This window comes from Tyto alba, unplaced genomic scaffold, assembly GCF_018691265.1.
Source record: "Tyto alba isolate M040663 unplaced genomic scaffold, T.alba_DEE_v4.0 Super-Scaffold_15, whole genome shotgun sequence".
Taxonomy (NCBI): domain Eukaryota; kingdom Metazoa; phylum Chordata; class Aves; order Strigiformes; family Tytonidae; genus Tyto; species Tyto alba.
In genome coordinates, this window is record NW_024881277.1 from 3,612,722 (window position 1) to 3,683,294 (window position 70,573).

General features: G+C 53.5%; 1 protein-coding gene and 1 pseudogene across 1 annotated transcript; both read left to right on the top strand.

Moving 5' to 3' along the window:
* Positions 1-16,084: 16,084 nt before the first annotated feature.
* Positions 16,085-31,780, top strand: LOC122152985 (scavenger receptor cysteine-rich type 1 protein M130-like). Its single transcript, XM_042789115.1, is given in 11 exon segments — positions 16,085-16,327; positions 16,329-16,512; positions 17,320-17,412; positions 17,498-17,812; positions 18,167-18,481; positions 20,150-20,287; positions 21,015-21,110; positions 21,542-21,625; positions 21,835-21,931; positions 30,823-30,898; positions 31,679-31,780. Coding segments are annotated over 11 exon segments (1,743 nt in total).
* Positions 31,781-49,688: 17,908 nt separating this feature from the next.
* On the top strand, positions 49,689-50,649 carry LOC122152986 (annotated as a pseudogene).
* The last annotated feature ends 19,924 nt before the right edge of the window (positions 50,650-70,573 follow it).

Sequence of the window (70,573 nt, forward strand, 5' to 3'; positions counted from 1 at the left end):
CGCAGCTGCTGATACATGAAGAATGTCAAGGACACTTCGGCCTTGTGTACCATGGTGTGTCAAAAACAAGTTAAGAGGAATTAGAAATAGTGGCCTCAGAAACTTCTTGTTATGGTAACGGTGGTCTGAGAAACTTTGTGTTATGGTACCGTTGTGTATTGAAAACAAGTTAAGAGGAATTAGAAATAGTGGCATGAGAAACTTAGTGTTATGAGAAGCTTGTGCTGTTAGCTAAGTAGGTGGACCGTGCGAATACGACCTTTAGATCTTAAGCCAATCAGCTAGTGACTAGTAGGCATAATAATTATCATTGTCTGTATAAATATATGTACCCTGGTCCAATAAAGATATATGATGCTCTATCACCCACATTGAGTCCGTCTCGGCGTGTCATTCCTTCCGTCGCTCCACACATGCATGTGACAATAAACCAGCCACAAACTGGAACCAAAAAGTGGATGAATTGACAAAAATTAGGAAAATAGACATGAAAAATTCTTTAGACCCCACATGGTATCTATTGGGAGAATGGTTACATCAAAAAAGAAAAGATCTCTGGCCTACTGCTTTTGCCTGTATATATCTGGGATTTTCACAGGTCTACTTTTCCATTGTGCTTTGATCTTTCCCACAGCAGGGCAGGAATCTCAAGGATGTTCAATAAGGTGCCTCTGTGTTTCTCACAGGCCTCTGTTATCTAAGCACAGACATTCTACCTGTCAAGCACACAGAGGTAAACCACAATTAGTGTGATATATGTGTTTTTTGGCACCTCAGCTGCAAGTCACTTGAGCATATTTACAATCCTCCTCGGCAATTTTCCATTCTATTCCCACAACAGGGCAACCTAATAAAAGCCAACAGCTACCTGCAGAGATGGTGGAGCCAAGCTCTCTTCTGCAGTGGCCAATGATATGACAGGGGCACCAGTCACAAACTACCTTTTGGGAGCTCTAGACTGAGCCTCAGGAGAAATAGAATGGACTAGGAGGAGCATTGCTGTGATCTCCACCTTTGGAGTGCTTCGGGTTTCAGCTCTACAAAGTCGCAGCCAGCCTGGAGGCTGGACTAGAGACCCCTAGAAATCTCTTCCCCACCAATCCTTCCATGAGCCTGTGCCTTGCAACATGCCCTACAAGAAGAAACTAAGATGGAGGTGAGGGCCTCTATGTCATAGGACAATTCAGGGTAAAAGGGAGCTCAGGAAGCCTCGAGTCCAATGCCCAGCTCAAAGCAGGGCCAGCTCTGAGGTCAGACCAGGTAGCTCAGTAAATGTCAACATTCACATAGAGAGTTTACACATGAGCCAGGCATCTAAGCCACCATTACAGAAACGAAGATGAGACATTTGACCAGCTCCCTGAACACAGCTATCAGTATGCCATTCCTCCTGAGATTCCTGGGAACATCCACCTTCTTGTGCAGAAGATTCTTCTGTAAGATTCCTGGCACATCTCCAGACCAGGGGGTGCTCTAGGCTGTAAAAAAAGAAAGGAAGTCTGACTTGGGTACTGTCAACTTAATTACTAAAAGAGAGGGAGATGGAGGGATCTCAGAGCTTCCATGTCGCTGCTGAAGATTTAAGCCTCTAAGAAAGAAGCTCAGAATGAAAGTTTTGATCTAACATATCTTTTTGATCATTTCACTTGTGAAGGCTCTGGTCCCCACATCCAGTCACTGGTACCCAGGAACCTGCCCTGCTTTTCCTTCTTCTCCTCCCCAAACCTGACCAAGTGATGAGAAGAAAGGAAGCAGAAAGGCCCTAGGCCTCTGTGAATCAGTGGGGGTCTGGCACTTGGAGGCCACAGTGTCATTTCATTGTACACCCCGTAAAGAACTAAGCTGGGAAGTGAGACTGAAAGCCCAAATCCACAGGGTTCATTGACAGGCAAGGCTGTGTCCGTGGCTGGTCTGGAAACCAGTACACCTCCTGCGTAGATCAAGCTGGTGTTGAAACTCTGGCTTGGGCTTCAATGGTCTCCTGGGCCCAGGGACAGAGGTGTGGGCCCAGACCCGAGGTTGGGCTGGCCAGGGCCGATGGAGGCCTATGGATGCTCTCAGTGCCCTGACACTGCGCCCACGGGATCCCCCCTGGCAGTGCCCTCGAGAGGCCAAGTTCTCCTTCCCTGAGGTCCAGGGCCTGTGCTCTGCTCCTCTCCTTCTCCACATCCCTGGGGATCTGGGAGACCAGGATTTCATGGTCATGCCCTGACAATGGTATTCACATCCCTGACCAGCTCTTTTGGGAATACCAGGTCCAGGTGAGCAGACTGAAAGGACTATTTGCCATCTGTGCTAAGAATATTTCCACAAACTCCACAAGAAACGTCCTGGGTGGTTTGCATGCTGCTGTCCCACATGAGCAGTGAATACCAAGGAAACTGTGTCCTCCAGAAGAGCCAGGTTGTGTGATCCACTGATTTCCTGCGATCATTCAATTAAGACATTGTTGACTCCTCACTCTGGCTGTATGACCTGTAAATGGCTGGGATGGAGTTGATTTTCTTCATAGCAGCCCATAGGGTGATGTGCTTTGGATTTGTTACTAAACCAGCACTGATAACACATCAGAGTTTTGGATGTTGCTGAACAGCCCTTGCAGAGCATGAAGGCTTTCTCTTTTTCCCACTCTGCCCCTGCAGCAAGAAGGCTGGGGGTACACAAGAAGTTGGCAGGGGCACAGCTGGGACAGCTGACCCCAAAGGATCAAAGAGATTTTCCATTCCATATGATGTCAGGCTCAGAAAAAAAAAAAAAAAAAAGAAAAAAAAATCAAAGAAAAAAAACAAACCTAAACAAAACAAACAAAAAACACCAACAAATAATAATAATAAAAAACAAAACCAAAAACAAACTAACCCTCCCCCCCCCCAAAAAAAAAAAAAAAACAAAAAAAAACCCAAACTCAATGAAAGAGGAAAAAGTGGAGATTTTTGTAGTCGTGGCATTTGTCTTCCCAAGCCGTACTTTCCTAGCAATGACTAAAGATCTGTTGCTGATGAGACGTTGTGCATGAACTCCCCATTTTGCTTTGCTTGCACACACAGATATTTGCTTCACCTATTAAACTCTCTTTGTCTTGACCCATGAGTTTTCCTGCTTTTGCACTTCCAATTCCCTCCCCTGTCCTGCTGGGGTCGTGGGGGGCAGAGGACAGTGAGCAAATGACTCTGTGGGTGCTTAGCTGCTGCCTGGGGTAAACCAAACTGAACACCTACCACAGTGTCATCGTTTCTGGTTTCTCCTTTGACCCACACACATCTCGATCCATGAGCTTTCCCTCTTGTCCTGTTGAGTGGGCTGAGTGAGTGAGCAGCTGGGTGGCTGTCTGGCTGCTGGTCAAAGTTAACACACCACAGGACCACATCAGGACTGCTGTGTCCAGTACAGGGGTTCCCCAGCACAAGAAAGATCCTGACAGACTGGAGCGAGTCCTGCGGAGGCCAGAAGGATGGTTGGGGCCTGGAGCACATTATGGACAAGGAGTGGCTGAGAGAGCTGGGGTTCTGAGAAATCCCTCAGAGCCAAACTCTGCAGCAAGGACCCAGGCCAGTTGGTGGGATCTCACTCAATGGATATTTTCAGTATTTGTCAAGACAAGCCCATGAGCACCTGATCTAGCTGGAGCTGTCTGAGACGGGGCTTGGCTGAGAGACCGGCTGTGGCAAGAGCTACGGGACTTGGTGCGTCATGAGTGTCAGTAGGAAACTGGTTTCCTTTTTATTAGTAATGGTGGTAGAGTTGGGTATCACTGGTGTTTCCTCTTCCAGGACTTTTCCAGCCCAGCCCAGCCCCAGCCCAGCTCTCCCCACCTGCCCTGGCCCCAGGGCAGTGCCCACCACAGGGTGCTGCAGCACTCTGGGCACTCAACCACAGCTCCAGCTCCTCGGAAGGGCACAGCAGCTCCTGGAGGTCAGACAGGGGGGATCAGCCTTCCCACAAGCACCAGGGCTGATGCTGGCCAAAAGGGCAGGAGGAAACAGAGGCCAGTCAGTCTCTAGCTCTGCTGCATTCATCTGGTAGGTTGTCCCTAACCTCGACTGCATTTACACCCTTCCCTTCCCCCACCAGCCCTGCTCCCCAGCACAGCACAAGAGTCCTGGCCCTGGGCCTCCTCAGGCAGCTCCTGCACCTCTCCAGTCTCCCTTTCCCATGCCCACTGCGTTCACACTGACCCCCAGGGCACTGCAGAGTCCTTGCTTGCATATACCTTGATTTAGTGCTTTGCTTTTGGGGGATGTCAACTTCGAGGGTGTTTCACTCTGTGTGTGTCCATTCATTCCCACCCCAGGGCATGTGGTGACCCCTACTCCTCTCCTGACCAAATTATTTTCCATAAAGACAGCTATATGCCATGAGTCCTGGCATATATGAAGCAGCCTGAGGAGGTAGTGGGGAGCTCATGCACCATCTTACACCAAGAAGAGAGCCTTTAAAAGCAGAACTTTTTGTCCAGTGGAACCCAATGGTACTGTGAGCTTAACTCCAAATACAGGGAGAACATAAGGAGAAAAGAATTTTAAAAGACCAATTCCTTAGACATTTTATTGGCAGCCACTTTGGAGGAAGAACCCAGCCTTCAGGCACTGCACCCAGGAGATCCCATTTTATTCAAGAGCTGCTATTGGACACGTCACACCTGACACAGTGTGGTGCAAGAGTAAGACACAACAGGAAAAATCCTCAAGAGAGGTAGTATAAGTCCAGAAAATTATCTATATGTAGGATTATTACAGGGAAAATAGCAGACTCCTGGCCTAAGATAAACTCTGGGAAATGTGAAGTGACTTGAGACAGGTTGTTGTCAGTGAAACTACATCCCTTGGGTCAGTTTCCATAGGGCATCCCTGAGCTGCTGGTTCCTCATGCTGTAGGTGAGGGGGTTCACTGCAGGAGGCACCACCGAGTACAGAACGGACAGCACCAGGTACCAGGGATGGGGAGGAGATGGAGGGGGGCTTGAGGGAGGCAAACATGGCAGTGCTGAGAACCAGGGAGATTATGGCCAGGTGAGGGAGGGATGTGGAGAAGGCTTTGTGCCGTCCCTGCTCAGAGGGGATCCTCAGCACGGCCCTCAAGCTTTGTGCCTAGCACAGTGCAAGTGAAAACAAGGCAGCCAAATGCAACAAAGACACTAACCACGATAAGCCCAACTTCCCTGAGGTAGGAGTCTGAGCAGGCAAGCTTGAGGATTTGGGGAATTTCCCAGAAGAACTGGTCAACAGCATTGCCTTAGTGGAGCCGTAGTGACAATGTATTGGCTGTGTACAGCACAGCATAGAGAAACCCACCGCCCCAGGCAGCTGCTGCCATGTGGACACAAGCTCTGCTGCCCAGGAGGGTCCCGTAGTGCAGGGGTTGGCAGATGGCAACGTAGCGGTGGTAGGCCATGATTAGTGAGAATACTCAGCTGACATAAAAAAGAAAAATAGCTGAGCCACACACCCTTGGCAGGAGATGGCCCTAGTGTCCTGCAGGGAATTGACTACGGATGTGGGAACAGTGGTGGAGATGGAGCCCAGTCAAGGACTGAAAGTTTGAGAAGGAAGTGAGAGAAGGCCAAAACTATTTCTCTTGTTTAGAGCAAAGAAGTTGTTTATGGTAGAATCCTAGTTGGTCAGCATGTTCTACTCATATTATTTTCTTCCTTTCACTCACATAGTTTAGTCAACTGCTAGGCAGAATTAATATCAAGATGTTTTGAAATATGCAACGTCTCCCTCAGGAAATTTAAGTAGGCCTTGAGATGGTTCCTTAAGTTTCCTGAGTACCCCTGATAACAAGGGCCTAAGACGCCACTGTCAAGATAATCACCTGGGAATTAGTTTAAACTGACCTTCTTGGAGCATCCCAGGGCCAAAGAATGGATGAGCTAACTGCATGACCATATGTGGGCAAAGGAATCCCAAAGTTCAATCACCGGACACTGTGAGGAAGACTATGAGTGACCACCAGAGGGGGAAAAGACCCTAACCCTAATTTTATCACACATGCTCGGACTATGTAGATAAATTCTAGGAAATCTTATGTAGATGTAGATTAGTTCTCAGAAATCCACAGAATATGTACAAGCTCACAGCACATATTCTCTGCGATTGTACCTGTCTGTGGGAGCACTCGTGGTGGAGCGATCCCCAGTGCTGCCCAGCGCTGCTAATAAAGAATACCTGCTCAGCAGTTCTACTGGATTCTAAGTGTTGAGTGAATTTCTGTGTCAGAAGGAGCAGCCCCTGCGGCCCTGGCTGGAGCAGTCGGGGTGGGGGTGGCTCGGGGGCACCGCGGGGATGTGCCCGGGCTCGGCTCCAGGAGGAAACCACAGACTTCCTGCCCGGGCGCTTGTGGGGGGAGCACGAGGAGCTCTGTGAGGCCACGTGGGCTGTGGTTTGTGCACCTGCAGGCTGCAGCTCCCGAGCCCCCCGCGGGGAATAACGGCCCCTCGGTGACATGCTGAGAGTCAGGGATCCATCTGAGCTGCTTGTCTGCTGCCAGGACAGGGACATGGCCCAGCCCCAGCTCGTTTGAAGGGACCTTCCATGGGGCTCTCCAGGGAGGGACGGGTGAGCCAGCGCTCCTGGGATGGGGCTCTGGCCTGGGCTGAGGCCCTTTCCCCGCTGCTGCTCCCAGCACAGAGGGGTCTGAAGCAGGGGCAGGGGCTCTTTCCTTCCCCTCCCTGACACAGCCCCGGTGCCGTCCCAGCCCCGTGGTTCCCGTGGCATGGGGATGGCTGGGCACTCGCACCTTGGGCTCTTGGATGTGCCGAGTATAGGAGATGCTCAGTGCTCCCGGCCCACACAGCAGGGTTCAAGGCATGAAAAACCCATTTCCCCCACTACAGCCAGCCCTGTCCTGTGACGCCACACTGCCACAGTGATGTGACACCTGCAGCAGAGCCATCCCTCATATATGGTCATGAATGGCACTGGAGACGTTCATTGGAGGGCTGGGCTGTGTCGGAGGGGAGATAACTCCCGATAATGTCTAAAAATGGTGCTGCTGCTTTGATTGGCTCCTCCCGTAGCTGGCCTGGCATCCGCAGAGCTATATTGCCCTCCCATCATCATTGTCCCCGTGAGTCCCCAGGAGCTGTGACAGGAGTGTGGCACGGCAGGGATGTGCTGGCAGGGCAGGAGGCTCCGGATGGGCACAGAGGGACTGCTGTCCCCTCAGGTGCTGGGGCTGCTCCTCTGGGTACAGCTGTGCAGGGGTAAGTGCCGGCTCCCTTGTCCCACAGCCCAGGAATAGCGGGTACCAGCGTGGTCATCGGGATCTGTCTGGGAACTGGGGATTCTTTGCAGGTGCTACAGAGATGATGGACACAACGTGCTCAAGTCCGTGGACCCTGTGCCCTTCCCTGGGCCCATCTGGGTGGGAGACAGTATCTCCTTTTGCAGGGTTTCAGTGTCTAGGGCAGCCTGTGCCTGGCTGGATTCACAGACACCCTGTCCTGGGGTACATTTTGGGACCCCCTCTCCCCTCGTAATGTGCCTCTGGAGCCGGTGGTGGCCTCACTGGTGATGGCAGCACCCAGAGATCCCCCCCTGGGACACTGCTAATGTCTCGGGTGTCCCGAAGGGATTTTGTGCTGTTCACTGTCCCCTTGTTCCAGGGGAGCCCTGACCCCATGAAGACAGTTTGTACCCCACGGAGAGATGGGGACCAGGGCATCTACAGCAGAGAGACACCCTTCCTGGGGGACCCGGCCCAGTGCAGGGACTGGGCTGACACCAGGGATGTGAAGGGGATGTGGGTGGGGGGATCCTCTGGATCAGTCTCAGTGGGAACACGGAAAGCCCTGGGCATGGGGGTGGGTTTGGCTGGTGCTGGGGCAGGCAGTTGTATGGGAAGCTGCAGGCCTGGGTACACGGGGCTGTTCAGGGGGTGCTGGGGAGGAGCAGGTGCCCAGTGCAGGGCTGGGCAGTGTGCGGGTGGGCATGGGCAGGAGGCAGGTGGCCATTGGGGTGGGAAAAGGTGCCTTGTGTGGTGGGATGGAGAATGACCCAGCAGGGCTGGAGCTGGGCACCCTCAGCCTTGCACAGCCCATGAGGATAGAAGGGACCCCTGAACTGCCCTGGGGACAGCCTGGAGGGAGTGGGCTCCCACCCTGGTGCCTCTGACTCTACCTTGGCAGGGGGCTCCCCCAGACCCACAGTCTGGGGCTCGGTGCTCCCCTGACCCATCCATCTTGGTGTTTGAAGGTGCTGTGGAGGTGAGGCTGGCGGACGGCAGCAGGCGCTGTGCTGGGAGAGTGGAGGTGAAACATCAGGGCAAGTGGGGGACCGTGTGTGGTGACTACTGGAGCATGAAGGATGCAGCAGTGGTTTGTAAACAGCTGGGACTGTGGGTCTGCTGTTGGAGCTCCTCAGTACGGACACTTTGGGCCAGGATCTGGCCCCATTTGGATGGATGATGTTGGCTGTAATGGCACCGAATCTGCCCTGTCTGACTGCACACATGGAGGATGGGGTGAACATGACTGTGCTCATTCTTATGATGCTGGAGTGGTGTGTTCAGGTAAGGGGACAACCTATTCCATACCTCTGGGGCTGGGATAGTGAAAAGGATCTGGCTGTGCCCTCAGGGAGCAACGCGCGGACACTGGAGCACTGCTCAATGTGGCCAGTCACACTGCCGAGCTGGGACTGTCATTGCTGGTGACCCCAGTGCCTGGGGAAAGCCCAGAGTGAGCCTACCCCAGGGTGAACTAACCCTGCCACAGTGTCTCAGCCCCTCTTCAGCCAGTGTCTTAGGCTGAAAATGAACACTCTGTCCCTGCCCCAGTGTGTCCACTGGTATCCACTGGACTCCACTCAGTCTGCCAGTTCCCAGACAACAGTGCTGAGGACCCTGTGCTGGAGAAAGCAGGGCAGGTCTTACTTGGAACATCACACACTGGAGGAACAGCATGAGGTGGCTGGTCCCCGTGGGTCATTCACCATCACAGGCATGAGTACTTTTCAGGGAGCACAAGTGCTGTGCCTGGACAGAGGAGCAGGGTGGCACACAGCCCTTGGCCTTGGACCTAAACTGCGCACACCACTGGTGCTGGGGGGACCATGCCAGGCAGCACAGGGCACCTTGTGAAGCAGCAGTTTGTCTGAGCAGTGTCTGGTGCTGTGACAGACACATATCTTTGGATCTTCTGATAGTGTAGAGAAAGGGTGCAGGGGGGCCTGGATGTGTTTGTGACACCAACAATGCTCCAACAGCTTCTTCTGAGATGTGCAGTGAGTGATTTTGGTCACAGCTTGCTTAGAGGTGGGGTGGGATGTGGACATTGGAATGCCACAGGGCTCTGGGAACTCCCAGTTGATTTCTTTTTATTTTTTTCCAGAATTTTTCCGGCTAGTGGAAGGGAAGAGCCGCTGCTCAGGACGTGTGGAGATCCGTGACGGGGACCTGTGGAAAAGTGTCTGTGATCCCCACTTTGGTCCCAAGGCTGCTGACGTGCTCTGCAGGGAGTTGCAGTGTGGCGCAGCCCTGCCTGTCGCTGGAGGAAGTAACGTTGGAGAAGGGGTGGGTCCCATGTGGGATGGAGAGCTGCGGTGTGTGGGGAATGAATCCCTCCTCGCCTCCTGCCCCAGGGGGTCCCCCCGGGACCAGCCCTGCACCCAAGCAAACAGCGCTGCTGTGAACTGCACAGGTAAGGACTCAGGGTGGGCTGTTGAACACCTGGGCTGTGCCGGGGGCAGGGGAGGAGGGCAGGGACTGTGCTGGCCTTGGCCTGAGAACAGGAGGGGTGATGTTGTCTCCTGCAGTCTGCAGTTACGCAGGAAAAGATGCAGAAGCCAATGTCTCGCTTCTGTTCCATCCTCCTGCATTTGGTGCACGGATGCCGAAAGGTTCAGGATGGGGACAGAGTCCCTCTGTCCCCTTAGTTACTGTAGCTGCTCCTCTGGGTGCAGTTGTGCAGGGGGAAATGCCTGCTGCCCTGCCACAAAGCCCTGGGGCCAAGGAGCAGCACAGGGATCCCTCTGGAAATGGGGCTTCTTCCCATGTGTCTATGTGACAAGGGGTAGAAAGTGAACAGGTTCACTGAGCCTGTGCTTCTCTGCGTGGCAGAAGGGCTTTTCTGCTTCCAGGGCTCCCACGTTTCTGGCCGTTGGTACCCGGTTATGGATTTGCCATCCTTGGGCACCGTCCCTGGGGCCCTGGATCTGCCAGCTCTGTTCCCTGTGAGCTGGTGGTGCCTTAACTGGTGGCTCTTTGTTCTGTCATCCCAGAGGCACAGCCAGCCTCCGGGGTACCCGGGAAGGGGTGTGGGCTCTTCACTCTTGTCCCGGAGTCAGAGTGATCCCAGGCCTGACCGGGGGTGGGTTGTGCTTGTGGAGACAAGGGAACTGGGGAATCTGTTCCCAGAGGCTCGTAAAGGGGTGACCTTCCTGGGGGGATCCCAGACAAGGTCAGGTCTGGGCTGATGCCCAAGGACAAGGAGGGGGCATGGGTTGGGAGGCCTCACTGGGACCATCATGTTGCTCCACAGGGGACACGGAAAGTCCTGAGGGAGGAGGGTGAGTTGGGAGGGGCCCAGGGCAGGCTGTGGTCCAGGGGAGCTGGGGGCTCTGGGGAGGAGTAGCCGTGTGATCCTGGGGGAGCCCTGGTGGGGACAGGTCCCTTTTCAGGGTGCTGTCTGGGGAGGAGCAGGTGCCCTGGGTGAGCACAGGATAGGGACGAGGGGTTGTTGTGGTGGAAGTGCCAAAGTGTGTGGTGCCACAAATGACCCAGCAGGGCCAGAGCTGGGCACCCCTAGCCTTGCACAGCCCATGAGGATAGAAGGGATCCCTGAACTGCCCTGGGGACAGCCTGGAGGGGAGTGGGCTCCCACCCTGGTGCCTCGGACTCCACCTGCACAGGGCTTCCCCGAGACCCGCGGTGCTGGTGCTGAGCACTGTCCTGACTGGTCCTGTGTCAGTGTTTGAAGGTGCTGTGGAGGTGAGGCTGGCAGGACGGCGGCAGGCGCTGTGCTGGGAGAGTGGAGGTGAAACAACAGGGCAAGTGGGGGACCGTGTGTGGTCACTACTGGAGCATGAAGGATGCAGCAGTGGTTTGTAAGCAGCTGGGCTGTGGGTCTGCTGTTGGAGCTCCTCAGTACGGACACTTTGGGCCAGGATCTGGCCCCATTTGGATGGATGATGTTGGCTGTAATGGCACCGAATCTGCCCTGTCTGACTGCACACACTGGAGGATGGGGTGAACATAACTGTGATCATATCCTTGATGCTGGAGTGGTGTGTTCAGGTAAGGGGACAACCTATTCCATACCTCTGGGGCTGGGATTGTGGAAGGAACCTGGATGTGCCCTAAAGGAACGTAAAGTCAGGCACCAGAGCATTGCTCAATGTGGCCAGTCACACTGCCTGAGCTGGACTGTCATTACTGGAGTGCCCAGTCCCTGGGGAAAGCCCAGTGGGAACCTGCCCAAGGGTGCCTTACCGTGCCTGGTCCCTGAGCTGGCACAGATGAACCCTCCATCCCTGCCCTGCATTGTCTATTGATTCCCATCTTTCTCCTCCTGTTCACCCAGGAGCTGTCTGGCGGTGCTGCAGGGCCAGCTGCCCCCATGCCAGAGGCACCAGAAGTGACTCCTGTGGCCATCCACCGTCCTGGGGAAGGGCGTGAGATGGGGAGATACTTTTAGGTTGTCCCCCCCAGCAGACACAGGTCCCTTGGCTGATGTGTTTGTGCCACCAGCACCCCCTGAGAGTAGCTGGGGGATGTCGTAGGGATTTTTCCTGGAGGCCACCTTGGAGACCAGCTGGCATGTAGTCAGGGTATTGCCAAAGGGCTGTGGGAACTCTCAGGGATCATTGGTTGGTCCCGAATCTGTCCATCTGCTCTAAGGGCACAGATCCTCCTGAGGACGTATAGTGATCCATGAGGAGGCCTTTTGGACAGCGGTGTGTGACTCACACTTTGGTCCCAACGGTGTCAACGTGGTTTGCAGAGTCTGCTGTGGGTCTGCAATAGACACACACACCTGAGTTCTGTGATGGTGGAGAGAAGGTGTGTAACTTGGCCTGGATGTGTTTCTGACACCAACACTTTCCCAACAGCTTCCTCTGTCGTTAATGTAAAAGTCAGTCTGTAAAGAAACTCTCAGAGACCAAGGTTTATTTTTTCTGAAAGAAGCATTCCTTTACTGGTGCCAGGCCAGTGAGGCATAATTCCACCTAGCACCGACCCCCTGAACTTGTTAGTATCCTGTTAATATAGGAAAAGGTCATACATATTCATTATCTTTATGGTGAGTATATACATAAGTATAAGCCTTCCCTGGTTCTCCTTTTAATATTATAATGTCCTTTACACAGGCGTGGTAGTGCATCCTTGTGGTCGTTTCAGTATGTCGGTGGCTGTTACTTCCTCCTTGCTCATTTTCTTTACCTTGTCCTTTTCTTAAAATTGTCTATATTGATACTCATCTTTGTTTTCATTAAGTTCACACATGACAAAATCAGGCCATTCTTGTCTTTTTGTAACTCTTCTTCTTGTTATTATCTTTGGGCATTCACCACGTATCCTACTTAATCAAAGCTGACCTTGGATGGTCAGTAGATAAGTGCAAGGCTATCCAATTAAGCAACCACTATCCTCAAAATATATGCAATTAAGCAACTACTATCTTCATAGGCCTATTGTTAACAATAACAGCTCCTTTCAAGGACCTACCTTCTACGCAATCTGTCCTTTCAAAGAAATATTACAAGGAAACTTAAAGCTATTACTGGGATATGCAGTGGGTGATTTGGTCACATCTTGCTTAGAGGTGGTGTGGGATGTGAGTATGTGAATGCCAGAGGGCTCTGGGAACTCCCAGTTGATTAGATTTTTTTCCAGAATTTTTCCGGCTAGTGGAAGGGAAGAGCCGCTGCTCAGGACGTGTGGAGATCCGTGACGGGGACCTGTGGAAAAGTGTCTGTGATTCCCACTTTGGTGCCAAGGCTGCTGACGTGCTCTGCAGGGAGTTGCAGTGCGGCGCAGCCCTGCCTGTCACTGGAGGAAGTCACGTTGGAGAAGGGGTGGGTCCCATGTGGGATGGAGAGCTGCGGTGTGTGGGGAATGAATCCCTCCTCGCCTCCTGCCCCAGGGGGTCCCCCCGGGACCAGCCCTGCACCCAAGCAAACAGCGCTGCTGTGAACTGCACAGGTAAGGACTCAGGGTGGGCTGTTGAACACCTGGGCTGTGCCGGGGGCAGGGGAGGAGGGCAGGGACATGTGCTGGCCTTGGCCTGAGAACAGGAGGGGTGATGTTGTCTCCTGCAGTCTGCAGTTACGCAGGAAAAGATGCAGAAGCCAATGTCTCGCTTCTGTTCCATCCTCCTGCATTTGGTGCACGGCTGCCGAAAGGTTCAGGATGGGGACAGAGTCCCTCTGTCCCCTTAGTTACTGTAGCTGCTCCTCTGGGTGCAGTTGTGCAGGGGGAAACGCCTGCTACCCTGCCACAAAGCCCTGGGGCCAAGGAGCAGCACAGGGATCCCTCTGGAAATGGGGCTTCTTCCCGTGTGTCTATGTGACAAGGGGTAGAAAGTGAACAGGTTCACTGAGCCTGTGCTTCTCTGCGTGGCAGAAGGGCTTTTCTGCTTCCAGGGCTCCCACGTTTCTGGCCGTTGGTACCCGGGTGTGGATTTGCCATCCTTGGGCACCATCCCTGGGGCCCTGGCTCTGCCAGCTCTGTTCCCTGTGAGCTGGTGGTGCCTTAACTGGTGGCTCTTTGTTCTGTCATCCCAGAGGAACAGCCAGCCTCCGGGGTACCCAGGAAGGGGTGTGGGCTCTTCACTCTTGTCCCGGAGTCAGGGTGATCCCCGGCCTGACCGGGGGTGGGTTGTGCTTGTGGAGACAAGGGAACTGGGGTATCTGTTCCCAGAGGCTCGCAAAGGGGTAAGCTTCCTGCGGGGATCCCAGACAAGGTCAGGTCTGGGCTGATGCCCAAGGACAAGGAGGGAGCATGGGTTGGGAGGCCTCACTGGGACCATCATTCTGCTCCACAGGGGACACGGAAAGTCCTGAGGGAGGAGGGTGAGTTGGGAGAGGCCCAGGGCAGGCTGTGGTCCAGGGGAGCTGGGGGCTCTGGGGAGGAGTAGCCATGTGAGCCTGGGGGATCCCTGGTGGGGACAGGTCCCTTTTCAGGGTGCTGTCTGGGGAGGAGCAGGAGCCCTGGGTGGGCACAGGTCAGGGGCGAGGGGCTGTTGGAGTGGATGGAAGTGTCAGAGTGTGTGGTGCCACAAATGACCCAGCAGGGCTGGAGCTGGGCACCCCCAGTCTTGCACAGCCCATGAGGAGAGAAGGGACTCCTGAACTGCCCTGGGGACAGCCTGGAGGGGAGTGGGCTCCCACCCTGGTGCCTCTGACTCCACCTGCACAGGGCTTCCCCAGACCCGCAGTGCTGGGGCTGAGCGCTGTCCTTACTGGTCCTGTGTCAGTGTTTGAAGGTGCTGTGGAGGTGAGGCTGGCAGACGGCGGCAGGCGCTGTGCTGGGAGAGTGGAGGTGAAACAACAGGGCAAGTGGGGGACTGTGTGTGGTCACTACTGGAGCATGAAGAATGCAGCAGTGGTTTGTAAACAGCTGGGCTGTGGGTCTGCTGTTGAAGCTCCTCAATACGGACACTTTGGGCCAGGATCTGGCCCCATTTGGATGGATGATGTTGGCTGTAATGGCACCGAATCTGCCCTGTCTGACTGCACACATGGAGGATGGGGTGAACATGACTGTGGTCATTTTGATGATGCTGGAGTGGTGTGTTCAGGTAAGATGACAACCTATTCCATACCTCTGGGGCTCAGATTGTGGAAGGAACCTGGCTGTGCCCTCAGGGAGCAACAGTCAGGCATCGGAGCATTGCCCAGTGTGGCCAGTCACACTGCTGAGCTGGAACTGTCATTACTGGTGTCCCCAGTCCCTGGGGAAAGCCAGTGGGAACCTGCCCAAGGGTGCCTTACTGTGCCTGGTCCCTGAGCTGGTGCAGATGAACCCTCCATCCCTGCCCTGCATGGTCTGTTGATTGCCATCTTTCTCCTCCTGTTCACCCAGGAGCTGTCTGGCAGTGCTCAGGGCCAGCTGTCCCCATGCCAGAGGCACCAGAAGTGACTCCTGTGGCCACCCACCGTCCTGTGGAAGGGCGTGAGATGGGGAGCTACTTTGCGGTTGTCCCCCTTAGCAGACACAGGTCCCTTGGCTGATGTGTTTGTGCCACCAGCACCCCCTGAGAGCAGCTGGGGATGTCGTAGGGTTTTTTTGCCTGTGGCCACCTTGGAGATCAGCTGGCATGTAGTCATGGTATTGCCAGATGGCTGTGGGAACTCTCAGGGGTCATTGGTTGGTCCAGAATCTGTCCGGCTGCTCTAAGGGCACCGGTCCTCCTGAGGACGTATAGTGATCCATGATGAGGACAGCGTGTGTGACTCACACTTTGGTCCCAACGGTGCCAACGTGGTTTGCAGACTCTGCTGTGGGTCTGCAATAGACACACACCCCTGAGTGCTGTGATGGTGGAGAGAAAGTGTGTAACTTGACATGGATGCCTTTGTGACACCATCACTCCTTAAATAGCTTCTTCTGAGATGTGCAGTGAGCGATTTTTGTCACAGTTTGCGTGGAGATGGTCTGGGATGTGGGCATGGGAATGCCACAAGGCTCTGGGAACTCCCAGTTGATTTATTTCCAGGATTTTTCCGTCTGGTGGAAGGGAAGAACCGCTGCTCAGGACGTGTGGAGATCCGTGACGGGGACCTGTGGAAAAGTGTCTGTGATTCCCACTTTGGTCCCAAGGCTGCTGACGTGCTCTGCAGGGAGTTGCAGTGCGGCGTAGCCCTGCCTGTCGCTGGAGGAAGTCACGTTGGAGAAGGGGTGGGTCCCATGTGGGATGGAGAGCTGCGGTGTGTGGGGAATGAATCCCTCCTCACCTCCTGCCCCAGAGGGCCCCCCCGGGACAAGCCCTGCACCCACGCAAACAGCGCTGTTGTGAACTGCACAGGTAAGGACTCAGGGTGGGCTGTTGAACACCGGGGCTGTGGTAGGGGTTGGGGAACAGAGCAGGGACTGTGCTGGGCCGGGTGTGAGGACAGGAGGGGTTGATGGGTTTGTTTGCAGCATGACAATACTGCAGAAGGAGAACAAAGACATGTGGTCCCTCTGGCCCCTCCACCAGCTACTGAGGGTACAGGAGCACCAATCCACTCTCTTTTCTCCACATCTGTCCCCAGAGTACACAGGGATCAGACTGGTGAATGGCAGCACAGTGTGTGCGGGGAGGGTTGAGGTCCAGGTGCTGGGAACCTGGGGGACCCTCTGTGCCTCCCGCTGGGACCTCTCGGATGCCCACGTTCTCTGTCAGTCAACTCAACTGCGGGTTTGCTGAGTCCATTCCTGGAGGAGAATATTTTGGGAGAGAAACTGGCCCTGTCTGGAGAGACTCATTCCACTGTGACGGGACTGAAGCTCTCCTGCAGCAGTGCCCAGTGACCACCTTGGGCGCCTCGCCGTGCTCCCAAGGGAACGCTGCTGCTGTCCTTTGCTCAGGTTAGTGCTGGAAAAATGCTGCATAAACTCCATTTGTCACTTGTGTGCAACATAGCCACTAAAAGTAGGGGTTCCATGGCCGTATCAGGCTGAATTTCTCCTTGGGGAAACCCTGGCTTCCCCAGGAACTGTCTGGAGGGCTTTCCCTGCTCAGACTGACCGCTCGACTTTGGGAGAGCTGAGGACTGAACGGAGGCAGGCATCTGCCCCCAGGGCAGTGGCTTAGGCCCCAGCACCACCGCCAGGCCCGGGCTCCTCTGTCCTCGTACTGTGCAGCGAGCCCAGGACAGGGCTGCAGGGCTCTGCTCCATCCCTCTGGCTGCAGCCGACCGCATCCCGTCCCCACAGAGAGCCCTGCAGAGCCTCATCCCCCCACCCAGGCAGGAGCTGGTGCCCCCAGCAGCAGCTGACCTGGCTGTGAGCTGCAGAGAGGGCCCAGGCTTTGCCCTCACTTCTCGTCAGCACAAGGCTCCACCTTGTCCCGTTTGGTTGAAAATCCCCCCTTGCCCTGCTCCCTGCAGGGTGCCATGCTCCCGGTGCCGCCGATGGCCGTGGCATTTCTGCTCTCCCCAGGCCCAGCCGGCTTTGGATCCCTGCGGCTGGTGGGCGGAGGGAGCCGGTGCGACGGACGAGTGGAGATCTTCCAGGATGGGGCGTGGGGCAGAGTCCTGGATGAGCAGTGGGACGTGCAGGAGGCCAGCGTGGTGTGCCGGCAGCTGCAGTGCGGAGAGGCAGGGACAGCCTACAACCCCCCAAAGCCTGAGCGAGGGACGGGCCCCGTGGGGCTGCGAGGGGTCCGGTGTGCAGGGCACGAGGCCAAGCTGACCCTCTGCAACACCTCCCTGCCCGGCACTGCGCTGGCGGCAGGGCTTGCGGAGGACGTGGGAGTCATTTGCTGGGGTGAGTGGCACTGCCCAGGCGCCCAGGTGACGGTCTGCGCAGGCGGGCAGGCCCTGACAGCGACTGGGGTTTCCACCCGCTGCAGGGAGCCGGCGGGTCCGGCTGGTGAACGGGGCCGGGCGCTGTGCAGGGAGAGTGGAGATCTACTCCCAGGGCATCTGGGGGACTGTCTGCGACGACGGCTGGGACCTGTCTGATGCCGCCGTCGTTTGCCACCAGCTGGGCTGCGGAGAGGCAGTGGAGGCAGCCGGCTCCGCTCGTTTCGGGGAAGGCTCCGGGCAGATCTGGCTGGATGGTGTGAACTGCTCCGGGGCCGAAGCTGCTCTCTGGGACTGCCCGGCTGGGCCCTGGGGGCAGCACGACTGCGGGCACAAAGAGGATGCGGGAGTCATCTGCTCAGGTCTGTGCCACCTCAGGAGCTGTGGTGGGAGCCTGGTCCCGGGGAGGGCAGGACGCGGGGAGAGCCGACCATGGCCAAGGCTGCCCCTGGATGCCTCTGAGCTCCTGCCCGAGGCCCACCCGTGCATGGACACCCTCAGTCCCACGGGGGATCCCTGGGGAGCTCAGCTGTCCCCGAGGGTTCGCGGGAAGGGCAGGGCTGGCTGTAAATCCGGGACTTCTCTCTGCCCCTGGGTGCAAGGGGGATGTGGTGGCCTTGCCCCTGCCTGGCTGAGGTCCTGGAGGGATGTAGAGGTGTCCTGGCTCCCACAGCCCCAGATCAGCCTGTTCCCGCTTTGGGGCCTTTTCTTCCCAGAGTTCGTGGCCCTGAGGCTGGAGAACAGCGACGGCTGCTCCGGGCGCCTGCAGGTTTTCTACAACGGGACATGGGGGAGCATTTGCTCTAACTCCATCACTGACAACACGGTGACACTGGCGTGCAAGGAGCTGGGCTGCGGGGACGGAGGATCCCTGGAAACACACCTGCCCTCTGGCAGGGTGTCTGGCCCTGCCTGGCTGGATCGCGTGCAGTGTGGGGAGACAAACAGCTCTTTCTGGCAGTGTCCCTCCACACCCTGGAACCCACAGTCATGTGAATACCTGGAAGAGGAGATCCGCATCACCTGCAATGGTAACTCTGAGGCACCCAGGCACCAGTGTCACCCCAGCTCCTGCTCCCCACGGGGCATGGCCAAACACAGAGAAAGAGCTTGGAGAGGCTTTTACTTTCCATGCCAGACCCAGTGGCAGAAACATGACCGCGGCCACACATGTCCAGCAGCAGTTGCCTGCAACTGGGGGTTGCCAGCAGTGCCTGCAGGAAGCAGAGGCATCTCCAGGTGAGGTCTCAGAAGAGACCCGACAGGCTTCAGAAGAGCCTCCCCTCCATAGACAAGCTACTGCTGCTCTGTGAACCAGGGACCTTCTGGGGCTGAGCAATCAGGGTCCCCCCACAGTCCTGCACGTGTCCCATGGATGATGGGGTTTCAGTTGCTGCCGTGCCCCAGATGGTGCAGGGAGGCCTGAGCAGAGCTTAGCCCTGCTCTCTTCTACATGATCCCCCAAACCAGCCCCGTCACCACAGTGTTTCCTTCTTCAGGGGGACAGCCAGAAATGCACCCGACTCCGCTGGTGCCGTGCCCCAACTCCACGAGCTGCACAGGTAGGGAGGTCCCCTCTGTGTCTGGCAGGGCTCTTCCTGCTCTCCCGGTGCCATGGGAGGTCTTTCCTTTCTCCAGCCAGGGAGAAGATTCGTGCCGTGGGAGGCAAGGACGGGTGCTCGGGCAGAGTGGAGGTCTGGCACCGTGGCTCCTGGGGGACGGTGTGCGACGACTCGTGGGACATGCAGGATGCCGAGGTGGCGTGCAGGCAGCTGGGCTGTGGCCCTGTGGTGTCTGCCCTGCATGAGGCTGCGTTTGGGATGGGGACGGGCCCCATCTGGCTGGAGCAGGTGGAGTGCCGGGGGACGGAGCCAGTCCCTGCAGGACTGCTGGGCCCGGCCCGGGGACAGCGGGGCTTGCCGGCACAAGGAAGATGCTGCCGTGCGCTGCTCAGGTGAGTGGCAGGGCTGGGAGCCCTTGCTCGGGTATTAGCAGGGAGCTAGGGAAGGCCTTCTGTCCACGTGGTCCGGGCATGGCCCCTGACCTCCCGAGAGAAAGAACGTTCCTCTGGAGTGCAGGAGCCCTGGTGCCAGGCAGGGAGCAGCCTCGGTGTAACTGGCCGTGCTCTGGCCACTGCCCGTGGGGCCCTGCAGCCCCAGGGCTATCCCCTGGGCTGCCTCTGCCATCCTGCCTGCCTCCCAGAGCAGAGGTGCTGGGCTCTGCCCTGGCCTCCCTTTCTGGCACTACAGGAGGGGCAATTTGGGTGGGATGTGTCAGGGATATCGAGAGACACACACACACACACACACACACACACACACACACACACGGTGTGTTGGGGAGGAGGTTTCCTGATACCCACACACCCACGTCTCTCAGCCCAGCTCTCCTTTTCCTCCTCTGCAGCTACACCCAGGATGGCAACACCCCCACCCCGAGCAGGTAACTTGTCCTCCCCCCAGGCTGGGTACCCCCGGGGCCAGGCTGTGACCCACAGCTGGATGGAAGGGGCTCCTAGCTGGGGTGTGAAACTGCCTGGAGGAGATACTGGAGTGGTGGCAGGGGTTTGGGGAGAGCTGTAATTTACCCAAGGAGGGTGGAAGCTTCCCTGTCACTCACCCCTGGGGCCTCCACCTGCTTCTGCTTTGCATGATGCGGCTAGCACTGGTGCTGCCCCTTCCAAGTTCTCTCCCATGCAGATCCCACCCGAGGCCATCAGAGCAGCAGCGGGAGAGTCTCAGTGCCCGTCATCATGTGCATCATCCTGGGGACCCTTGTCTGCCTGCTCCTGGCCCTCCTGGCTGGGCAAGTGCTGAGCGCCAGGGCTGGGCGCAGAGGTGGGTCCTTGCCCAGAGGTGCCGGGGGGAGATACCTCCTGGCAGGGCTGTGGGGTGCTGCGGGGGGTGTCAGCAAGGGGCACAGGCAGAGCGGGAGGGTGAGACTGTGTGCTGCTACCTGTCACATGTGCTGCCCCATTGAGTGACTGGCTGTGGGGCACCAGCAGCAAGGGGTGGAGAGAGCCCTGAGGTGGGGTGAGCTAGCCATGGGGCGAGGAGAGAAATGGCAGAGTGGGGATGGCCAAGGCTGGCAGTGCTCTCGGTAGTGCTGGAGGGGGCTCTGGGGAAAGAGAGATGCTAGGAGGAGTGTGGGGAAGCAGGGTCCATCACCGTGGTGTCAGGCCTTCAGGCTGTCCCTCTGCCCAGCCCTGCCCACACCCTGGCAGGACAGGGGCCCTACTATAGACCCGTGGGGCAGGTAGGAGCAAGCTCCAGGTGGAGAGGAAAGGTGGGAACAGATCCAGGGTGAGACAAGGGGGACATGGCACACAGGCCAGAGGGGCATGAGCGCTGTCTCCAAAGGGATGATGTGAGGGTGACGCTGCCCCAGATGATCTTCACATCGATGTTGCCCTCACTGGGGATGTGATAGATGTGCCTGGACAGCACAGTGGGGCTGTGCTGTTGGACCTGTCCTGAGGTGGCCCAAGGAACCGTTTTGGGGGAGCACAGTGAGGTCCCTTTGCCCCTCTGCCTGTCCCTGTGCCAGCCCTGCCTCTGTCCCCAGGCTCCAGCAGAGCCCAGGAGCCCTTCCCCGAGGCTGTGTACGAGGAGATCGGGTACAGCCCAGCGTGGGAGAAACGGGCCAGGTTTGATCGCTCAGGTGGGTGTGGGTCTTCCCTGGAGGCACATCTGCAGGACCCATTCCTCTGGCCCCAACCCAGAGCTGACCCTCTGAAGCCCCCCAGCCTGTGGTGCCTGTAGTGCTGGGGCTGTGGGAGCTGTGGGGAGAGCATCCAGGTCCTGATCCCAGGAGAGAAGCTTTCTCCCAGTCAGCTTTGACTGTTCCAGCTGGACAGCCCTTCTCTTCCTGCCCCTGCACCCCATGAGACACCCGAGGAGCGAGGGAAGGGGCTGTCCTGGGCCAGCTCTGGAAGCTCCTTTGAGACAGGGTTTGTCCCGGGGGATCAGGGTGAATTCCCAGCCCTCCTCCCCACACAGCCCCAGCTCTGTGGGTCCCCCTTCCCCAGCAGCGCTGACCGTGAACCACGTCAGTGGGGCTTGCTCCATAACACCCGCTGTGCATCTCTCCAGGCTCCTATTCAGAGGAGTCCCTGACCCAGCTGCAGCCCCACCCTAGGGTCAGTGAGGAGGAGAAAGGTCTGGGATCAGCACCAGGTAACGGAGGCAGGAAGGGGTTGATCTCCCTGCAGACATGGGGTGGACAGAGGTGTCCCTGAGTGTCACCATCGGAGAAGGGGAGGATATGGGCATCACTTGTGGTTCTGCCAAGCCCAGTGTCTGCGCTCTGTGTCCCTGCACATCCTCCCATCCTCTGCTCTGCAGGACAGATCTTCTCACTGTCACCAACTCCCCTCTCCTTTCAGACGTCCTTGTCCTGCCCGGAGGTGACCCAGCAGATGGCTACGATGATGCCAGGGAGGTTCCTGATGCGGGGGAGGATGATGTGCCTGGGCAGGGAGAGTGGGAAATGCCCAGGATGCCAGAGGAGGGAGCAGGGCCCAGGGCTGCACCTGGAGGTGAGAGGGAAAGAGAGCGCTGCCTGTTCCTAGGGTGCCATCCCTGGTGCCCCTCAAGTCACTACCCTACTGACACCCAAACCTGCAGGGAAGAGGGAACCTGGCATGGGAGTTTTCCTTGAAAGGCCCGGGGGTGGGAGAAGGAGCTGAATGTGGTGAGGAGCAGGGAGGGTGGTGGTGTACAGACCCCATGGAGTGAACTGAAACGTCCGACCTTGCTGCTTGCAGGGGGCAGCCTGCGCTCCTGGAGAAGTGCCGACGTCCCTGGAGCTGAAGGAGACACCTCGTCCCTGTCCCCGGGGAGCATGGGCTATGATGATGCTGAAGAGGTGCCTGTGGCACTTCCCTGTGAGGACGCAAAGGCTGTGACACCCGAGCTTGGTGCACAGCAGTCCCTGAGCCCCAGGCCAGGAGAGCCCATCCCTGCTGCACAGCTGGGTGCAGCCGGGAGGGAGGAGAGGTCTGTGCAGCTGGGAGAGCCGCGAGCACCAGGGGACTGTCTCCCTTGAGCCATGGGCAGCAGAAACTGCTGGGAGTTTCCTCCGTTTTTATTCCCATTTTTATGCTGTGCATTCTTATATTTGCTTATTAAAAGCCTCTGGGGGCTTTGACCCAGAGCTGATGCTTCCCTGCCAGGTGTCAGGGCATCTCCCTGAGGCTGGTCAGGGGGAGCAGAGAACAGAGACACCATGGCAAGGAAGGGACACGTCTCAGGGACAGCAGGCTCAGGGTCAGCCTGTGGGGCTGCGTGAGGCCATGGTCCCTGGGGAATAATCTTGGTGAGAGAGACATCCATCCTGCTGCCCACAGGCAGTTTCTAATCAAAGTGACTCTCTGATAGGTCCCATGATGCACCCCAGTGGGAGCACCCATTTCTTCCCCCAAGGGTTCCAGCTGCTCTTTCCCCCAGGCCCTGCCTGGGCCACACTGATCCCACCATGCAGAGGCCACGACAGAGCTGCCATGTCAGGGTGAGCCCTGGGACTTTTGTCTCACAGAAGCGAGCACTAAGGTGACCGCAGGTCCCTGAAAACCCCAGCCAGCCCCAGGTGGGATCATGGCCCGCGGATTACTTCCCACAATGCTTGGGAGGCAGCTCTGCTCCCCACTGCCGTGGGACAGGGTGCAGAGCCACCTCCTGGGAAACACGTGGCTGGGATTCTCTCTCCTCATGCTCTGCCAGGACCCCAGTCTCCATGGGCTGTTCCTCCTGCCTTGCAGACCCAGAGCAGCCCTGGGAAACCCTCCTCCTGCTCCCCTGCAGCTCCCACCCCTGCCCCCCTGCTGCCTTGCCAGGTATGTCAGTTTGGGTTGTGTGCGGGGCAGTACTTGTGGGCAGGTACGTGAGGGCTGGGAGCACCGAGGATGAGGGCACCGTTCCCTCAGCGCTGTTAGAGGGCCAGGGGGTTGGAGAAAGCTTCCCCACAAGACGCGTGCGGCAGCCAAAAGCTGTGCTCCAGCCCCTGGCCTGGAGAAGGACCCATCTGGGAGGATGCTCATGTGGGCACATTTCCATGGCAGTGGAGATTTTGTGTCCCTCCACTAAAACAGGTGCTGCTGGGAGCTGAGCCAGGGTCCCGGTCCCTCTCCCTCAGCTGGGGTTTCACCTGCCCCAGCACCCACGGCACAGAAACTTTGTGCAGAAGCCAGGCTGGGAGAAGAGTTTGGCACCTGGGCAGGACCTGGCGCCCAAACTGCCCAACTGCCCTCCCTGTTCCCGCTGGTGGGTCTCCGCACTCCACCGGCTCTTCACCAATGGGCTTCTCTGCTGCAGGCTGGAAGGTGTGTTGGGTGTCTGTAGGCAGGATTGCCTGTGGGGAGTAGCTGCAGCTCCATAGTGCTGCAAACAGCAGGATCTGGCCCTGGAGCAGAAGTGGAGAGGAGGCAGACGTTGCCAACATCTTCTGCTATAGCAGTGTTGCCCCATTCCCTGCTGGGAGCTCCTCCACCCCTGGGCTGACCCTGGGGGCACCTGGGGGGAGCCGAGGTTCACACATCCCTCTGCCCCACACCTGAGAGCCTTCCTGCTGGCAGCCCCCATGGGAGAGCAGTGTTCCCAGGGCAAGACCCCCACAATGATGCGTGACATCCATGGGCATTGCAAACACAGCCTGGACAACTCCCACTGGGATAAGCTCCAGCCCTGCATCTCAGAGAAATAAGGTATAAAGGTGAAGTAAAGAAGAGGGGAGTGTTATCTTCTGAACACGGGATGGTGGGGGCCTCTGGACAGTATGGACACTGATCTGCACACTCCAGGTGCCCCAAGTGGGAACTGGGGAGAAGAGCCCAGTGCCTGTCCGGTGTGACTGCCCCACCAGCTCTGCCCTCCCACAGGTGTAATATTTTTCCCATAATCTGGCACCTGGTAGAGGTTTGCCTCTTTCTCCTTGAGGAAATAAGCCCCAGGCGTGGGTGTGCTTGAGGGGGCAGCACCCCTGAGCAGAAAGAACCTGTTTCATGCATTTTGGGACCTAATAGGATGGCCCTCCCAGATGGGTCCCTTCTCTGCATCAAAGCAGGATTGCCACTGTGCCCCAGATCTGTGTCTGCTCCTGCAGCTCCTGATGATCTACCTGAGGGGGGTCGCAGTGAGACCCCAGCCCTCAGCACCGCTGCCCCACACTGGGCAGAGCTCAGATGTGGAAAGCCCATGGGAGAGCAGCCTTATTTCTCTGAGTTTGGGCTCCCTGTTCCCAAGGAGGAGCAGTGCAACAGGGCGAGGTGCCCCCAGGCTCTGATGACATCCCAGGGTGTGTGGTGGGGGCACACAGGGGCAGAAATCCCATAACCCCTCCTCTAGTCACTGGGCCTTGCCCTGCACCACTCCTCCCACCAGCATCCCAGGAGGTGAGGTGGACAGCAGGCTTCCATCTCCCTGGGGCTGCGGGTGTGGGTTGGGCTCAGGGACCTCCCCACTCCTCCAGTGCTGAGGCCTGTCCTGACAGCAAAGCAGTGCCCTGGGACAGCACTGGCTGGGGTCTCCGTGGCAGGGTGGCTGAGCACGGGCAGCTGTTAACTCCAAGGCTGAGAGCCTGACCACATGCAGGGGTGGTATCTTCGTGGTAGTAAACATGGGACAATTGTGCTGCTCAGCTGCAAGGAGTGCCTCTCCCTGGGACTGCGGAGACGATGGCCTCCCTGTGGGCAGTGTGCCCTGGTCTGGGAACTGAGGTTGAGGTGAAGGATGTGTGTGAGGAGGGGAGCAGTCTGTGCACCAGTGAGAATGACCATGAGGAGAGAGACAGTCTTTGCAGAGACCCCTGAGTGGAGAGATCCCGATCCCTGTGGAGCAGGGAAGGAGACCCAGCTGGAGAACACCCCAAAGACACACTGAGTGGAGAGTCCTGCCCAGCGGAAGGCTGGGGGCTTGTGGTGCAAGAGGAAGGCTCCTTCTAACCTGTAGATGTGCAGCTACAGCACACGGGCAGTGCTCTGGCAAGAGGGGAAGGAGCGAGGAGGGCCAGGGCAGGATGGACAAAGGCAGACGGGCTCTGCAAGACCCTAAGGGAGAAAAGCATTGCTGAAACCCATGGTTGAACCAGGGACCTTTAGATCTTCAGTCTAACGCTCTCCCAGCTGAGCTACTTCAGCCCTGACCCAGCAGCCCTTGTCCCTGTGCCACCCGTGCCAGGCCACAGCCTGACACACATGAGGAGAGCTCCTTGGGGACGTTCCCAGGAAAAAGCTGTGCCCAGTTCAAGCAGAGTGCGCCTGGCCTCTCCCTGCCCCTGTGGCCAGGTGGGCTCCAGTTGCGGGGTGGGTGCCAGCTTACAGTGGGCGTGACAAGATATGTGTTGGGCCTTAAATACAAAGGTGATGGTTGCAAAGTCAAGTGAGCAGGCCAGGCACATGCAGCTGCAAAGGCTGAGGAAGAAAGAAGTGTGGGATTGGTGGCAGACACCTCTCACAGAGAAGTGAAGGGCCAGGGGAGGAAGAGCTCGTGTTGGTGCCATAGGCTTTTGCCTCATTCTTGTCTGAGCCAGAGCTTTTTGTTCAATATTGGGAGACCATATGTAGGGGGAAAGGAGGCTTGGAAACCTCCAAGGGTCTGGGTTGCAGAGCCTCTCAAGATAACCTCTTCCAGTGTGTAAGTGACCTCATGGTTATGACCTCATGGTCCTCATCTCCTGCCTGAATATTCTTTCCATTTTGTCCCTTGCCTCTCCTTTTCCCACCATCCACCATGATGAAGAGCCTGGCTCTATTTTCTTAGCTGCCTGACAGGTACTGAAATGCTCCTACGAGGTTTCCCAAAGCCTTCTCGTCTCCATACTGGAGAGTGTTCCCTCAGCCTTTCCTCAGGTGGGAAGCTCTCCATCCCCCTGCACGTCTACACATGCCCGACTGTATTGGTGCCTCTTCATTGATCTTGCTCCAGTTGATCAATGTCCTTCCTGTACTGGGGGCAGGAGGCCCCAAACTCAGTGCAGTACTGGGCATGTGGTCTAGCAAGCACTGAATGGGATCGGAGGAATCCTTCCCCCTCATCTCCTGGCCATGCTCCTCTTCAGACAGCCAGGATGCTGTTGGCCTTCTGGGTTGCCAGCCGTCACCGCTGACTCATGTGCAGCTTGTTGTCCACCATGACCCCCAGGGCCTTTTCTGCTGAGCTGCACCCCACCCAGGGCTGTTGCCCAGGGTTAGGCCAGCACAGGGAAAGACTTGGTTGAAGATGAGGGGTGTTGAGGGAAAGGATTAGGGAGGTAGGTAGGGCTTAGATTTCAGGTATCTGGTGAGGTTTTCAGCTTCAGTGATCAGGGCAGGGCTAAGGATGAGAGCTCACCTTTCAGGGTTAGGTGTTAGGCTATAGGCAAAGGTTTAGGGGGAGCTGCGAAGTGCCAGGCCTGAGGGGCAAGGATGTGGCACTCTGCGTGTATTTGTCCTCAGAGTGACCGGGGGAAAACCTCAGCTGCTGATGACCAAAGGCATCACCATTCAGATGGGCTGGGAATTAGCACTGAGCCCCTTGGCAGGGCACATCCAAGGGGGTACACGACACAGGATGTCTCTGTCTCCTTTCTTTGTCACCCTGAAGTCACTTGCCTCTGTTCTTCTGCTCTAATCAGCCCCCAGAGAGGCTCACATCAATCTCCTGAGGGAGCTTCCTCACCCAAACCCCTCAGCATACCCCACTAAACCCCAAAGACTCTTTATTCCTCCCATAGCTCTCCAGACTCAGTAACTTTCCCCTGGGAGCTTGTTAGAGTGCAGAAACTATAATTAGTTTATTCTTGCATCTTAATTTCTGTCCAGTCGCAGGGGGGCTTTTAGAACAGGCTGTTTCGAGGATGGGTTTTGTTAAATATAATGTTTTTAACAACCACATGATGTAAAATAAGTGCATTTCTTTCTCAGTTATACCTCAGAAATGCTTTGAACATTGACAAATGATTTTTCTGTTGCCTGTAAAATGTTACCCACAACACCCCAAATTAATTTGCTAGAGGTGGGCATGGAATAAGGAGGCACAGGAAGATAGACAGGGAGATCACTAGAGGCATGAGGTCGTAACAAGGCTCTGGCCTAGAAATTTGGCCAAGAAGGTGGAAAAGTTGATTTAAACTGCCAAACTCTCTTTTTAGCCAACTTGCTAATTGTGCGTATAGTTATAATTTCCTATCTATTTGTCTAGCATATTTCTTTTATGGTCATCACTTGAGGAAGGTAGACCTTAGTGGAGGCTTGGACTTGGCATACAGTTGAGGACTTCAATGTTGTTTGTTTGTTTGTTTGTTTTTTAATAATTTGTTTCATATTTTACTTCCGTTTCTTCAAAATTAATAATATTCCTGTGACTATTTACAGTCAAGTCTCAGGGTAAATCAGGTGGGAATTGGTGCAAAGGAGCTGTAACATTCAGCTGTGAACATCAGTGAGGAAGTCTGATGTAGAAGAATGCAAGTCCCAGGCAGCCCCTGAGGGAAATGGTGGGGCTGGGGAGGTGGGGAGGAAAGTTTCCCATACAGTGGGGGACCATGAGGAGACCGCTGTTGCTACATTTCCTGTCCTCCGTAGAAGACCATCAGAATTGGAGAAAGCTTCTCTCACTTCTGTAAAATTAAGAAAGGATTAAAAACCCCTTTAAAATGAACAAAGAAAAAAAAAATATTTACGAAGTTGTCATTAAAATCTTCCACTTTAAGTAGACTGCTGAAGCCTCTCTAATTAGCTGTACAAGCCTGGAAGTCCTGAAATAATTGATGGAAGAGATGTGGCTCGTTCAGGTTTTCTGCATTTTAATGAGACCCGGGGTGTATTTGGTGCTTGAACCTCAGATACTGAGAGGACCTGAACCAACCTCTGAAGGGGTTACAGTCAGAAGCAAAAGCCAAAGTGTCTTGGAGTGTTAATTGGCCCCTCTGAGGCCCATTACAGACCAGGTGTCCCCATGGATTAGTTAGAGAAGAAAATTGGAGGCTGTGAGTACAGGTAGGCAAAGGCACTGTGCAAGGGGAGTTGATGCTGAGTAAAACTTGATATATTTTATCATGCCAAGTGGTCAGCCCCAAGAAGGGGGATCCCGTCCCTCACACTGGCTCAGGGCTCTTCCTGGGGCACTGTGGGGTGGGGTGGGCAATGCTGAGTGGAGGACAGTGATACCACAGCTCCCAGCCTCCCTGGGGGGCTTCAAGGAAGCCAGGAGGCCCCAGTTCCATGCGATTATCATGTCTCCTTTCAGGCCTTGGTAGCAGAGACAACTGCCATAGACAAGGGGACAGAGACCCCCAGGCTGTGGACACCCAACCTATGGCATCTCCCTGCCTTTCCTGAGATCTCTCCTTCCTCCCTGCCTGTTCCTTGGAACACAAAGCACTGCACTGATCCAGGCTCTGGGTGACCTCTGGCATCACAGCAATTACCCTTTAAGGGACATTTTTTTCTCCTCCTGTCCAGTCTCAACCTCCCAAGCTACACTTTGTGATGCTTTTCCTTTCTCAGGTGGTTTCCCACTACAAAGAAAAGCTCCACCATCTCTGAAACCACCCCAAACTCCTAATTTCAAGCTACTTTTTACTCCCGCACGACCTTCCACACCATCAGGACAAGGAAGCCCAGGTCCCTCAGCTACTCCACACACTTCATGTGCTTCATGCTCCTAAACCCACCTTTGCAGACATCCTCTGGGCACTCTCCCGTTCCTTCCTGCTCCTCAGAATTGGAAGACCGGGAGTATGTTACAGGTGTGGCCACACCAGTGTTGAGTCGAGGGGGATGATAACTCCCTGTGTCTCGATGGTCATGCTACAATGCAACTCCATATGCAGGAGCTGGCTCTATTCATGGTGAGCCTTTACCAGCAGCACATATGGCATCACTCACAGTGCCCAGGGCCTTCTCCTCAGACTCACTCCTCTGCTGGTCCAGTCCCACTTTTCCCCTTCTCCTTGTACAACTTGAGGTTCCTGCTGGCCAAAGCCCCAAGTATCTCAAGGTCCCTGTGCACTGAAGCTCCAGCACATCAGCATTTAAGGCACGTGTGCAGATGGTTCCTCTGAGAAGACAATAACTTGAGTGGATGTATGGCTGTATGGGTAAGAAAAAGAAATGTTCATTTAATGGAAGTGATGACGAAGGTGGAAAGCACCACTGTAACAATGAGCTAGCTCATCCTCAGTCACACTGAACTTCACAGGAAGACAATGAGCAGCGAGGTTGACCTAAATCTATGTGACTCAGAAGGTCAGTACCACACCTTATTGGGCAATGACAACGTCAATTTTGGGGATAGGAGCGACAAAAAGTAGCATTTGCTGCTTTCCAAAACTTGCAGCAAACTCCTGCCAGCAGGCAGCGGAGGCACAGATGCAGAAGCCACCCCGACAAGAATGTTGTGCACGCTGAAAAGTCTTTTTCGTTGAAGGCAGATCGTGATGAGGGCTGAGCAGTTTGTCACAACAGGTAGAGCACAGCCTGACATTTCCAATCCTAGTTCATGTGACTGCAAAGAAAAACAGGAAGGAATTTGTTGCTTGCAAAAGGCCTGGGTCATGAGCATGACCCATGGCCTTTGGTCACAGAGGCCAAATGATCCAACCAGCTGGTGTGCATGTCAGATGCAGAGGGCAGTGGGGCCCATAAGAACTTGCCTATTTGACAAAAAGGGTTGCAAGGAGCCAGGCTTACCAAGAAAAGCAATCTGCAAAGTCCTGATTTCAGCTGGGACAGAGTTAATTTTCTTCCTAACAGCTGTTACAGTGCTGTGCTTTGGGTTTAGGATGAGAATAATGTTGAGAACACAGGGATGTTTTAGTTGTTGTTGAGCAGGGCTTATCCTAAGTCAGGGATTGTTCAGTTTCCCATGCTGCCAGTGAGGGGGGGCACAAGAATCTCAGAGGGAGCATGGCCAGGACAGCTGACCCGAACAAGCCGTAGTGCTATTTGATACCACAGGACATCAGGCCCTGTATATAAACAAGAGGGAGGAAGGCGGTGGGTTGGCCGTGAGATGTGGATCAGTGCTTGGGGGGACCAGCTGGGCATGGATCAGTGGGTACAGAGCAATTGCACTGGGCACCCTTTGTCTTCTTCTTTGGTTTTACTCCTCTCTCTTTTTTTTATCTTCCTTTTCATTACAATTATTGCAATTATTTCTATTATTATTATTAATATTATTATTATTACTACATCTTGATTCAATTATTAAATTCTTCTTAACACATGAGGATTTTTGCTGTTTTCACTTTTTTTTTTTTTCTGATTCTCCTCCACATCCCACCAGGGGACATATGGGGATAGTGAATTAGTGGCTGCATGGTGCTTAACTGTCAGCTGGGGGTAAACCACAATATTCCTTTTTGGTGCCCCAAATGTCATCTGATGGTGTGACCACAGCCCTGAGAAGTACAGCTGGGAGTGGCAGTTGGTCCTGACACCAATCACCACCGTGCAGTACAGGACCTGCAAGCAGGTGAGTTTGGGGTCTGGATGGTGCCATTTTTTCTCCTGAGACAAATGTGAAGACTCTGGTTATGTCCTATTAAAGAGGAGCCTAAGCACCCCTCAGGTCGTTCTGGATATCCAGAGAAGTGGGGGGTGGGAGCAATGGGCAGGCCTGAAGCCTGTCTTCAAATCTTAGAGGTGTTTCTTTCCCAAGGTGGAGATGGTGTGGGTACAAGGAGAGTGGCCTGATCCTCCCGTGCCAGGCAGAGCATCCAGCCCAGTGGTGCAGACGTCTGGAGGAGGCTCAGACCAGAGGGGTCTATAGGAGATCCTCCTGCCAGCACTGAATTTGGGAGATGCTTTGGCAGGGCTTCCTAAGGGCTGATACAAAGGAGACAATTCCTGGTGGCGAAAGGCCAGTGCAACCCTTCGTGCCCACCTTCCCTCCCGCCTGTTCTGGAGGCTGTTGATCACCTGTGAGTGGCTCTCAGCCAGGCAAGAAGAGCTGCCCAGAGGGACACGAAGCCACGTGGAGCAGAAGTTGCCAAAGGCCAGAAGGGCGATGAAGCTGCCCTTGGGTTGGCAGCAGGTGGAGCAGGACCCAGCAACGGCTGGTGGCTAAAAGAAGCATGTCCCCAGAGAAGACTGGTGGCATCCAGAACCTGGGCTGGTTGCCCAGCAGATGTTGTAGCCCCACCTCTCAGTGAGATGAAGGAGCTGATGCAGGGAGAAGCACCGCGCTTCCCCAAATCCTGCCTCAGCACTGAAAAGGGGACAGTCAAACCCTGTCACTTCTCTGTTCCTCCAGGAATGGGTGCAGCAAGATAAGAGGCTTGATGTGTCCTGTTGTGGCATTCTGGAGCAAATATTTGAGACAGAATGCCAGGAAATTCTAACCATGGGCACGTGAACTTTTCCACTGAGGGTCGGTGTCACATGGCTGCAGTGATCAAGAGATGGTGGGTCTTAAACTCGCAAGAGAGGTGTGCAGGACAAACCCCAGAATCAGAGCCTTGGAGTACAAGGGAGAAATTTTTGTCTTGTTCATGAAGTTCCTGGGCTGGATTTCTTGGGAAACTGCCCTGTGGAACAAAGGGGCCTTGCACAACTGTTTCATCTTCAAGGCCAAACCTGTTGAAACATAAAAACCGTATGGGCTTTCACGGATGAAGTTGAGCAACCATGGCAGGAGGCCAGCACACTTTCTTGTGCACTCTTGCCACTGCAGTTGCCTGTGCCTGAGCCTGCCCACTTGCTTTCGCTGCAGCCACATTTTCACTGGAATTCCATGGAAATCCCAGCGCTCCTACTCTCAAGCTGGCATCCACCCCAAGCCCATGCAGCCTGGCCAACCACCGAGGCACCAGCCCCCCCGTGCCCCTGTGTGCAGCCCAGGGCATGGCTCACACCCCCGCTTTCCTTGTTGGTGCCCCTGCTCCCAGCACTGCTGTGCTGTCCCCAGATGCCACCCTCTTGCCACCAGCCTGCCTGTGGGATGGGGTGGAGTTGCACAGAGGGCTGAAGGGGTTCAGGCTGCCCTGGGGGAGCACAGAGACCTTGTCTGTACATGCGGGTATGGAGCTAGGAAAGGCAGAGTTCAACTGGTGGTCAAACAAGCAAGGGATGCAGAAGGTAGCAAAAGGGGCTTCAGTAAGGGTGTTGGCAGCCACAGCAAGGCTGAAAAAAAAAAAGAAAAGCGGGCCCAAAACTCAGTGAAGGAGTGGGCCTAGTGACCAAGAACATGTGGAGAGACTTTCAGCAAGCTGGTTAGCCATACATGACTCTGTGGGTACTCTATGGGGTGAGTTTCAGCCAAGGGTGCTGAGGGTGCTGGCCAAGGTCAGTGTGTGGCTGCTTCTGTCACCCTGGAAAGACCATGGCAGTCAGGGAGGTTCCTGATGTCTGGGAAAAGGCAAACATGCCACCCATCTTCATGAAGAGCAAAAAGGAAGATGAGGGAACTACAGGCTGCTCAGCCTCACGTCTGTCCCTGGGAAAGTGATGGAGCAAATCCTCCTGGAAGCCATTTCCAAGCACCTGAAGGACAAGAAGGGGATTTGGAACTTCCAGTAAAAACTGAAAAAAGGCAAATTCTGCCTGACCAACCTGAATACCATTTACAATGAGATGATGGGCCCGTTGGATGAGGAGAGAGGTGGATGCAGTAGCCCTCAGTGAAAAGGGCTGTCTGGGACCCACACAAAGTTGAAGACAAATGCCAGTGTTCATCCTGCCACTGCGCTGGGACAACTCCAGACAAGAGGCCAGGCTGGGGACAGCAGTTCTGCAGAAAAGGTCCGGGGAGTCTGGGTGCACAATTTGGACAGGAGGGAGCAGTGTGCCCTTGGGAAGAGGCAGGCCAACCTCATCCCAGGCAGGATTAACAAAATCACAGCCAGCAGCTTAAGAGAATTCACTCTATTTCTCTATTCATGGGCCCCAGTAAGGTTGCTGTGTCCAGTGTGGGTCTCCCCATCACAAGAAAGAACTTGACATACTGTGAATAGTCCTGCAGAGGATGGAAAGATGGTTGGCGCCTGGAGCACATTGTGTGCTAGGAGAGGCTAAGTGGGCTGTTTGGTTTTGAGGGTTGGGTTTTTTGGAGAGATCCCTCAGAGCCAAGCAGTGGAGCAAGGGCTCAGGGGAGATGGTGGGATCTCAGTCAATAGAGATGTTCCAAACTCATGGGGACAAGGCCTGGTGCACTTGATCTAGCACAAGTTGTCTGAGTATGGGCTTGGAGACCAGCTTAGGCAGGAGCTATGGAACATCAGGTCTGAGGGTCAGTATGAAGCTGTTTTCTTCTTTGGTCATAACGGTGGTGGAGTTGGGTATCAGAGTTGTGCCTGTATGCACCCCCACTGCACTGATATCATTCAGAGCCCAATAAATTTTTCCTTTTAAAAGATTTTCCTTCTACCTGTGAGTGCTTGTGCAACCCTCACAGCTTCCATCCAGCAGAAATCACTTCAGGCTGCCATGGTTCCCCTTTGTACCAAGAAGAATCCTGGTGTGAGGACATCTTGAAGGGCTCACCCATGCCCCCAGCACAGTGTGAGCTCTTCTGCAGGAGTCATTCCTAGGCTGGAACTCATGCCATGGGCTGAGGACTATCACAGCCCATCTCCAAGGCCAAGCCTTGCCAGGACCGTGCAGACAGGCCAAGGCGACCAGCTCCAAGCAGAGACACACCCAGCGGGTGCCCACGCGGCTCACAGAAGGACACCCAGAGAAACCTCATCGCCCAGCACAGAGGGGCTGTGGCAGTGCCGATGGGTGGCAGTGGGCAGAGCAGGGAGGACCTCCTCAGCTGAGCTGGCCAAGTCCTGCTGCCCCACATGGCCCCACAGCCCCATGGTGCAGGCACTGCGTGGACCAGGGTGGTTGTTCAGGGTGGGGAAATGTCTGCCCAGCACAGACCCCGTGGCAGCCGTCCATGGTTCTTCCTCCAGCAGTGGCAGCCTCTCACCACCACCCTACCCTAGGTGAGCCCCACGTAGGGTTTTACAGGCAGTTATGTGTAAGGAACTGAAGGAGTAAATGCCTCAAGCATTCATCAACACAGAAAAATTTGACAAGCTTTGGCCATTGTGATCAGTCTAAGGAACACCGCCCAAGGAAGCACGGAGTGTATTGAAGGGTGCACAGCTCCACTCCCTCATGGCTGTATTGCCAAATTCCTTAGATAAGCCTCAATGAAGGGAAACAGAGTGAAACCATATGTTCAGGTTAAAGGACTGATAGGAGAGAAAGAACCAGCACCAGAAGGACCTAAGCAAAAACTGAGGAAAAAATCAATGGTGTTGGGGCGAGCACAACCACTGACTCAATTGGCAAGTGATTTGGTGCCCCCGATCCCCCTCAGCGCACACACTGAACCCATGCTCCACCTTTTCCTCATCTCTCATGGAAATGAGTTGGAGGAGAACCTGCCTCTCCTTGTCTAGTATGAACATCAGCAGAGAAAATGAACTTAAATGGCAACAGAAAACATTGCTGGGGGTGCACCTACCACTCAAGATTACCAGACCTGAGACAATGCTGGAACTTGGGGTGGTGATCCACATACTTCAACTCTCTTTCTCTCTCTCCCTTTTCCTTTTCTTCCTTTCTTTTCTTTCTTACAGGTTTATTAATAAGAGGTCACATTGCTTGCTATCCTTTTCCAAGTTTAAGTTGTTTCTACTGCAAGTAAAACATTTTAACCAGTCATTTGGTGTCATTTGACTTTAATTTAACCCAAGGGGACCACAGAACCTTTATGCTTCCCTGCATTCCCAGTCTGGCTCATAACAACCTTGGAAAGGCTCATTGCCAGTACAATATTCATTTTTGGCTACCTGGCCTCTGCCTTCAAATGCACGCTATGAGAGAGGCACACCTGTGGAGCACCTCATCTGCACAGTCAGAAGGGGTTCTGTAAGCATCAGCAATGTTGCCCTCTGGAAGAAGGCATTTCTTAACTGCCAGAAGGCACAGAGCACATTTAGGGAATATTAATACACTCAGAAACACACACCTCCATGGTTCACCTCGCTGAACTTCCTTCACCATTCTTTTAAGCAATGAACACAGAGAAATGTTCTTCCTCCTAGGGGTCCTACTAGGAGAGAGTGGAAAAGAAGGACCTTGGCCCTCCATGGTGTTGGAGAAGAGCAGAATGCACCTCATTCAAAAGAGGGAAGCAGCAATATGTTTTATTGAGGTAAAGTACTAAATTGACAGAGTTCCATAAGTGCGATGGAACTGAACAAAGTTTTGACTAGGGGCTTGATAAGGTTCAGTAAGATTGATGGTGAGGTTCACCTTACTAATTACTGCATGGAGGAAACCCACAAAGGAAAATAGAGTTAGAATTGAGTTAGAATGTTTCATATAGAGAGCAGAGATGCAAGGAGAGAGGAGGACACTGCCACTGTGTCACACTCCAAGGGGCCCCCATAACAAATCCTGTCACGTGTAAAGAGGGGTCCAGCCCAGTGAGCCAGACTGGGAGGCCCCCACATCCCAGACCGGCCATGCAGGGTTACTGGGGCCAAGTCTGGGCTTTGAACTGTTTAGGAAGACACAGTCCATGTGGGCTATGAAAATGGAAAACCAGGGCAAAATGCCAACTTGGGAAGGCCATGTGTGTCGGAACAAAGAGGAAAAGACCCAAAGGGGATCCCCAGGAAGAACCACATGGAGGAGGAGAAACAGACAATGGGCCTGTGAAATGCAAACTGCTTTTTGAGGTGTGACACCAAGAATTCAGGTGGTGGGGGGGACATCCAATTCCCCATGCTTGTGAGGGATCTCACAACTACCTGTAAGACCATTGTGGCAGGCAGGTCAGTGCTACATGTTTTGCCTTGTCCTTCGGGTGACGACCTGATCAAAAAGCTCTGTCTGACTGAGCCAGGGGTGAAGTCAGGAGTGGGCTGGGACTTGGTCACTCACCCCACAGCTCCAACCCTTCTGAAGGGCACACCAGCCCCAGGGAGCATCCCAGAGTGGGACAGCAGCCTCCTCAGTGTTCCCACTACTTGATCTGGTCCGAAGGGCATGAGGAAACAGAGTCCAGGCACTCTCTGTCTGTCCTGCATTCATGCTGCAAGTGACCCTCAGCCCTGGCTGCCTTTGTTCCCCTTCTACCTCCCCACCAGCCCTGCTGCCCAGGACAGCAGGAGACCACCTGCCCTGGGGCTCCTCGGGCAGCTTCCACATTTCTCCAGTCTCCTTTCCCCATGCCTGCTGCATTTTTGCTGGCTCACACCGAACTGCAGGGTCATGGCTTGTGGGTGTCTGGATTAATGCTTTACTCCTGGATGAGTTTCACCTTTGAGGGGTGTCTCATCTTCTGAGTGTCCATTCACTGCCTACCCCAGGGCACATAGAGAGTGTCCTTTCTTTCCTGACCCCTCCAGAATCCTTTCCACAGGGAACACTATATGCCATCAGCCCTGCTATATATGTGGCTACCTAAAAGGTAATGGAGAGCTCCTGCAGCACCTATACAGCCCCTGGACACCAGGAATAGTCTTTAAAAGCACCACTTGCTGTCCAGTAGATCTCAGAGTTGTCACAATTTTACCACCTCTAATACAGGGAGAAAAGATTGAGAAAAGACATTTTTAAAAGTCCAATTATTTGTGCTTATTTTTGGCAGCATCTTTCTTAGGACAGCCCAGCCTTCAGGCACTGCACTCAGATTACCCCTTTTATTGCTGAGATGCTATCATATCGTCTGGATTAGGTAGAGTGTTCAAGGCATTTGTGAAAGGGTCAGACACAACAGATGAAGCCTCTAGAGAAGTAGAATGAAGCCAAGCAGTTACCTCTTACGACAGTTATTACAAGGGAAATATAAATCAGAAGTCTGACCTAATCCAAGTTGCAAGTAATCTGCAGAGAAGGTGTGGCAGGTTACTGCTGGTGGAACAAGGTGCGTTGGATCAATTCCTTCACCGCATCCTTGAGCTCCCTGTTCCTCATGCTGTAGATGAAGGGGTTCAAAGTTGGAGGTACCACTGAGTACAGAACAGCCACCACCAGGTCCAGGGCTGGAGAAGAGATGGAGGGGGGCTTCAGGTAGGCAAAAAATGAAGTGCTGATGAACAGAGAGACCACGGCCATGTGAGGGAGGCACGTGGAGAAGGCTTTGTGCTGTCCCTGCTCAGAGGGGATCCTCAGCACGAGCCCTGAAGATCTGCACATAGGACAGCACAATGAAAACAAAACAAGCAAAGACGACAAATGCAATAGCCACAAGAAACCCAGTTTCCCTGAGATAACCTGAGTCTGAGCAGGAGAGCTTGAGGATCCGGGGGATTTCACAGAAGAACTGGTTCACCACTTTGCCGTGGCAGACAGATATTGAAAATGTATTGGCTGTCTGCAGCAGAGCATTGAGAAACCCACAGCCCCAAGCAACTGCTGCCATGTGGACACAAGCTCTGCTGCCCAGGAGGGTCCCATAGTGCAGGGGTTTGCAGATGGCAACGTAGCGGTCGTAGGCCATGACGGTGAGAAGAGCATACTCTCCTCCAAGGAAAAATACAAAGAAAAAGACCTGGACAGCACAACTTTGGTAGGAGATAGCCCTGGTATCCTGGAAGGAATTGGCCATGGAATTGGGGAGAGTGGTTGAGATGGAGCCCAAGTCGAGGAGGGAGAGGTTGAGGAGGAAGAAGTACATGGGGGTGTGGAGGTGGTGGTCGCAGGCGATGGCTGTGATGATGAGGCCGTTGCCCAGGAGGGCAGCCAGGTAGATGCCCAGGAAGAGCCAGAAGTGCAGGAGCTGCAGCTCCCGTCTGTCTGCAAATGCCAGGAGGAGGAACTGGGTGATGGAGCTGCTGTTGGACATGGTCTCCCTATGAACCCGGGGGCCTGTACAAGAGGGAAAAGACAGTGACAAGTGAGGGCAGACTTCTCTGTGCAAAACCAAAGCCATCCCTCAAATATTCATGCTCCCTCACCCACACTCCCCTCCCTTTTCTCCTGCTTGGCAGGACCTTTGTGCAGCTCCCTGGCTGTTGCTCTGGTTTGTGCTGGCTGGGGGTGCTGTGAACAACAGGGCCTGTGGGCTCCCAGATGTGTTGGACATGCTCTAGGCCAGGGTCTGCCTGGGAGCAGGGGGCACGTAGAGACCAGGTCTGATAGATTTTCTCAGGTGAATTCCCTCTCATCATCAAAGGGCTTGACAGCATCTCCACCCCCAATCCCAAGCAAACTTGACTGCATCAGGGTTTTTTTTGTGTTGTTTCTTTCATAGTTATTCCTTCTCACTACACCAACCCACTCCAGCCCCATCTCCTCTGGGGACTCTTCTGTGAAATCAGAAATGCTGAGCATCTCTGCTGTGCTCAGGATGAGCAGCCGCAAGTCGTGGGAGGCAAAAGGATTTGCTGTGGCTTAGCACAGGGGCAGGCGAGCTGATCTGTCCGTTTGTCTTGTTCCTGGCTGCACTGTGTCTGCCCCTTGAAATGGAGGGGGATTGCACTCCTGAGGTACCCGGAGAAGCAATCAGACCCCGCTGAGAGCAGAGGGATCCACTGCAGATCACTAAATATTTCACCCTGCCACCAGGAACCTTCACAAGGTCTCAGCACCCCACTCCTTGCCAAGGACACAGAGTTCATTTTCCCAACCAATCACCCTTTCCGTGCTTGTAGCATCTCGGTCTTTCCCCATTGAGTTTTACACACAAATGATGCAGGAGAGATTTGCTGTCTGCAGGGCGGCTCCCAGCTTGGGAGGACACCCCAAGGAGTCACCAAGTGTCCTCTTGGTGGCATCTCCTGAAGTCAGCTCAGTCCCCACCCACACGGGCTGCACGGCCCAGAGCCCCACAGCTTCTAGGAGAGCTGGGACACCGGGTTCCCAAGGACACGTCTGCATGGGAGGACCCACGAGATACACCGTAATGGCCCAGCTGGGAGAGGGCAGCAGAGAGACAGCCAGGCACTCGGGACAGCCTTCCCCTGTCCCAGCTCTGCCCGCCACCTCCCAGCCGGTGACACCGCAGGGCAGTCACCCTCAGCCCCTGTGCTGCACGGGCATGGGGCAGGAGAGATGCCCTTCACCTCTTCTTGGCGCTCAGGGGGGCGAGGAGGCTGCTGGTGGGCTGGACTCCATGGCTGTGGGGGCAGAGGCTCTGCTGGGTGGGAGAGAGAAGGGGAAAGATGTCAGTGTCACAGAAATTGGGAATGAAATCTCATTAGTGCTGGGTTTAGCACTAACGAGCAGGCGTTACTATATTTGGCTGGGGACATGAGGGAATCATTCCACCTGACATGTCCACCCTACATTACAGTAGCTTATATCCCTCTGTTACATACATATTCATCAAATTTCCTAAAACTCATGATTTATATACATAGTTATTAGGCATGCAGTTTAGGTCCCCGAGGGACTTCAGGGAGGTCATTGGTGGTCTCTAGCAGTCTGTGGTGGTGTTTGGAGAGGAGCCCTTCTTGAACATTTCCTACATAATAGAATTGGACTTCATTGGTTTATGTATGCACTTCTTATCTCCAACCTAGCTTCAGCTAGTTCATTCTTTTTCAGAGCACCTTAATCTCCAAGGACAAGGGCTTCTCATTAGGAGTCTCCCAATTTATACACAGAGCCTCTCCATTTAGGCATTCCCCACGAGGTGTTTATCACAGTTGCCTAGATGAAGGACCTCTGTGCAACAGAAAACGTGTTGCAGGTGTTTGATTGCTTAAGTTCTTAAGCTTCCCTAAACAACTGTTTTTTCATCACCCATTTTCCAATAACAGGGGAAGGGACCTGTGTTGCAGGGGATCAGTGGAGGTGCTAGTAGATCCCCTGAAACAGGATTTCTGTTAAAAATCTCACTCCCTGCCCACATCTCTGCTGCCTGGAGCTGTGCCTGCTGGCAGCCTGGTTTCTTGGTTCCCATCTCCTGCACGCACAGACCCCATCCCAGCTGCTGCGTGCTCAGCTCTGCCCTGCAGACACCTCCTGGGGCAGGGCACTGCCCAGGACCTTCTCTCTGCTTCAAAATTCAGCTAGGAATGCACAGAGAAAACCTGCTAAGCCTGCTGCTGGTGATGCTGGTGATCTGTAAGCCGTGGGGGATTGCTCTGATGCTCCCAGACTCATTCACCTCTCAGTGAAACAGATCTGCATTGTCAGTCCCTTCTCCAAACCAGTGAGAGTCATTCCCATCTCTCACTGCTCACCCAGCCAACCCAGAGCAGCAAACTGAAAGCACAGGCTCCTTCCCTTGCAGGTGAAGCCTCCCTTTTTTTCTGTCTTACAAGATTCCCCTCCAGAGCTGTCCAGGCTGTCAGCAGGAGCTGTGGGCAGCCCTGACCCACACCTCACCCCTCAACAGCACAATGACCCTGCCCTACCAGGGGTGACTGTGATGAAGGACAGCCCGGGGTGCCCCTGGCTGCACACCCAGCTTCACGCTCCTGCAGCCGTGCCCAGGAAAAGGGAGATGACATGCCCCGTCCCCCCGACTGTTCGGCAGATAATCACTGCTCCAGAGAGCATCAGCCCTGGCATGTGCCAGCTCTAGAAGGACCCTCCCAGAGACTCTACCAGTACCCACCTGCAGCCAGAGACTTACCGTGTTAGGAGCTGTGATGATTTGTCCCCCAGTGAACTCTCAGCATCCTCCCACTCCACACTGTCTTACATCCCTCTCACTTCTCTCCTCTCCCCTTGTCACCCGTGGGCAGTGCCCTCAGCCCTGCCATGCTCCACAGAGATGCTGCTCCCGGGCAGAGCTGTCTCTCTCCAGTGCTTCCCGCCTGCCATCAGCTCCTCCTGCCCCCGGAGCCCGGCCCAGCCCAAGGCACCACTTTCTCTACCCCGCTGCTCTCCCTCGAGAGATCCCTGGTGCTCGAGGGCTGACAGCTCCCGAAAGGCAGCGGGGCCACCCCTGGGGACTGTTCTCTGAAGTCAGCTGAAGTAATCACCAATGTACCTCTCCCAACAGTGGAGAGAGACTGGTTACAGCATGGTCTGGCCTGATAAAGCTGTCAATGCATCTGTCTGGAAAATGGAATTTTCCTGTCCCAAACCAAAAAAAGGATGCATAGGGAGGGATAAAGAAGCAATTTGTTTCCCCTGTGCAGGGCAGGAATTCAGCTGAGGCAATGTGGGAATCTCATCCAGAGCTGGAAGCCCTTGGGCTCACGCAGGACTCAGCTCACCCCATGCACCCCACATCTGACATGATGGAGCTGCTTTTGGCATCTTCTCACAGAAGTCACCCCTGCATGCCCCTCTCCCTGCTGCTAACAAAAAACCTCGCCATGTAAACCAAATACAGGTGCCTGGTCATCCTTCCTATGATGTGCCCTCAAATGCTCCAAGGTGTCTTTAATCTCAGTGTATGACTGCTGCTTGACATATTCAGTGTGTTTTAACCACTGAAAAATAGTTATTGTCAGCCTGGCTTGCACTTCCGACTCTTTAAAATCTTTTTCATTGGGTCTTGTGTACGTGACACAGCCTTTGAGGAAGGGAACACAGAAACAGAGGTGGACGGGATGGAAGACGACTTACCAGGTGATGAGGGTAGATGCATGTTACGGTCCTTATCATGTGTCATCAGTGCCAGTAAATGCCTCGTGGAGTCGATGTCATCAGGACTGGGTCATGGTCAGACAAACTGTGCTCCTTTTCACATATACCCCACATGGACATGTTTATCTGACCTAATCTCCAACAATTCCACAAACAAAAATAATTTCCATTTCTTAGGACAGGAAACACCCTCTTTTCAGAGAAACAATTTAAAACCCAAAGTGAAAAATACTTGTTCACAGAGAGGTCCAAAATATCTGGGTGTGACATTTAACAAGTGGGTCAATCGGAGGAGCCTCCCAGGGTGACCTTGCCAACTGAGGGTGGGGGTTTCTGCTTCTGGGGGTCTGAGAGTCCTTATGGGATGCCAGAGAGAGCACTGGGGATTGTGCCAGGCTTGCTGTGGCATGCCTAGGAAAGAACCAAAGGCAGGGAAAGGGAAGGACCAAGGTGGTTTGGGGAGAAAGAAGCATCGGAAAACAGGGGGAAAAGGGGATGAAAGGAGCTGGTCACGTGTGGCTGGTCAGTATACTGGTTTATGCACACCATAGAACTGATGACTCCAGTCTGTCCTGTCTTCTTATGAAATTCCATCCACCACAACTTTCTGGGGTGAGGAGATGTCTGCTCTTGGTACAGATAGAGGTCCAAGGGCCCATCCCTGGAGTGGGAAGCACGAGTCAAAGGGGCTCATGCACCTTCAGGGCCAGCAACTGGAGAGATCAGGCTGTGTGCATGTGTCATGTTGGTGGGTATGTCAGTGGGTGGAACCAGTAGTGTACATCAAACCAGATTAACCAGCAAGTAAGAGAGTCCTGGGAGCCAGGTATTTTGAGACCCTATGTCTGGACTAGACCCTGGTGAGCCCAGAGGATCTGTGAGTTGGTTGCTCAAGGGAGAAAGTGGCCCAAAGCAGCACCTGGAGAAAATGTGGGCTCTTGCAGTCAGGTACTGATAAGGCCACAGGTCTGGACCTGGAGGGGAGGTTGTCCTTGGTGTGAGAGAGCAGCAGGAATGCATGGAGCTCTGCCTGGGGACTGACAGTGAGTTAGCTGAGAGCTGATAGGCCAGGATCAGAGGGCAGAACAACATGGGCAGCACTGTGGGAGGATGGGTGGATTTCTGCTCCAGACCTCTTGATCAGGTAGATGAGGCCTTCTTCAGACAATTGGAAGGAGCTTCATGTCTGCAGGCCCTGGACCTCATGGCAGACTGAAACTGTCCCAGCTGCCTCTGCTGAAGAGGTGCAAGCCACCCAGGAGGATTTTGGAGCTCACTGGTGACATCTTCCTGACAAGGGTGACTGAGGAGCCAGTGAGGTGAGGTGCCCTGCAGCAGGACTTGATACTTGCAAACAAGGAAGAGCTGCTCAGGGCTGTAACAATCAAGGGTGAGAAAGTAGAGTGTAGGATGCTGAGAGAAGGGAAGAAAGCAAGGGGCAGGACGTCAGGAGAGCAGGCTTTGACCTGCTGAAGGATCTGCTTGGAAGAATCCCATGGGATACAGCCCTGAAGAGGAAAGGGTGCAGAGAGCTGTTTGATGGTTAATGATCTCCTCTTTGCACTCCAGATCAGTCCACATGAACATGCTGGAAGTCAAGAAAAGGTGTCAGGAGGATGGCATGGATGAAAAAGGAGCTCCTGACAGAAACCAAGCATGAAGAAGAAGGACAGAGGAGGTAGAAGCTGACTGCATTCCAGGCTCAGCGGTTCTGTGATGCTGTGCTGGAGAGAGTCATTTGCGTGTGCATGTGCTTGTCTGTGCATGGAGGAACTGGGGGGATGAGGGAATTCTGGATCCAGGTCCCAGACAGCTGGAGGACCTAAAACCAGCTTCTGGAGAGATCCTTATTGTTTCAGTCTCTATACAACTGCAACTACTCAGGCTTTTATTACGTGAGAGACACCACCACCATCAAGGTGAGCTATCTGCACAGAGGCACTAACAGCTGACCAAATGGAGCTTCAGCCCAAGGAAACCTGAGAAACTCTGGGATTCCAGCCAACAGAAACCTCTGGAAGTTTACAAGGAGGAGTGGCCAGTCCTGCATTAGGAGGAAGAATAATCTCCTCATTTCTCAGGGCAGGCTTGGACCTGAGTAGCTGTGCAGGGATCCTGAGGAGAAGAGCCTGGGCACTACGAGGACACCATACAAGACAGCGGTGCATGCTGGCCACAAACAAGGCCACCTGCATACAGGTCTGCACTAGGATGAGCATGGCCACCCACACTATCCTGAGACTGGATGAAGTGTGGTTTCAGAGATGGTGGAGGTTTTTCCCTAAATTGAGAAACAACATGAGAAAGGAAGAATGACACAAAATGAAGCTTTGGAAGTTGAGACTGGACATGAGGATTTTGTGTTATGTTGAATTACATCAAGAGTCTCTCCAAGTGCAGTACAATAGGCCACCCAGAAAGAGTCTGGATTAGCCAAAGCTTTGCATTCCAACCAACAGCCTGTGAAGATGGAGAGATATCAGTAAGGGTATGAAGATGGTCAAGTGAGAGCAAGGCTGGTAAGCACGGTCGATGTCCGGAGCCTTCAAGAAATCAAGTACAGGCGTAGGCCATCATAGGAGAGCCTGTGGTGGAGATGGCCAAGGGAGCTGACAAGGTTGAGAGCCCCCAGCAGAGCTGAGCTCTTTCTCCTGTTGGCTCTGGCTGTTGGCTGTGTCACCAAGGCCTACCAGGAGACACCTAATCCTTACAGCACTGGGGCCTCATGGCCCCCTTGTCTCCACCCAAGAACCTGGCAGGTGTTGAACCACAGTCCTGCCCTTGGCATTGCACATCCCCACAAAACACTGCCCTGAGAAGAGCTCTGAGCCTTCAATCACTTCTGCAACACAGGTAAAGGAGATCCCTCCCTGTCACTGTCTGGAAGCCCAGCCTGTTACTAAGAGAAGAAAAGATGTTCAGCACTGGGAGGATTTCAGTATGTGGGGGTGCCCCACACCAGAGCAGCTTGGGAAGGGCTGCAGCCCATGGGAGAGACTCCAGTTGGAGAAAGTTGGTGCCCCACACTGGAGAAGCGTAGGGAAACACTGCAGCCAGTAGGAGGGAGTCACGTCGGAAAAGGTTTGTGGAGGACTGTCTGCTGTGAGAGGGGGACCACGCTGGAGCAGGGGAACAAGTTCCAGAAGTTCCCCCCACCGAAGATGGAAGCAGTGGCAGCACTGCCTGCACCCCCCATTCCCTGCCCCTATGCCGCTGGGGGAGGAGGTAGAGATATCGGGAGCAGAGCTGAGCCCGGGAAGAAGGGAGGGGTGGGGGGAAGGTGTTCTCAAGATGGGGCAATGCTTCTCACTGTCTTATTCTGCTAAGTGTTGTTGTTAGTGTCTGTAATAAATCTATGTTCTCTTTTTCTTCTCCTAACGAGTTTGTATTTTGCCTGTGACCATTATGGGTGATTTGCCCCTCCTGGTCCTATCTTGAAGCCCAAGCCTGGCTTATTTGTCCCTTCTCATTGCTGGGAAGGAAGGGAGGAGTGAGCGGCTGTGTGGTGCCCAGATACCCTCTGAGCTCAAACCACAACTGTTGAGCAACCGGCTCTGACCTCAGAGCTGGCCCTACCTGGAACCAAAGGCAGGACGAGAGACTTCCTGAGCACAGGGCAGTCGCACCCTGCATTGTCCCAAGAGCTTATGCTGTAGAGACCCTCAGCTCCTGGTGGAGCTGAACCCTGAAAGCCTCCAGAGATGGAGATCACAGAGAGTCTCTGGGTGTCCTGCTACACTGCAGCACCAGCCTGCTAGTCAGATTTTCCTGTTGCCCAGGGTGAAGCTCTCAAGAGGCACTTTGTGGCAGTTGCCTCTGCCATACCGTCTGCCGCCAGAGAAGAGTTTGGCTCCACCATGATCTATTCAGGTAGGCATCACTTGCTTTTAGAGTGCCCTGTGCCTCTCCTTCAGCAGGCTGAAGAGGCTCCGTTCCCTCAGCCTTTCCATATATCTCATGTGCTTCAGAGCCAAAACCCCATCACGACAGACTTCCTCTGGACCTTCTCCAGTTTCTCCATCCACCCACTGAAAGGGGAAGCCCACTGATGCATATAGCATCCATCATAACTCCCATGCTCAACTCCTCAAGGCCGCTCCTCAGCCAGTCCTGTTAAAGCCTGTCCTGGAGCAAGGGGTTATTCTGCTCCTGGTGTGGACCTTCCCCCCCTTCTCCTTGCAAAACCCTTCCTCCTTGTAAATCTTCAGGAGATTTCTGTTGGACAAATAGGAAACTGTGCCAAGGTACCTAAGGACTGAAACTTCAACATTTCAGCATTTCAGGCTCATGGGCCAATCCTCAAACAAGACAACAATATGAGGAGTTGAAAGACACTACAGGTAATGAAAGAGAATTTTGTGTTTAAAGGGGTTGCCGCCCAAGGAGCAAAATGCTACAGCAGCCATGTCAGCAATACTAAAAGAGGGTACAAAAAAAGAAATGCATGGCCAATGGGGAAAGCATTAACAGTCTAGGCTATTCTTTTTGGAGGGTATTAGGATTAAGAGAAATTAATCCTAATTAATTAGGATTTAGAGAAATTAAGGATAAGGAGGCGGAGGAAAGAGGGAATGGTAACATTGAGGGGGTGGTTAATGATGGGGGAGAGCAGAATCGTCGGAGTTTGAAAGTGAAGGCACAGGAGTGAGACCCCGGTGTGATGTGCTCTGTATTCACGCCCTGCCCTGCACCTGCGTGACAGGGAACGGCCAGCCCTTGCCTCACTGCAGTGGGATGCGGGGGCTGGCCCAGGGGCACTGAATCTGTCCGCGGTGCCCAGCACGGTGCCTGTAGCACGACCAGGCTGAATGGGGGGAAGGTCCCTGCAGAGGGCCTGTGCTGTCCATGTCAGTGACACGCAGTTGTGCTGGAAAGTCCCAGTATCTCACGTAGCACTACTGGCCTGTATTTGCATATCCTGTATTTGGATATTAAACTGAGATTCATCTGCACTAAATTAGGTTAAGCACTGAAGGGATGTACATGAGAAAACTGCCATTATATTCAAAGGACAGGTGGGAAACTCAGCTAATGACAAAAGGAAGGAAAGGCTTAGATCTTCCTAGGGTACATGATTCCATTTGGTCAGATAAATATCTCTTTAGGCTGCCATGAACATACGGAGTAGGGAAACGTTCAGTCATCCTAAATGTGGGCATCTGCTGTTGGGCAAAGGAACTCACAACCAGGCTCCAGGATGCTGCCCCCAGGTGCTGCCCCATCTCTCAGAGCTGCTCTGTTAGAGCTTGCAGCTACTTGCACATATCTTGGACCACCTCGGGCACCCCAAATGTCACCAGGTATTTGTCTAAGGAGCTCACTGCTGGCCTCCATCTCCATTAATTAGCAGGGCAGATGAGACAAGCTTTTCACATCCAGGTGACTATTTTGTGCACACCTGAACTGAGGAGAGAGGAACCCCAGCTCTGCGGGTTTGTGACAGCCATGAGAGGGCTGAATCCCCTTCTAGGCCCAGGACCACAAGTCTAGAGTGAGATGCCTCAACAGACTCAGCTGAATCACTTCCTCATCAGGGGTAAAAGAAATCCCTCCTTGTCACTGTCTGCAAGTCCTGTTGGATATTAAGACAAGAAAAGATGAATCTTATACATAAGCCTATCCTGACGAGAAATGACACTGCTGGAAATAAGAGTTTCTCCCCAGCTGAGGGAGGGAACATCAGCGATTCCTTCAGCCTGGTTCACAGCAGTTCCCCTGGAGCCCCAGGGACACCCGGAGGGAGCCCAGAGGGGACAGAGAAAGTGCCGCCTTGGGCTGGTCCCCTGCTGCTGAGCTGGGCCGGGCTCCTGGGCCGGAGGGAGCTCCTGGCCACTGAGCAGTGCTTGTGAGAGACAGCTCTGCCCAGGAGCAGCTCCTCTGCAAAGCGCAGCAGGGCTGGGGGCACTGCCTGCAGGCACCAAGGGCAGAGCAGCGAGGCAGGGAGAGGTTCCAGGCAGCGTGGAGTGGGAGGATGCTGAGAGCTCACTGCAGGAAAAATCTTCACAGCCCTTGACTTGGTAAGTCTGTGGGTGCAGGGCAATGTACCTGAGAGTCCTGGAGGGTCTCTTAGAGCTGGCCCATCCCAGAGCAGATAGGATATGTCAGGATGGCTCTCAGGGTTTCTTTTGTGTGGAGAAGGACATGGTGCAGAGCAGGGCTTCCCTGCTGCACCCTCAGAGGGACAGGGCATCCCATCTCCCTTTTCCTGGGGCTGGCTGCAGGGGTGTGCAGCCGGGTGTGCAGGCAGGGGTGCCCAGGGCTGTCCTTCCCAGCAGGGTCCCTGCACCCCAGGGGGCTGTGTGCTGGGGCAGGGACCCTGCTGCCTGCCAGGGTCAGCACTCAGCCTGCCCGGGGAGCTCCCCACGGCACTGTGGGGAGAAGCTGGGAGGGGAAGGAGAGACCCCCGCCAGGGCAGGCTCCTTCTGCTGTGGAGAGAGATTGCTGTGTGTGTCAGGACTGCTCACAGCACCAGATCACCTTCAGGATATTACCTGGGGGATGTTTCAGTGGGAAGGACAAGGCAGGGGCTACCTGAAGCAAAGTCACTTTCTAGAGCCTGTGCTTTCAGTTTCCTGCTCTGATGGGGAGGCACAGAGATGTTAATGGAGATGTCATGTTTGTACAAGACACCGAGACTCCTTGAGCATTGCAGTGACAGATTAATAGGTCAGCAAGGAATTCATAAAGCCCTTCCCCACCTTCAGCCCAATGATCAGCATCAACATCATCCTCAGGGTTGATCTCAGCTATTCTTTAGGGCCTCCAAACACCAAGCTATCCTTAGACTATGCATGCTGTCAGGAGGTGTCTGCAGGGCAGAGCTGAGCACGCAGCAGGTCGGATGGGGGCTGTGGGCACTGACAGGGAGGAGACATGGGGACAGAGAAAGAGCCCCTGGTAGGGACATCTCCAGGCAGCAGAGGCATGGGCAGGGAGGGAGAGGGAGCTGTTCCCAGAAATGTTGAGGGAGGGGGGGATTCTGGCATCTCCCTGACATCCCGTGCAGTACAGAATCCTTCCCCACTCTCCTCTTCCACCCAGCACAGCTTCTGCCCCAAGGCCAAATGTTCCCAGGCTGTGTCACCCCGATGGCATCCCGACCCTTGATGAGTTTAAACCCCCCAGTACCTGTCTCTCTCCCCCTGTTCTTCCTCCCTCAGCAGCAGCATTGGGGCATGTCTCTGCATTTCCCCTCCTGTCTGTGCTGCCCTTGTTCTTGCCCTCAATCCCTCTGGGGAGGAGGGTTTCAGCTGCAGCTCAGACAATGAAAGATTGGGTCTTGCCCTGTAGATGTGTCCAGGGGAGCAAAGTGCCCCAGCCCATCTTAACCCGGAGGGCTCAGGGCAACACAGTGCTTGGGGCCAGGGAATGAGCTGGCTCTGTCTGCTCACTGCAGCTGTGGCACAGCCAACAGTCTCTCTGGGGTTGTCCTCCTGGAAGATGCTGAAGAGCCCTTCTGCATTACGAGTGAATTATAGCTGACATGAACTGTTGATTTCATACCTTTTCTGTCTCATACCCTCTGCTGTAGAGAAGGGCTGACTGCTCTGGAGCTGATGGGCCAAGGCTACTTGTCCTGGAAACTCACTCAGCCTGCACAACCCAGACATCTAGCTTGAGAGACAAACAAGGAGGGAAGTAATGTGTGTTTGGGTAGGAACAAGGGACAGAGCACTGACTAATGCATAGAGATTTGCTCAAAGAATTCTGCCCTAACTTCTCAGTGTGCTTTTCCTCCCTGGACAGGTCCTCTTGCCCTAAGGCAGCGCATGTCCAACAGCAGCTCCATTACTGAATTTCTCCTCCTGGCATTTGCAGACAGACGGGAGATGCAGCTCCTGTACTTCTGGCTCTTCCTGGGCATCTATCTGGCTGCCCTCCTGGGAAACGGCCTCATCATGACCGCCATCGCCTGCGACCACCACCTCCACACCCCCATGTACTTCTTCCTCCTCAACCTCTCCCTCCTCGACCTGGGCTCCATCTCCACCACTGTCCCTAAAGCCATGACCAGTTTGCTCTGGGACACCAGAGCCATCTCCTACCAAGGCTGTGCTGCCCAGGTCTTTTTCTTTTTTCTTCTGATGTCAGCAGAGTTTTCTCCCCTCACCATCATGGCCTACGACCGCTACGTTGCCATCTGCCAACCCCTGCACTATGGGACCCTCCTGGGCAGCAGAGCTTGTGTCCACATTGCAGCAGCTGCCTGGGGCACTGGGTTCCTCTATGCCGTGCTGCACACTGCCAACACATTCTCACTGCAATTCTGCCACGGCAATGCCATAAACCAGTTTTTCTGTGAAATCCCCCACTATTCTCAAGTTCTCCTGCTCAGGCGCCTACCTCAGGGAGGCTGGGCTTATTGTGGCTAGTATCTGTGTATTTCTGGGGTGTTTTGTTTTCATTGTGATGTCCTATGTTCAGATCTTCAGGGCTGTGCTGAGGATCCCCTCTGAGCAGGGACGGCACAAAGCCTTTTCCACGTGCCTCCCTCACCTGGCTGTGGTCTCCCTGTTCCTCAGCACTGGCATGTTTGCTTACCTGAAGCCCCCATCCATTTCTTCCCAATCACAGGATCTGGTGGTGGCTGTTCTGTATGTGGTGGTGCCCCCAGTGTTGAACCCCCTCATCTACAGCATGAGGAACAAAGAGATCAAGGTTGCCATTAGGAAAACAATTTCACAGCTGTTTCTCAATACTGATAAACTTCCCTTCTCTCTGCGCAAGTGACTCACAGGGTATCCCATTTCAGGCCTGTGGGGTTTTTTAATGTTATCATTTTCACCATTTGATTTATCATCAGTGTTTATGTTCTCATTTCCAACATCATAATGTTATCATTATAATTTTTGGTAATCTGTAGTTATTTTGTTCCTACAGAAAAGTTTAGACTCAACTCTCTTGTACTGAGATATGACTCTGCTCTGTCTCCTGGAGCCTGTATAAAGTATGTCTAACACTGGGTAAGAGCCAACGCCCCCATAGGATTTCTATAATAAAATGGGATCTCCCCAGTGCACTGCTGTAAAGTTGGGCTCTTCTTCCAAAGCTGGTGCCAGGAATAGGCACGAGCAACTGCTCCCCCAGAGAGCCTGTTCCCCATGGATTCAGGAGCCAAGAGGTCAATGTCATGGTATGGCCTGTTAGAGGCCAAGGGTGGGATTTAAGAGTAACCATTTGATGTCTAGTGACACTGGAGATGGTGAATGGTCACTGAATTGCATTCCCATGGTTGTCCCACAAGTGACATGCAGATGAAGTCCTTAAGGAGGGGAGCCTGGAGCTGCCTGAAGAGCACGGGGTATCTCCATGGACAACAGGTGCCTGGGGCGGGCAGGGACTGGAGCCCCATAAATTGTGAGATCACCCAAGGTTGGGAGTCACTCAAAGGGAAAGCGCTAAATCCAGGTATCTTCAGGAAAACAAGGACTCTGCAATCCCAGAGGAGGCCATCGGGACGCAGCAGGCACAAGGAAAGGAGGCTGCAGAGTGATTCATCTCACCCTCAGGCACAGCCAAACACCCCTGCTCTCCTTGGAAATGCACCATAGTCCCTCCCTTCAAGCACTGCCACCTCCACAGACCCTTTGGGAGGGGGTTTGCAGCAGTGATCCCTACAGATCCTGGGGCCATATGGAGAGCACAAGGAGGGGGCCAGGAGAGGCTGCCCAGAGCAGAGTAAGGATGGGGGGAGATCAGAAGGGAGGTGACCTGGGCTGGGCAACGGCCTCCAATGGAAAAATGATGATGTTCAGCTAAATCAAGGCAATGTCCAGACTCTGGGTCTGTTGGTTGTTGCTGAGTCACAAGTCCTTGATGTCCTGGTGCTCCAGCAGGCCAGTGAAGTGGCTGAGGAAGGAGTGGTGCCCCCAGGCTCTTGGTGCTATAGTCCTCCTGTGTGGAGCTGACCACAACAGCCTGCCTGCATGGCCCTAGGGGGTCCCAGTGAGGTCATGCTTGGAGAGTAGGTTGTGATCAGCATTGCTCTGAGTCGGTGTGATGGATGATCTGGGTGGGCACCATGAGGGGGAGGAAAGGGCATGAGATCACAAGGACAAGAAGCAGGAGGTGGGATTTCAGATAAGGTTAAGATAATAAAAAAAAAAAAAAAAAAAAAAAACAAACCCACAGTGACAGTGGGCCAGCACTGGGCCAGGTGACTGTGATTTTCAAAACTCTCATTTCTAAAGAGGTTAATCCGGGAAAATATTCATCATGATTAGAGTTGGGACAGGAGAAAGACTGGCTAATCTCATCTAACTGTAAACTTATCCTTGATCAGAGCAGCTCGCGGTGCTAGAGATGTCCAGAGGTCCCTTCTGACCCAAACTTCTGTAGAGGGAGGGACTGGTCAGTGGAGGTGTGGCCAGCAGACACTGCAGTGTGCTGAGGCTTTGCTGGCATTTGTAATCCCTGGTTCAGTAAATCCTCAGGGTTACATGGTGAATGGGTTCATCCTCAGAAGGATGCTCTGCTCCGCTCCATGGACACCAGGACTCAAACTGGTTTGGGGATACCACAGAAAAGTTCTCAGAAACACTGCCAGACATTACGGAATCACAGGATCACAAAACAGTTGGAGTTGGAAGGGACCTTTGGACATCACCTAGTCCAAATACTGCTCAAAGAAGGGGCAGCTACAGCAGGTTGCTGAGAACCATTTCAGGTTGCATTCTGAGCATCTCCACAGATGGAGCCTGTGTGCTTACACGATTTAGTTGCACTCCTATCTAGGAAAAACAAGGTAATGGTAGAAGGACGCTGAGGCTTGCAGAACTACCAGATGCAACTGGTTTTGTGGTCTCAGCTGTAAGGGAAAGGGGAAGACAGAACCAAGTTCACAGAAAGGACACTGTGATGAAGATGAGAATGAAGTAAACGACCACCAGGGGTCCTAGAAGACCACCTAGAGACTGTAGTGTGCATGCGGAAGTGGGCAGCAACATATTATAATGATTTCTCGGAAGAGTAATGAATATGATAATCAATTCTTGGAAATTACGTGACTATGTAAGCGAATTGTGTATAAATATCATAAACTCCAGTTCAGTGACATGCATATTAGGAGGAATGATCCCCTATGCATCCAACGTGTCGAATAAAGAATATCGCTTAATGGCTACTACGGCTATTGAGACTGAATTCTCAGCTCATTTTGTTACCCCAGATGGGACAGTCTCTGACCAGCTGCTCAACCCGTTGAGAGAATGACTCCCTAGGGTACCCCTGGAGATTTCTCTTGGACAGACTCCTCATCTCATTCAGATTGTTGCAGGGGCAGACAAGGACCACCTGAGCAATAATGTATTCTTTCATATTTCAGATTTTTCTGGTATTCTGGTGTTTTCTGGTATTGGGACTGGTCTTCTGGGTAAAAGACCCGTAAAAATCCTTTATTACTCTCGTCCTTTGTTCCTTTATACTTTTACTACAGGGTGGACAGACTTTCCAGACCGCCTACTGACACGCCCCTTCATGTATGTGTTCATACATCGCATGTTCATGGAAATGAACCCTGGCTCTTGCCAGGGCGGAGAAGTTAATATGCATAAGCTCATCACGCAAACGTAGTAAGGATGAAAAGTTCAAAATTTCACGCTCCAAGCTTTCCGGTATCTCTATCCACCTAAAACTAGCTCCAAGTACGGGGTTATCAGTTTTTCCGATATGTCTCTTTTCTTATTGGTTCAGAGTTGTTATGCTCTCTTACTGCAGTTGATAAGCTTGCTCATCTTGCAGCTCCTCTTGTTCTTGTTTGCTCTCTCAGGGGTAGATTGGAATCCTTTCAAGGTCAAAGTCATCTCTTCCCAGGGCCTCAGTCCAGCTGAGGTCCCCCACACTTTCCCTCTCCCTTCATGCCCCCTCCACCCCCCCCCCACCCCCAGTATTCTTTCTAGTTGATTTATATCAGTCATTAGCGTCATAAAATGGGCGCAAATCAGAGTGAAGGCATTCTAAAGAAAATTCCCTTAAGACGTATTCTGGCACATTGGAATGAAATAGGGGGGCCATCAGGAAGCAATGTAAATAAGAAAATTCTAATTAAATATTGTAATCAGTGGTGGCCCCCACATAAACTGGAAGATCAGGAAAAATGGCCCCTTAATGGGTCTTTAAATTATAATACCCTCCTACCATTAATGTTGATTTTACAAAGGGACAAGAAACGGTATGAAGTGATGTATGCTGGTATGTTTTTCACTCTGTGAAGCCACCCAGAGTGGCAGAAGGAATATGGAATTAGTATTGCACCTCAGAACCCTCTTGTTTTGTCCTTGGAAAAGGCACAAAAACCTAGGACACACACACACACAAAAAAAAAAAAAAAAAAAAAAGGAAGAAAATCAAAGCTAAGGAGCTGTTGTTCGGCGTGTAGTATTGGGCAGCGATGGCTGAAAGTTGTCAGGCAAGGGCAGGAGGAGGTGGAAGATCGACTGGAGGATTCAGTACAGCCTTTCCTGCCTCTCCCTGCTGTCTCTCCACTATCCCCTGTATCAGCCCTGTTAACCGAGAATGGCGGGGTTAGAAGGAGTGGAGAGGAGGAAAAAAGGGGGAGCTAGTGCCTCTGCCCCCACGCCGGTTATGACGTGCACTTGGAGTAAAACCCAAAAGGAGGCACAACTCCTTGCTCCCTTAAGGGAAGTAATGGGTGAAAATGGGTCAGCAAAGGTAAAGGTCCCATTCTCCACTAATGATTTAGAAAACTGGAGAGAAATAGCTAAAGGGTACTGAGATGATCCTGCAAGAATAGGAAGGAGATACGAATTAATAATCAAGAATCAGGACCCTGATTGGTCAGATGTGGATTTGATGTCAGAGGAAATGGCTGAGACAGAGAGACAGCTAGCTTCAAAACCAGCTCAAATCCATGTGCAAGCCCAGGTGACTGGTGGAACTTTGCAAGGGAATGTAGATGATCATGTCCCATGAACTGACCCGCACTAGGATCCAAACGATGGAAATGACTATAGAATGTTATGGAGATATAGAAATTGGGTTAAATTGGGGATAGACAATGCAATCCTGAAAGCCATTAAGTGGTCAGCGCTTTACACTGTCAAACAAGGGTCAAAAGAAACTCTGACAGAATTTTTGGACCAGTTAAGGGCGGCCATGAGAAAATATACCACTCTGGACCCTTCGTGCAATGTGGGGTGTCAGCAGCTGAAATGCCCCTCTGCCCCACCAGTTCTAGTAGCAGGAATGGGGACATAGGATTGATGGGGACCTGGCGCATCGACCTTAGCAGGTCCCCCGGTTAACATTAAGCCAGGGGAGGCAGGAAAAGGATGTAGAATTTTTAATTGACACAGGTGCTTCCTTTTCTGTCCTTAATCAAGAATTAGCACCCATAAGCAACGATTTTGTAAATGTAGTGGGAGTCACCGGCCAACAGGAAAAGGCATTCTTTTCAAGACCCCTTATGTATACAATGGCAAAGCAGATCAGAATGCATTGATTTCTCTATTTGCCAAATTCCCCTGAGTCCTTATTAGGGAAAGATTTATTAGAGCAATTGGGAGCAGAAATTACTTTTAAGCGGAAAGGGAAAATGGAGTTTAAAGTAGGGGATCAAAGGTTAATAGAGGTACTTAGTCTAGCTCTGATGAATCCAGAAAAGACACAGAAATTGACACCGGCAGTTCAAGAAATTATTTGTCAGGCCTGTCCAGGAGTGTGGGTTACTGGGATTCCAGGGAAAGCCAAGAATGCATCCCCTAGAGTAATAGAACTTAAAGAAGGAAAGGGACTGGTACGGAGGAGGCGATACCCTTTGAGACTGAAGGACTACAAAGGAATTGAGGGTCCATTTAATAAATTTCTAAAGTATGGGTGGTTTATAGAATGCGAGTCAGAATACAATACCCCTGTACTCCCAGTACAGAAACTAGATGGTTCATACCAGGTAGTACGAGACTTAAGGGAAATTAACAAAATTGCTAAAGACTTATGACCCGTAGTTGCTAATCCATATATACCTTACTTAAAAAGTTAAGGGATAGCCAGACATGGTTTACCATGCTGGATTTAGAGAATGCCTTCTTCTGTCTGTCCTTACACAAAGAAAGTCAGAAATTGTTTGCATTTGAATGGGAGAGCCCCACCACTGGTAGGAAAACTCAGCTTACATGGACAGTGTTACCTCAGGGCTTTAAAATTAGCCCAACGATATTTAGGAAGCAGTTGGCACGAGATCTCAAAAAGTGGCAAGTCCCTTCAAACAATGGAACCCTCCTGCAGTATGTTGATGACCTTCTAATAGCAACAGAGACTAAATCTGAATGCATTCAGTGGACTGTAAACTCACGGAATTTTCTTGGATTAAATGGATATTGAGTGTCTCAACAGAAAGCTCAGATGGTACAGCAGCAAGTGACCTACCTGGGATATGAACTGTCCAGAGGACAACGAGAACTTGGAGTAAGAACGAAAAGATTCTGTGGGGCAGGGCTTGGTTGCTCTCAGCAAAACCCCCAGCACTGCACAATTGATAGAAGGAGAAGTGCTGGAACTTGTCAGCCACAGGCCTTGGAAAGAATAAGATAAGAACTTAGTGTAGGAGGAACAGGGGGTGCTGACTTGGTGTTTGTGTTAAGATTAGGCGCTGTGGAACAGATGTCCTGTAACTGGGAGTTATTGTTTTTGTAGGTAGGACTGTTGCAATTAATGTTTAGAAAAAAGCCTTTAGCATTAGCCAATTTGTGAATGCCTAATGTAGAATGTAAGCCAATAAATCTTTGGCATGCTTTAAAGAAACCAATTAGTTTGTAACATGCTATCTAGGAACTAGTATAAAAGTATGTGAAGAATCATAATAAATCGGACACTCAGCTTGCATCAAGATGCGTCCCGCCTCTCAGTTGCGGCAAAATCGGAAAGCAGAAACTATGCCTAATTAATTTCAGAGGTACCAGGGCATGCTTTAGACCCCCCAAAATAGGGGTTTTCAGGGACTCATATTCTAACTCCCCCCCCCCAAATGTAGGATATGGGGGGAGAAACACCAAACCACCCCGAAAATAACTGGGGGGAGACATGGACCCCAAAATGGGAGGTTGAGGATGGCTCAGAGGTCTCAACAACCCGACAGAATGGAAGACAGATTGGGGGGAACCAAAAAATTATTTAGGGGAAGCATTAAGTGCCACCTCCAGCCCTTACAAAATGGGGGTTTGGAGGGGCTCCAGGGTCCTCTCCAAAATAATTGGGGTGGCAGGAAACACTGTAGACCACCACAAAGGGGGGCTTGTGGTTCAAACATTGGAAACCACCCCTCAAATTATCTGGGGGGAGGACGGTCATGGGACCCTGTAGCCCCTTCCAAAATGAGGATTCAGAGGACTCAGAGCCCCACAAAATGCTCATCCATGTTGAAGAGCTTCCTCTTCTTGGCCACCATGACTGGGGGGGCGGAGACACGACTGACATCATAGGGCAGGAGTGCCACGCCATTAGGGATGTCATAACCAACATGCCAAGGACCCAGGCTAAAGGAGGAAGAACGCAGCCGACTCAATATGAGTGATAAAGCATGCTTCATTTTATTGATTTTCGTTACAGCCTTTTATAATCCTTCTACTAATTATGCCTACTAGTCACTAGCTGATTGGCTTAAGCTCTAAAGGTCGTATTCGCACGGTCCACCTACTTGCAGTTAGCTAACAGCACAAGCTTCTCATAACACTAAGTTTCTCATGCTACTATTTCTAATTCCTCTTGACTTGTTTTCGATACACGACAGTACCATAACACAATGTTTCTCAGACCACCGTTATCATAACACTAGGTTTCTCAGACCACTATTCCTAATTCCCCTTAACCTGTTTTCGACACACCACGGTACACAGGGCTGAAGCGTCCTTGACATTCTTCATGTATCAGCAGCTGCGAGCAGCTGCAGGCAAACCCTAGTGAGGCCCAGCATCAGCAGCTAGAGCAGGCTCTGATCATACAATTGCTCGGTGGGCTCAGGACCCTTGTCTCTGAGCCATTCTCCAACACCCCTCCTTGCCTTACAGGCCTGTCCGTCCCTGCCCGCGCTCCTGCTGTGTGCTATCTCACACCCACGCTGCTCTCCACATGAGCCTGTAGCCCACTGGAACCACACACAGACGTCTAATTCCTCCTTCTGCACGCCCCGCATATCAGTGCACTGGCACTTCAGAGAGGTGCCCGGTGGCACTGATTTCCAAGAAAGGATGTCACAGGACCATCAAATTACAGTAAAGTTGAGGTTTGGAGGGACAGGACTGGACCCAGTATTGACCCCTGTAGTGCCCCGACTGGTGACCGGCCTCCATCGAGACCTGATGCCACTGACCACCATTCTCTGGGCTCAGCCGTTCAGCCAGGTTTCAACCACCTCACTGTCTGATTCTCCAGCCTCTGCTTCACCAGCTCTTCGATGAGGATTTTTTGGGAGACAGTGTCAAAAGCCTTCCTGAAGTCCAGGTGGACAATTTCTACTCCTCTATCAAGCCAGTCAGTCACTGGAGAAGTTTATCAGGTTATCAGATAGGAAGGACATTTCCTTTTGTTGGCTGTGCTCTGGACCTCTGTGTGTCCATTGGGGCCTGGCACTTGGAGTGCCCTGAAGTTCTGTAATTTTACACCCTAGAAGGACTCAGCCAGCTCAAACACAGGGAAGATATGATGGAAATGCTACCAATTCTTTATTTTTGTGATAGCAAATAAATACTACTGGGGTCTATCTAACCTCTTCAGCCTCCATTTCTCTCAGTTCTGTTTAGATGAAATGAATACATTAAATGTCTTAATAGAAACATGTCCTGTTTAGAAGTTCACCATTAAAAGCGTTCATAGGAAACATATTTTAGAAATGTCTGTGTGAGTATAGATTTATAAAGAGGGAGAGAAAGTGTCGTGGGATTGCTGGTACATTCAGGTGTTTGGGAAGTTCCCCCCATTATGATGCCAGTGAGAGTACTCAATTCAGTGTCCCACGTTAACTCCAACAAGATATAACCCCATAACATGAGATTTGCAGCTTAACCCAGTACCTGACCCTTTCCCAGCCCTAGCCGTGTCCAACATGGGGCTTTACAGATCGCCCTTCTCTTTACTCTGCTGGGATCGGGGCCAGGATAGAGGCCAGGCAGGGCTGGCCGGTCTCCCCATACAGGAATTGTGATCAGCAGAAGGATGGAGATGGTTTAGCAGCCAGACTCTCACATAAACCTGGGTGAGCAGCCAGTTCTGGAAATGGTCATTGAGAAAGGCTGGGGGGTGACAAATGTCTTGGGACACCTTCCCAGTCTGGCCAGGCCACCGAGAGCTCAGACTGGCACCCTCTCTCCTGCACCTGCATGTATTTCATCTTTTTTACGAGCCCTGGCTCCACACAATTCATCCACTGGAGTGAGTGCTCACTCTACACGCTCACACAGTATAAGCTGTGCAATGGCATATTCTCTCCCAGGCACTTTCTCATCAGCCCCTCCCCAGCACTCCCCATCTGCACCTCCCTCCCCCCAGCCCAGCCCAGTACAACATCCCAGTCTTGGCTGGTCCCATGGCATTGCCCAGCGCAGGGTGCTGCAGAGCTCTGGGCACTCACCCCACATCCACAGCCCCTCGGAAGGTCACAGCAGCTCCTGGGGCACAGCGGGCTCTCAGCCTCCCCATCAGCCCCAGGGCTGGGGCCAGCCATGCCATGAGCAGACGCAGGCCAGCGTCTCTCTCTCTCTGCTGCTCTTCTCTCCAAGAGATCCTGATTGCCCAGTGCTGGCAGCCCCTCTGTGCCCGTCCCTCTCCCCAGCACAAGACTCCTGCACTGGGGGATCCCCAGGCAGCTCCTGCTGTGCCAGACAGAGAAAAGCTGCCCAAACTGGTGCCTCCAGAAATAGGTCTGCTCTTGTCGCGGGATGTCACCTCAGGCACGGCCCTGAGCTGGCGGTGCTGCTCTGCAGGGCAGTGGTGGCTGAAAGCCACGGGGAGATGGTCCCAGGGAGATCCCCATGGATCAGCCATCATTTCCATTGCACTGGGCACCCCCACGTGAAGGGGCAGCACAGGCCTATTCCCTAACACATCCCCCCATGCCCTCCTGCCCTGAACCCCTGGAGAACCCCAGCACAGCAGCACGCTCAGAGGGGCAATGCCTTCAGCCTGTTCCTGACCTCAGCTTGGGAGGAAGAGACCAACCTCCAGATATCGGCACTGAAAAAATTGTTTTATTACAGATATGTGACTAGGAAGGCCAGCTGTACTGTCCTACCAGACACATGCACAAAAGCCTCTCTGTCAGAGAGGCTGGTTCATGTCTCTGAGGAAGAGGAGTGGATACAGACATTTTAGGAACAAACAAGAGTTTCACAAATAAAATGCTTACTGCACAGAAGGTTTCAGATAAGAATTAGAAATGACTTCTGAAGAGACACGGGCGGCTTATTCCCTGTTGAGAGTCAGCTGAGTGAATCAGCTTCTTCAGTGCGTCCTTCATCTCCTGGTTCCTCATGCTGTAGGTGAGGGGGTTCACTGCTGGAGGCACCACCGAGTGCAGAACTGACACCACCAGGTCCAGAGATGGGGAGGAGATGGAGGGGGCTTCAGGTAGGCAAAGATGGCAGTGCTGATTGAAATGGGATATTAACCAAAATTGGTATTATGCTTGCACGAGATAGATATTGCTATGTTTGTATTGCTCAGCCGCTATCTCCTGTTTAGTACAAAGCCTCCCCTCCACCCCTAAGTAAGTGGGTGTCAGCAGAAGATTACCCCACAACCAGCACAAACCAGCTCTGCAGTTTAGCCCGGGTCCAGGAGGCGACAGAGACTGCGCAGGAATTCAGGATGAAAAGTTCAGCAGTGAGGAAGAGGAGATACTTCCTCCCACGACCACCACCCAGCCCTTCACGACCCCTGCCCAGCACCAAAGGAACTCACTGCGCAGCCGCAAGGAGGAGGAGACCTAATTATAATAAGAAGGGAGGGTAGGCGGGGATATGTTGTGAATATGTATAAGCGTCTCATGAATATGCAACACTTTGTAACATATAAGCAAGGTGGGAGCGGTGGGGGGGGGGGGCACAGGCTTGTTGTGGCGGAGCGATTCCCCATGTGCCCGGCGCCGAATAAACATACCTGCTTTACAACCCTTAGTTGTGAAGTCTTTCATCCGTAAATCAGAGTGGTTTGTGATAAATAACGGAATTATTCTGCTTTTGCTAAAAGTAATTAAACAATTACTTTTATTGAGTCAGGCTAAAGCTGTTATTAAAATTAGTGTTGCTAAAATTATAACAGTCAAGCAAGGCTTTTTTGGTCACAAGTTAGGCATGTGGTTGGGCATGGTGGGGAGCTGGGCAAGAAGGAGGATGGGGAGTGGTCTGTGGTTAGGTGTCATGTAAAGGGGAACTTGGGTGGGGGGGCTGGGGAGGAATGGAAGCCAGCAGAAAAGGGTTAAGCAAAGAACCTGATGGAGAGAGACCTGGCTTAGTGCGTCCCCGCCCGCCCCCCCCCCCCCCCCCCCCCCCCCCCCCGAGAGGGCAGTGGAAAAGTACTGAGACAGCCTCGGAGAAACAAAGAAAAAGGAGCTCTGCAGGTGTGAAGAGGTGAAAACCCGCCGTTTTTGTTCAACTAATGATATCTCCTGGTTGCTCTATGAAAATAATCCCCTGTTGGGGCAGGGGGTGCCCCATTGCCCCCAGCGCTGTGTTCTTTGCTCCGCTGACTCTGTCCCCAATAAAACATGTTTTTGCTAGACGTGAGCTTGTTTCTCACAGGTAAACGTAGCAGACCGGCGGAGAGGTGGAGGCTTCTCGGAAAAGCCGGGACTATTCCTGCCTTGCAGGCACCCAGAGCCCGGGCTTCTGTCCCGGGGCATGCCCGCGGGGCGCAGGGACCCCCCCCCCGCGCTGGGGCACAGAGAATGCCTGCCTCTGGGGGCTCCCCTGGGCTCAGGGGATTTCATTCCCGGTTTGGGGGACAGCGGGAGGAGCCCGGCCCGGCTGCGCCCGGCAGCCAGCGAGGGCGGGCGAAGGCAAACGGCCCCGGCCCGCTCTGGCCAGGCCCGGCCCGACCCAGCGCTCCCCTGGGGCCCACGGGGAGCGGCTGGGGAGGGCGGCCCCGCCCCCGCGCTGCTCCTCAGGCCCCGCCCCCGGCCGGCCGGGACTGCCGGGCCGCCTCCGGCCCCGCCCATTGGCTCAGCCGTGGCCAATGGCGTGGCTGTTGCCGGGCAGGGCAGCCCGGGCCCCTCCTCCCAGCACCGCCCCGCGCCCCCTCCCCAGCGCGCGGGGCCTGAGCGGGCCGGGCTCGGGGCGGTTTGTCCGTCCCTCAGAAAGGGAGCGGGAACAAACCCCGCCGGCAGCCGCTTCCCCAGCGCCGCTGTGCCCGGGCTCAGCCGCGCTCCTCCCTGCCCGGCTCCTCGGCCGCCTCTCCCCCTCGAGCGAGCGCCGCAGCGGGACGGGGCACGGGGCTGCGGGCGCCTCGTCTCTGCCGCCCCTTCCTCCTCAGGCCGTTTCCCTGCTCCCGCCTGGGCCCCGCAGGCCCCAGCTGCGGCCAGAGAACCTGCTGCTGCCTGGGCTCCTCTCCAGGGGCCGCAGCTCCTGCCAGGGTCCCGCTCGGGCCTGGGCTCTCCGCGGGCTGCAGCTTCCTGCTGGCGCTGGCCGCCCGAGGGGGACGGCGTTGGTGGCTGCGTCCTCTTCTCGGCAGCCATTTCCCAGCAGCGCAGGCTCCGTGAGGCTGGCCGGGAGAGCCCCCGGGGGGGGCACTCACCCGGGCCGAGCCCTGCTCCAGCCCGCCACCCGGCCCATGAATTAAGGAAGGTGGCAAAGAGTCCTGGGCCCAGCCCTGACCGCTGGATGCCACCGCTGGTTCCTGGCCTCCAACTACGCCCGGTGCCACTGAGCAGCACCCTCGGCCCGGCCGTCCAGCCTGTTGCAGTCCCGCTCGGTGCTGGCTCATGCAGCCCATTGCCGTTCCAGTGACTAGAACTGGAACTGAAGAGAATGCAAGGTGGGCACATGCAAGCCCACAGCTTTCAAAACCCCATACCAAAAACTTGTAGGACTGGGTATTTCCACCAACTGCCTCAAATCCTACAGAGGACGAAGGAAACACCCCAGTAAATTACACATGCAAGGCCAACAAGTGTTTTTAACTCTGGCTTTGGCTTTTCTGACTACTGGTTCCCAACGTGTGCTGGTTTTGCAAGGCGATCGCAAAAGCAGAACACGGGTTAAAACTCTTTCTCGAGGGACCTTTGGGCAGGGGGGGCCAGCCAGCAGAGCTGCCCGAGTCTCTGGAAAGTCGCTCTGAGCTCCTCCTGGGCAGAGGCAGCACTGGGAGGAAGCCCCAGGAGCTGTGGGAGGGAACAGCCAAGGGCCTCCCAAAGGCTCTCCTGGAGGGCTGCAAAGGCAGAAGGGCCAAAGGTGGAGAAATGGGATGGATCTAGGTGGGGTGCTTGGAGAGGGAGCGGTGCTGCAACTGCGAAGAAAGCTGCAGCTTGTGGGAGGGAAAAGAGATCCCAGAAATAAGTCCACTGTCCATCTGTTGCCCTGGCCACCTCCCCGGAGCTGCCTTGGTCAGGCAAGGCAGACCCTGTGGTCCCACAGAGCCCACCTGCTCGCTGCTGGCCACCCACTGACTGAGGAAGGAACGGGCGTAGGACAGTGCTGGTGGGGAATAAGCCCTTTCTCCAGGTTGCAAATCCGAGCACCTCCTCTGGGGTTCAGTCATTTTCTTGGAGCCGTTCCTACAACAGAAAGAAGACATAACCAAGATGAGAATGGGAAACTTGACTGGTGTCAAAACAAGACCTTGTCTTTATGCCCCTGACAGCCTCCATTTCAGAGAAACATAGAATCATAAAATGCTTGGAAAGGAAATTAAAGACTGTCTAGTTCCAACCCCCTCCCATGGGCAGGGGCATCTTCCATCAGACCAGGTTGCTCAAGGCCCCGTCCAACCTGGCTTTGAACACTTCCAGGGAGGGGGCAGCCACAACTTCACTGGGCAACCTCTTCCAGTGAAGGGGTAAAGGGAGTCTCATAGGTTGAGATAAAAACAGTTTAGTAACTGTAATAAAATGAAACAACAATAGTAGAAAGTACAAATGGGCAATGCACAATGTGATTGCTCACCACCCACTGACTGCTACCCAGCCCATTCCTGGCCAGCAGTCCCAAAATCCCAAGATCCCCCAATGGCAATCCTGGAAGCGAGGGAGAGCCCCCCTCTTCCTGGCCGCCCCTCCTTTCTACACTGAGCATGACGTTACATCACAGGGAATATTTAGTTGGCCACTTTGGATCCGGCGCTCTGGCCGTGCTCCCTCCCAGCTTCTTGTGTACCTGCGCACGGGCAGGACACGGGGAGTTGGAGAGTCCTTGATGTCTCAGCAACAACTGGAAACATCAGTGTGTTACCAACATTTTTCTAATACCAAATCCCACACTGAATCCAAAGCACAGTGCTATTCTAACTACTAAGAAGAAACGTTAACTCTATTCCAGCCAAAACCAGGACCTCAACATTGGACAGCTTCAGATAGCAGACAAGTAGCAGTTTACAGCAGGGCAGCAGCCTAAAGTCCATCAAGGAAAGACAAGGACTGGCGTGGGTTAGGTCAGATTTTTCAGCACTGAAGGATGCAGGTAGTAATTGTCTCCTATGACAGTAAGAGAAACACAGAAAGAGAAACAGAAACATTTTGTGACTTGTTTTTACCTGGCATAAAACAGTAAGTAGGCTTGCTGCCTGAGAACTGTGTCAATGTCGCAACAGTTCACAGATGTATCGTCCATCTTGTGTCACCCTCCATTGCTGGCCTGTGAAGAAAGGCATCGATACCTGGAGATGAACTGCGTGATTTCTCCAGAAGAACACAGGCAGAAAACTACAGAACCAAGAGTACACACACCAAATCAAATCCGCTCCAGCCCCTAAGGAGACCTTCTTCCCCAAAACCTTGGCTGCCAGTAACCTTGCCATGCAAATTTGTTTTCCCCAGCACACATTTTTCCCTTCTTTGGAAGGAAGTTGCTCTTAACCTTTGTGTAGCAGTAGTAGTGTCCTGCCTGACAGCTGTCACCACTGTGTACCAGGACGGCATATAAGCAGTAGAGGAGCGGTTCTCCAGTTGTCTGCGACATGTACGGGTGGAGATCCAGATACTTGGGATAATCCACGACCTACAGAGAGACCAAGAGGTCTCCGAAATGATCCTGAAACACTAAATGAAATAGTCCTCAAAGAGCAGGGCCCAGAGGTGTATAAAAACATCACTGGGGCTCATGAACACTTGGTCTTCCCACAAGTGATGTCTTTGGGTGGCAGGAAACTGTTGTCAGCCAAAGCAGCTCAGTTGGATCAGAGTACACGCTTGTCTTCCCACGGGAACTCTCCTCTCCCCAGAATGAAACATGAAAAATGCAACATGAGGGCACTGCTTTGGGAAATCTGCTTCAGGAAGAGAAACTTGCACTCCAGTTGCGTACGCACGTTGCCGATCTTCCCATTGGTGAAATCTTCAAACCTTTTCAGACACACCGTGAGAACCCTGGGTGCGCGATGGACGGTAAACCTCTTGGTGGCAGCAACCATCTTGTCACACCTTGAAGCCAAGCACAGAGCCCAGTGCTGAAATGCACCCTGCCTTGCCCCAGGTGGCCAGGCAAGCTCTCCTGTCTCACACAGCCTTACGCTATTTTAAGGTTATTCAGTACCATAAGGCCATACGAAAAAGTGCTGTGTCTCATTATTGTGCATCAAACCTATGTGAAAAGGTGACTTATGATGGACAACATGCTGCACCCGCACGCAGGATCTAGTACTAATATGTCGTTAGTAATCATCTTACTGGCTACATTTAAAGCTGTTTTTGCCATCCAGCTGCTCGGGTGTCACAAATTCCTCCAGAGCTGTGGTGACAGATGAGGCTGCCTGGAGGAGTGAGAAAGGAGAGCACTGAGCTGTGGGAAATACCCTCGCCAAGCACTCACTAGGAGCTTACACAAAAACCCAGCTAGATGACGTTGAGGAGAGCCACTGCGAACCCCCAGGCAGTGTCCAGGAGGAGGCAGAAAGAGGGTATTATGGTCGACATTTCCCTCATTTCCCCAGGATTTCTGGGGCTGTCAAGAGCTACGTGCCTGTGCCACCGCTCAGTTCAGTTCCCGATGGTGTGGAGGGTCATCGGTAAGGAAAACAACGCAACACATCAGCCTAGGAGCCAGATGGGTGTTGAGGGAGGGCAAAAGAAAGAGGGATGAGAGTCTATCAAGGGTGCAGCGAGGATAATGGGTGCTTGTCCAGCTTAAAGCCAGCACCTACAGGGAGAGCAGTGCCATGGCCTGCCCAGGAGGACACCGTCCATTCCACACCCCACCCACCACCAAGCGCTCTTGTGTTCACAGTATGCATTTTTAAGTCAACCATATTCATTCTGGAAAGCTACAGGGGCCTTGGGACGTCTTGAAGCACAGTTGCCAAACCTCTTACTTTTATATCCAGTGGGATATCCAGGAAGGCCTCGTAGGAATCAGAGACCGTGTTGCAGCTCAAGCACCTGACTGGAAGGCAAATCAAAATGGTCAGTGGTAGGGGAAGTCAGCGTAAGAACTCATGGGCATATTCCTGCATGCCAGGATCAGAATGTTCTCCTATTCCTAAGAAAGAAGAAGTTATTAGTTCTCTTCTACAAGAATGGAAAAAATACTGTAAGAGCACCTGAAATGACTGACGTGTGAGAACACTGATGCAGCCCAAGGCTTGGCGGCACTGCCTGAGGAATACCTGACCTTGCTAATGTGTGCCTCCATTGTGCACATCATGCAGAAGCCTTGCTGGTGACCTGCAGAGGGAGGGAGGGAGGGAGGGAGGGAGGGAGGGAGGGAGGGAGGGAGGGAGGGAGGGAGGGAGGGAGGGAGGGAGGGAGGGAGGGAGGGAGGGAAGGAAGCTTCTCAAGTTAGCAAAATACCCATAGCCATGGGAAACCTGATGGGGATCTTGAAGTTATAAGAACAGTCTCCACTCCTCTTCTCCCAAGGTGCCAGTGTCCCAACAAGGCCAGGACATTTTAGTGCATAGAAAACATTCTTCAGAGGGACACTAAACTGACATAATTTTCTGTGCAATAAGCAAAGAGTTTGACTTGAAGGAATAGGGACCAAGACCCGGGGCTAGGAAGAGGTGCCTTTCTGAAGATGAACACACCTAGATAACACAAGCGGCTTCTCGGCTTCAGTGTTCCAAGAACACCCACTATAGGATTGACAAATGCCGTGGTTTAGGCCTGGTTGGCAGCCAACCACAATGCAGCAGCTCTCTCTCCCTTCCCCTCTGGCAATGAGAAGGGACAGAGAGCCAGGCTTGGGGTTCAAGATAGGACTGGGATGGGGAAAAATCCCCCTTTTATGATCACGAGCAAAAGGCAGACTCGTTAGGGGAAGAAAAAAAAGAACATACATTTATTACAGACACTAACAACACATAACAGAGTAAGACAGTGAGAAGCATTGCCACATCTTGAGAATACCTTCCCCCCACCCCTCCCTTCTTCCCGGGCTCAGCTCTGCTCCCGATATCTCTACCTCCTCCCCCAGTGGCGTGGGGGCAGGGAATGGGGGGTGCAGTCAGCGCTGCCACTTTCCTTCATCTTTGGTGAGGGGAGTGTCCGAAACTTGTTCCTCCTGCTCCATCGTGGTCCCCCTCTCACAGGAGACAGTCCTCCACAAACTTTCTCCAACTTGAATTCCTCCCATGGGCCGCAACGTTCCCCACACTGCTCCGTCATGGGTCACTAACTTCCTCTGACTGGATTCTCTCCCACGGCTGCAGCCCTTCCCGAGCTGCTCCGGCGTGGGACTCCCCTGCATGCTGCAATCCTCCCAGCGCTGAATTACAGCAGTGGGGGTTGCCTTTTCCCATGAGACCCCGGCCTTCTTCGGGCACAGCACCTTGATCAGGCGAGCAGGAGCAACAGGCCATAAATCAGTGTCTGCTCAAACGTAGATCTTCATGGGTGGCAGGGGGGGGCCGCCCTGCTGTCTCACCACAGGATACAGGGGGGTCTCTGCTCCGGCACACCTCCCCCCTCCTTTCTTCCTCCGTTCCTCCACTGACCTTGGTGTTCACGCAGCTGCAGCAACTCCTCCTCACAAGTCCGACTGCCCATCACCACGTCCCTTCTTGTTGATCTTACTCCTCTCTTCAGCTGATCCCATCTCCTGTTTCTTTTGCTTTGTTTGTGGGGGCTTACAGAGCCTCTTGGCCATGTCACTACTAACGTCATGCTGCCACGTGCCAGGACTGAGCATGGTGCTCAGGCTCCTCACCCCAATTCCCACAGGCTTGAAGGTAGAAATGCCTTTAGCCTGCCCCCCTCCCTCAGAAAAAGCACAATGAGGGACCGAAAGAAAAATTAACCTCGTGCTTCTCCACTGCCAGGCATCACAAGAAAATCCGGTTTCAGAGAAAGAAAACTTCAGTCTGCCTTCTACCGTGGCAACTTAGAAGGCTTTGTGCAAAGAGCCCGACTGGATTGATTCCATTTTTACACATTTATTTCTGGAGTCTCTCCATGCCACTAAAAGCAATGCTGTAGTGAAGACCAGCAGGCTCAGGCAAGCGATTAGGGCCTGCCTGCGGGATCAAGAGTCTCTCACAGGCTACTTACACCGGAGCAAGGCCCAGGCCGTACCTGTTCCTGAGGCTCATCAAGAGTGCCCATGGCAGTGCTGAAGACACCTTCAGCTTCAGAGTGACTGAACTCACTGGCTGAGTCGGTGCTTTCACCCGAGCTCCCACTCGGAGCACATTTGGGTTGCTCCTTGGTGGGTGTGCTGTGGGTGAGCACCGCGGAGCCTAGAAGCAATCTAGTACGGAAAAGAAAGCGTAAAAGCCAGTAAGTGAAAGCAGAACAGGGCTGGGCTGAGCAAAGCTGTCACTTGGCTCAAAACCCTTACGTGTTGTTTTGTTTTCCTATCTCGTGGCCTATTGTTTTCATTTCCTCTGTGGTGTTCAGAGGGTTTGTCAGGAGTTTGTTACGCACTAACACAATGCCTTCTTGACCTAGCGTACCCACCAGCTGCAAGGCCAAAATCGGAGCTAATGCTCAGGTATCACAAACGACACTCCCCTTCGGTCCGTTGAATTTTCAGACCCACTTGCTAGGAAGCGATTGATCCTAAACCCGTTGTGTTTGCCAAGCGATGGGGCGAGTTGGAGGCCCGGCAGCTGCCCCCCCCCCCCCCCGCAGCCCTGCACGCTGCTGTCCCAGCCCGGTCCCTCTGACGTGAGGCGGCTCAAGGCCCACGCGGTCGCCACGAGCGCCTGAAACCGTAAGTGAAAGGAGACATACGGCCCTGCGCCGGGCAAAGGTCTTCAAAAGGCGAACTCATCCCTGCTGCTAATTCTTTCACTCCATAAAGGTGCCACAGATACCAGTTTCTAAGAACTGAGATGTACACAATGAGATCAGAAGAAAGTGTAAATTATAGGCTCTCCCTCTCCGAGACTCATTTCTAAATGCAGGTCAAGTAAATTTAAAGGATTGTCAACAAACTTGTATAATATATAAAGCCGAGAAGCCAGGTGAATTAGGTGCTACGTCAGCATGCAGTCAATGATTAAAACAATTTAGAGAGGTGTCACTGACTGCTGCCAGGATGAATTATGCCAGTCTTTCCTACAGTATTAATTTGCGAAATACATTCGGAGTGCAGATGAAACAATTCTTTAGACAAAGACTGCACAGCGCAAACGAACTCCACACGGCAAATTACAATACTGCAGCACTGAAACGCAGTCAGAAACGAGAGAATAAAGCCTGTGCTCCTCAGCGACAATTCTTACACGCAGCTTAGGCACGTGCCGAGGGAGACGCAAATGAGAGGCCACCGAGAGTTCAGGCACTGCCGTCTGCAAAGCTCACGTTTTCATAACATCTCAACAGATGGACTAAGCGAAATGGAACTCAGACGGACTAATCGCAACACTTTCCAAACAGCTGCCCAGATTTTTTTTTTTTTTTTTTTCTTTTCATATCAGAACTCAAGGCTCTAGATTGAAAGCATCCATTCTTCTTCCAGACCCTAACCTGCCGTAGCGCTGACGTGAAGTGAATGGCTACTGGCTGTTCTGAGGAGCCCAGGCACAAGAACCAAGCAAGGAAGGCCAGTTAAGAGCTGATAGTGCTGTTAAATTCATCATTTCCCCCTCATCTTGATCATGCCACTGGTACGTGGGAGTCCGCGCTGGCGTGTGGGGACGATCGCTTCTTTTTGACAAGAAACGTGAAGCCAGTGCTGCTTTTTTAACTCTTGGAGGAACAAAGCGGTGTTGAGAGCTCGGAGTTCCGCGCTCAGAGCCCGGGCACCCCGTCCGTTGGCACTGCCCCCCCGTTCCTTGCCCCCCCGCCCCGCCCCGCCCGGGACTGTGAGGAGAGGGGGGTGGGCTCCTGCCTTGCTCGTACCCGTCGGAAAGAGCGGTTTAATCTCCTGCCGAACCGCATGGCGCACTGCCTCCGGGTCCGCGGGGAAGTCTCGCTCACTGGGCTGGCCAGGGACCCGCCCGCTCGCCCGGCGCCCGGCGGCGACCGCGTCTGGGGGCACCGGCCCGATCCGCGACCGCTGGGACTTGGGCGGGAACGCCGCGTCCGTAACCACGGCGACCGGACGCTGAGCCCCTCGCC